This window comes from Branchiostoma belcheri, unplaced genomic scaffold (genome assembly GCF_001625305.1).
Source record: "Branchiostoma belcheri isolate BF01 breed outbred unplaced genomic scaffold, Haploidv18h27 scaffold45, whole genome shotgun sequence".
NCBI lineage: Eukaryota > Metazoa > Chordata > Leptocardii > Amphioxiformes > Branchiostomatidae > Branchiostoma > Branchiostoma belcheri.
This window is the reverse complement of record NW_017804076.1, coordinates 1,888,201-1,960,289: the sequence shown is the minus strand read 5'-3', so window position 1 is coordinate 1,960,289 and position 72,089 is coordinate 1,888,201. Positions and strand designations below refer to the sequence as shown.

Here is a 72,089-nt window from a genome sequence, read left to right as displayed (position 1 = left end):
AACGGCTTCGCGCGGATTCTCACCGCTTTGCTCAATGGGATAACAACAGGTGATAATTATTTACAATAAGGTAGCCGTGCTAGTGATTGATACAAGGATGGTTTGCGTTGTGCCATTTCTGTCCGTAAGACACAGCCCGGAAAATTGGAAAAACACGGCGAGACAGTATAATTTGTTGCAATGGGGGTTTTATGGGGGAAGCGCAGCTGGTATATGCCTGTTAAGTTACGGTGGAGGGTGTCAGGGATTGGTACAGCTTTATAGAGTGAGAGAAATGCTAGAATGGACGCTTAATCAACACTGTATAGAGATGAGTGGGGATAGCTCTCCCGTGAATGGTTTATAGTCCACAGGAAGGTTTATATTCATCTGTTATTTGGCAAGATACAACGTAACGACACACTGATCAACGCAACACAATACCAACTAAGTACACAACATAATTTCGAACGTCAGTGAAGGTTAGACACCCAGGTAATAAGAAACGCCAAAAAAAAAACAGTTACTCAAGCAACTGAATATATATATATGACTTTGGAAACGGTCAAAATTTCCAAAATCATATCTAGTTGTTTGAGTGACTGTTTTTTTGGTGTGTACAATTTTGAACCTTATAAAATGTGTCATTACCTCATTACAATAAATAAACATTAACTACACATCACTTTTGAGATAACAAAGACTTTGGTAGATAATCTTGAAGGGAAATTCCTGGAGCTATTCAATGCACGTTTACGAGAGAGAATATTTGGAAACTAGAGACACATTAGTGGCCGTTTTTTGTCAGAAGGCTGGTGAGAACGCAGAGTTCAGCACCAAGGACAGATGTTACTGCCGAATGATTGCTGTTAGGATTTTCTGTATCAGAAGAGTTTGCTTCTGTGCGTATGTGTTTGCGCGTGTGTGCGTGCGTGTGTGCGTGCGTGTTTGCGTCTGTCTGTCTCTGTCTCTGTCTCTCTCTGTGTGCGTGCGTGTGCGTGTGTGCGTGTGTGTGTATTTGTGTGTGCCTTGGATGCATAGAGGGGACACAGTATGTCATGCTGAATGTGTCAAATAATCGACTTGAGTGTGACACGTGCACAGGCACCAGGGAACGAAGTTAAAAGCCTGAAAGCTTTCTAAATGTCGCTCTGTCGTAAAAGCACAATCCCCGATGTAGAGCAGTGTCAAAAACACTTAAAGTATGTACGTAAAGCTTAGTTATAAAGTGGTAAGCTGGCTTATGTACGCACAGACAAACTTATTGTGCCTTGACTAAGTTTAACGTGCCTTGACTATACATAAAAACTATGCTTAACACGTTAAGCGATTATATAGAACAAACAACAGCATCTCGGGGTCATCATTGGGCAGTTTGTAAATTAGACTAACGAACGAAACTCTGTTTTAAAATTGTCTCCTAACATCATTAGGAGCTGGTATTGGATCATTCTCCTTTGTTGTCGTAAATTTGTTTCTTTGGCGTCAGTCCCAAGGCCTGCTCATTACGTTATAAACCACTTAGTGGATATAGATGACTTTCGGGCGATGCAGTGCACTGACCTCATGTTTTTAAATGTAGTGATGCTTGGAGGTAGGCACAGTGAACCAGTAATGCCTAGCTTCAGTGCACAGTGAACCAGTTATAATCACACCTAGCTTCAGTGCACTGTGAACCAGTAACACCTAGCTTTAGTGTAAAGTGAACCAGTAACACATAGCTTCAGTACACAGTGAACCAGTAACACAAAGATTGAGTACACATTGAACCAGTAACACCTAGCTTCAGTGCACAGTAAACCAGTCATAATTGCCTCGATGAAGATGACAGACAGTCAACGAAACATTGGCTCTTGTAAAACAAGAGATTGTCAACAAAGAACTTTGCTATTCAATCATTCACCAACGTACGTTACGAAAGAAGTATATGAGTCGCATATCGATGTATTAGAATCCACACTAACCCTTATCTATGTATGCCTGATGGACTAGTGTCCTGTTGAACACATTATCGAACTCATTTCCGCACTCGCAATAAGAAGCCCATAAAGATGGCGTCGGGAGACCGTTATGTCACGTGACCCTTGCATCCTGAGTGACAGATTTAGTTCGGTTGCTATGGTGATTGTCATGACACGGCGCAAAGGAGCATGGGAGCACTGTCTTGGGCATTGCTCCTCAAGTGCAGGAATCCGCTGATTCTGTTTTTTTATTAAACAACATAAAAAAGTACAAGTCACAGTGGTGGACAACTCTAGCAAATTGGTCATTTTAGACTCATCATTAACAAAGAAGAATGTGCTGATTCTTTTTACCATGAAATATAACGTACTCCCTAACGTAGCTGTATTGTTGTCATATAAAAATCATCAACCCCAAGTGAAAACTGAAGAAACTTTGCAACTAAACTGACAGACATAATGCCACGAGTTTATTGCAATGAGACCGCCTGTGCCAAAATGATACAGAGGAAAACCAGTGATGCAAGAACTACGTATACATAACCTTTAACATAACAGTTACTCAACGTCGTCCTCACGCCCACATAAACTAGACGTGCTGTTTTTAATATCCTCCCCCAGTCGGCACAGCTTGCCAAAGCACCGCCAATCTGCCAGAGAATACTCCGGGGCACAAGTACAATAAACTTACGGGCTTGGCGTAGGTCCCAACTGGAACACACACACGTGAGGTGACTTCGGAAAGACTCCAAATTCGATTCCGGACCTCGCTTTTTTGTCATCGTTACATTGTCCCTTCAGGATATATAAAACATTTATAGTTTACTAGTTATAGGAACTGCACTATATAATTTCTCAAGATATACCACACATATGTGTGCACGAATACATACTGCCTATTTATCAAGAATGTGTTGTTTCTGAGTCACTGAAGACGATTTCATGGGCTAACAAGTAAATCCAGCGAATCGCCTGCCCCAATATAGCACCTTCCAGTCTAAGGCAGAAGATATAGACATGTTGTAGTTTGATGTCGTTGAAAGGTCGGGCAAATACATGTACATGGCATTTGAAGTATCGACGGTTTCTGAGCGGAACACCCAGTCAAATCTGTCTCATTTGTAACTAGTAGTTTATGGTAGATCGAAAAGTGGGAATCGTTAGAGGAATTTCCTGGACATCCGCTGCGCCCTACCACACGATAGCCAATGGCATGTTGGTGACAGACAGTCGATTTTTGTCATCCTGTAATCACCCTGAAGATCAACTTTCACTCGTAACAAGTAGACGATTGGATAAGATAGAATTTTAAATTTTAATGGTTGTAGCTTGCTATAAAGTTGAAAACTCAATAATTTCAGATATATGGTGCACAATAAGTTTGTTCCCTGGAACGTGGGACTATTCATTATCCACTGCATTCAAAAAAGAAGTCAAACCTCATAATAGCAATAGTTGAAGTATACGTTTTTAAACAGTACTAGTAGTTGTCTGTTTTCTATCATTATACTGTATTTGTACTATGCTTGACTCTGTAAAAGCAATTAGCCTTCGGACATGACTACAAATAAAGAATATTATATACGTGCATTAACGTTATAGAACAAACTGTGAAGTACGCGTTTGCTGACGCGATACTATCTAACACATGACGCGTAATTAACGTTACTTGGCGGGCGATCCACAGCCCCGGGGCGGGGATTAAATATGCATGCGACCATCAACTGTCTCATCTGCTGGCATTAACGCTAATGTCACGAATCTTCGTGGGCGAATTATGCACTCGCTTCCGTCAGCACCCGTCTGTTGTAAAATCAAGGGCATGCAAGCTAATCGACCGGTGCTTAAAGTAGTAATAAAGTACTATATCTACGGAAAGAAGGAAACTCAGATTGGGATCTGTGCTGGTAGAATTGTCAATTTTACCGATATCAATAGAGATCCCGATTGGGTCTGTAAATTTGAAGATTTTTGCGTAAAAGAAAGTGAGAACTTTTCAACTTTATATTTGATTCACGTAACTTTAAATCCATGGAGAGTGGCAGACAGGTTGACAGAGATATACAGACAGACAGACGGAAAGATCTATACAGAGAGAGAGAGAGAGAGAGAGACGAGAGAGGGATATAAAAATACCCAAATGCACCTTCTGTTCATCTGATTTTTCAGTACTTCATTCTACAGTGTCTCCAAATAGATGAAACAAGTTGAAGACCTCAGAGCCAGGTCACAACATTAAGTATCATGCCCACCCGATACCTTCACACTTTATAGATGGCACGGTTGTAATTGATGACTAGAAGACATACAAGTATTACATTTTACAGCTTTCTTATCGATCCCTTTCCCAGAGGGCTCCAAGGTCACACTAGGTCATACCTCAATACTCGTGCCGCAATTAATCATGGGTAAAGTCACGTCCATCTGTGCCGTGGTTGGATGATTCTAATCAATGAAATGGACCCTGGGATTGTATACAGATTCTGAACTCATTAGAATAAGGTGAAAGGTCATCTGTCTACCATCAAAAGTCTCAGGGTTGAATCAAGCAATAAGCAAGCCGCCATTTTGTTTTTACTTTCTTCTGGGGGAAGATAGATGTTGGTACCTTTTCTATTGATCATGATAGATGGAAGATTATCTTGTCGTTGATAGTAGGCAGGACATAATTACATCTGCAGAGTAAAATCATTACATACATGGTGTCATCGATCAAAGTCAGGTGGGATAGCGTAGGAAGGGGGTGATATCTCATAGTCATGTTTCGACGATGCGAGCCACCACTGCCCCCTCTCTTGCCTGATCTCCAAGCAGATTCTACGGTGGCAAGACAGTATCCATTGGCCAGAGGAGTGTCTTGCCACCGTAGGATCTGTTTGAAAATTACTCTAAGACTTGCCACCCCACTACTTGTCTTTTCGTTCCCTCCCAAGTGAAAACCCATCTTTCATGACTAATCTCATGTCATTTGTTGACAACCTCTCATCTTTTCCTTCGTGATATCTAGTTCAGTGACACCCACGGGGCCCTTCGGCTAATCGTACATACTTGTGTCCAAACATTGATGAGGACACAAACGGATTGGGTATTGCCATTGTGCCAAGATCTGCACATTTGCCACTTTTAAAAATCCAGATCAGTGCCAGCCGAGGGAGGCGTGTTCTTGGCATCCTTACAACAATGTTGGCCAAGCCACCTTACCCGTGCTTGGGTTGATATCTATTTGCGAGACAGCACCAGAATTCGCGCACAATTTGGACACTGTTGGAGTAAATGGGACTTCGATTTTCTTTCACTACAGAAGCAAGGGGTGTTAAAAACACCTTCATACGACAGGGAGCAATGGACCATCTATGCCTCATACTTCACAAGGATGACACAGACAAATGGAAAAAGTTATATCAGTTGACAGCTATCCTCCATTGTTGCTATGTGCTCCTGTTTTATGTCTTTGGAGGCAAATCTATGTGTGAATTTGGACCATGTACGGAATCTGAAAATCACTAAATTGTTATGTGGTCAACCATATCCTTTTTGACATCTTAAAACCAATCTCTCCATAGGGTGTTGAAAGGTTTCCACTGGGCCTCGTAAAACCATGTATCTGCTGAATGTCAACTTCACTGGGTGTGATTCAAACGCCTACTCGTTTCTATGTCACCCTGGCGTGAAGCCCCTGTCACACATAGCAGACTATGGTCCCCCGAACACTGCCGAACTTCCCCCAACCATGGTTGGGAGTAGGTCGGGAACAAGGTCGGCTGTGGTTGGCTGGTGTCGAGCCAGGTCGGCTACTGTTCGGCTGCGCCAGCCGACTGTTTCAAAATGTTAAAAACGGGTGTTGACTCAATGTTCGGTCATGGTTGGCTAGTGGTTGGCTGGTGTTCGAAAGTTGGTCGGGACGTGATTGTCCGTGAAATTTGAGTCAAATTTAACTCAAGTTCTCTTCGATAAGAGTAGAATGGTAGATGTGATCTAAATCTGACCAGACTGCTCCCGAACTTGTTCGGCTGGTGTTCGGGGGTAGGTTTTTGAATGTGTGACAGGAGCTTAAGGTGAGGGCATTCCTCTGGCCTCTATTGTACATTGGATTAACCTGTTACGCGAATTCTTCAAATATACCGATGACAAATCGCCAATAACTGCACAAAAGTACAATGAAAAAGTACAGGGCCATCGCCTGGGGAGTGATACGTCATCTGTGCTGAAAGGAGAGCGTGGGACGATAAAATCCCACCATCTGTCTTCTCAGCCAGATTTCTGCACTTTTTGACTCTCTGGCTTACTCGATCTCGTTCCCAAGGGAGTCATCAATTTCTGTGACGTCAACATCGTTTTCGATGACGTAGGCATTTCCAGTTCTGTTGAATGTACGGCTTGGCTTCTTGACATTGGGCAGTAAAATTCGAGACACAAAGATTCAGGAGGAGTCTAGAAATTTATTGATCGCTTGCGTCTGTTTTCTGTCACACTCGCCTGTAACTATGGCGTTGTCTTTGTTTGTTGTTCGACCCTATTCAATTTGGCGCCGTCTCTAATTTCCGTCTCGTATACGACCGTTGCAATTTGAAACCGTCAATCAATGCCATATCACAGAACGGCAAACTTTAAGTGCATTAGAACGTTCCAATTCTTCACCGTGACGTAGAGGATTAGGATTTTAGGATTTGGCTTGCTTGACCCGGGTTCGAATCCGAGCTTGAGCTTATTTCTTTTTTTTTCACTAATACCATTACCAATTCCACGTTACTGTCTTACCATTGAAATGTTGCTTTTTTTTTACACGTTTAAAAATTTTTTTTTTGCCTCTCAAAAAGTTTTGATACGCTCGGGTATGGTATCTAGTATTCAACGATGTGGCATCGACCGTTTCAAATGTGCAACGAATTACGAGAAGGAAGAAATGTTGCGCTGCAAAGATTACATGATATACAGTAAGACTGGCACGCTAACAGTTTTAGTTGAAACGCTGCTCTTCAAATTGGACATGGCAGCCATTAAAGCGTTACGAAACCTACCAGGGAGCTGCAACTATCTCAATTAGTTCCACATTACGTACAGTTTAGCTCGGCCCAGGTAGTACTCAAGTACTGCTGGTTTCCATTAAGTTGCAATTTTGTCCAATTTCTTGTGATGTCAGAAAGCATTACATAAGCTGTTGCTGCAAGATAAAGACTGCTTTAAGATTGGAGTCAAACAATGGATATTTTCCAAGCTTTGCTTTACGTACACTGGCGTCAGAATAGGAACGATAAATACAACTTTAGAGGCAAGGTGGCCTTGTGGTTAGGGTTGTTGACTCAGAATCTGAAGGTTTCGGGTTCGAATGAATTGAATCCCTGGTAGGCCCTACTGTAGTGTCATTGACGAAAACAAGTACTTCTGCGCTATACTATTACAAGTTAGTTTGCGCTACGCTTTACGCACTCATAGACAAAATAAAATCGCTACCCATATATTATCTAGTAGTAGAGTTTGTTGATCATGAAGTGTCTATGAGTATCATTTACCTTGATGTCAAATTTTCATCAACATAGTGTTACATTTTATGTAGCGTCCGGCACATAAGTGTGTGATGGTAGCAAACACTCAACGATCTTTTTCAATTAGAAATGATAATGATGATGATAAGATAATTGCAATCAAATTGTACCAACTACATAACATAACAGAGTTTGAATGAAAAATGAAAATCAGCAATACTACAATTAACTATGGTTATTAAAACAGTCATATTCATCAGCAAAATAATTCTAGATTCAAAACGATGAAAAATAACAGCTTTGAAATTCACGTCCATGCTGTATTTCATATTTTATGACCCAAACAAAGCAATATAGACCCTACAATGATATATCGTGACTTGAAGTTGTAAGTAATACCCATGGTAATGTGGGCATTAAGCTAATCCGTCCACAGGGCTATAAAAACGCCGAGCTTGCCAAATTGATCACACGGCGCGGCTTAAGTCAGATCCCGTCTGAAGGATTCACCTCTGAGGCTGACAAGACAAGATTACGGCTGTGACAGATTGCTTAACTTTCTTTCCAAGGAGAATACATTACATTCAATGTGTGTTTACTTCATATGATTCTGTGTCAATAGTAGAGAGATCGTCCTCACAAAACATTGCAGTTTTATTATGTTTACCTTCGCAGGAGGAAAACATTATTTTTATATTATTGACAGTTTCTTCCTCCTCGTATTCTGCCTCTTCTCCTAACAAACAAATGAAGTCAATGACCTGGGCCAGACGTCTGTCACCATGGTAACTGGTACTGTGGTGTTGGGTTACATATTGAAGCGAGAAGCGAGAGTTAGAGAGTTTGCTCACTATATATTATATATGAATATGTTTAAGTGACAATAAACGTAACAGGGCAGTATTTTGGTAAACTAGAACATATGCCAGAGAGCCTCCGGTGCATTCTGTCAACTGGGTAGGATCTGGTACAATAGTAATATTCTTCTGTCAACCAAGATTAGGATATACGAAGCAGCAGTCATCACGATCCTAACTTACGGGTGTGAAGTATGGGTCATCACCAAGGCACAAATCAACAGGCTAGAAGCATTTCACCAGCGCTGTCTCCGAAGGATCCTCCGTATCAGGTGGTATCACCGCATCACTAACTTGAGTGTACTACAACAGACAGAGACCACTAGTATTGAGGCAGTTGTATCGGCCAGCAGACTTAGATGGTTGGGTCATGTTTTGAGGATGCCCAAAGAACGACTTCCCAGATTTCTCTTGGACTGGACACCAAATCATGGGAAAAGATCCAGGGGAAGACCCAGAAAAACCTGGCTTAACAGTGTACTAGAGGACCTGAAGAAGATCAAAGGGAACAACAAGCTGGAGTTACGTGAGGTGGAAGAGATGGCCCAGAATCGCCCGGAATGGCACAACATGGTACGCAAGAGACGAAGGAATCCTGACGCAGGCCACTCATCATAAGAGGAGACCTTATCAAGTAACAAGTAAGTAAGTAAGAACATATGCAGGTTAACATTGTGCATTTGCTTTGCAAATCTTGCCTTTCTAGTTTGAAGCACCTTCCATGCATTCTGTTGGAGACAGATTTGCTCAATGTGGGTGCGTTACGTGGGGATAGAAGTCTTTGAAAACTAACTAGGAAGGCACCTATAATGGCATCACAACAATGGCTAGAGCTATACATATGTGTTAAACGATGGTGCATGCAATCATCTCCAAAGTTAATCCTATAAGTTTCTTCATTGCCGATGTGAATCTCCGTTGTTCCGGTGTTGTGTCAGCCTAATCAGGGTTCCAATACTGTGCCGGGAGTGACGCGTGGTTCCAGCCGGCCGTTATTGGAGTGGAAGCCGCCGTAAGTGACGGTAATGCACGCCGCGATCTCACGGCGCTCGGCTAATTCTGCTTTATCATCCCCTGACCTTATTTCTAACGGGGATTGGGAATTTACGACCCGGTTTGTCTGTCCACGCCCTCCCAGACACACATTCCCAATATTGGAAGGCTAAGGCGTTGGAAGAGTTGTTCAGTTCTTCTGTGAAGCAATTTTTTATTTGGATTGTTATTATTTGTTATTGTAATTTACTTCATTGCTATCATTTGTTATTATTTTATTATTCATTCTATTATTAATTCAGACGATCAGCTACGTATTGTTATTTCTATTTATCGTTTTTGTTAGTTACGTGCTTGGTTTTCATTTAGTTGTGGGGAAGGCCACGGATCGGCCAAATTGGGTCTCTGTCTTCCTCCAGCACACTCTTTTTGTTTATTTCATTTTGTATTTTTTTTTTACAAATACAAATAGAGTCGTAAGTAAGAATTTCCAAATCTTTCAATATTGTACAACCCATGAAACCCATCAAAGTGCCTTTATCGATATCATTGTTAGTAAAAAATGGTTAATTGTTCAATTCATAAAAAAATATTTGTATCCATGGGAATATCACAAGATCTAGATTTAAAACCTCTGAAATACGTTTTTGAACATGTTCTGTTAAAGAAGAATAACTATTACTTGGATGTTAACAAAATTAAAAAAAAAGCTGATTGAATTTTGAATATTTTTGCTTGGAGACAACAAAATATCTACTAATCAGTATGTTCTAATGTTCCAGTCGTTCTAATTGTCAATTTCATAAAAAAATTCCCTGGCGCCAGTAACCTAACTAGCATACGAAATTGAGATAAATCTACGTTAGACGGATTATCATATTTTCAACCGTCCCATATGAATCCATCTTCGTAAATCAAGGAAGATCATGCTTTACATCGCAGAGACATGTGTAGAATATATTAACTTTCCCAATGATACAGCGCTAATCTTACACTATCTATTTCAACATGCCACACCTATATAGCATTGAAGATATCAATACTGGAACAGCCTACGTTTTTGGCTACATTTTCATAATTTGCACAATTTTTCTCCACAATTTGATCTATAGCATCTAGTATAAAACATACATTGTAACACATATCGACCCACGGCAAAGCCACTCCCTAGTACAAAAACACACTCAGATACATAAAACGTGCTTGCATACCTGGGTTTGTCTTCGGTCGTACGGAGCGAAGAAATTCAGCACGCTACGATCCAAGGAAACCGTCTTCTGCTCCTTATTGTGCTCCTTCATCTTCAAGACATCAAGATATATCCAGCCCTTCTTGTACGTGAGTATCTAGGAGGGATCTCGGAAGCACCGGGCGGTAGTACGCTGTCCTACCCTGTGTGTGTGAGAGTGAAGAGTACACGAGCGATAGAACATGGATGGATTCAGGTCACATGTTTTGTGCGTAAGGCCACAGCACGTCAATTTTATAGATGACATCATCCGCAGACTCCAAATCTAATGCGATAGGGCTGGAAAAAGCAAGGCAGGCCACACACACAAAAAGAAGATTCCTAACATTTCCAATTTTGACGTCATAAACCTTGATAAACAAGAAATGATACCTATATTATGCTAAGTTTACTGCCAACTATTACAACATCCATTTGTCACTGAAAAATAAACATTTTCAATCATTGCACAAAATGGTTTTGATTCGATATTCCGTGGGAATACTAGTATCAGATATGCATAACCACCATCACATATAATATAAAAGGAATGAAATACACCACTGCATCAAAGGGTAAGGCAAAACAATAAATCAGAGCCTTGTCTTGTCTCCTCTCTTCATATTTATCTGTCATCAACGTTCCGGCATGTCAACAGACATCTCTGCCTATTTTCGGCATGTTAGCCACTGTCATAGGGCAACAAACTTTCTTGTTTTTTTTCTAAAATCAGACGAAAATCAATGCGCGTTGATGTCATCCATAAAAATGACTTGTTGTTGCCTAATGAAATATCACGGCCGGCGCTGGTACGCCCGGGTACCGGCAGTGTCAGGGAAGTGCCGGCGGGGACGGGAAGGGTGAGAGCCGCCAATTTGCCGGTACGGAGGAATAATTGACGTGAAGTTACGCCTGATTTGATGGTCACGGAAGAATCAAAAGGACACGTCAAGTTTACTCAGCGCTGATACACAACCAGCGTGTTTTTTTATTCAGTCACGCAGTGCATTTCTTTCAGTCATAGCTGCAAAAGAGCCCAAGTAAGGCTTATTTTCTACAAACGTAAAGGCATCCAATGCAATGTCGGAGAAACAAAAAAAAAATATTCTGGATGACAAAATCTGTGAAACATTGACCTTCACTACCACTCACAAGTACATTCTATATACATCAAATATAAATGTATTCTTGAAGCGTTTGAAATAGCCCCCAAAACAAGGGTATCTCTTTATTTTGGGGTACCGCCCATAAATAGCTAGGCTACAATACGAAAAAGCAGCCTTTTCCGGTCAGTGGCATCGCATTTTTGCCTCACAATATGCTTTGGATAAGATTGAACCTACTACATTATAAGAATGGCCAGAAAATTGATTTTGAATATCTACTTTTCTAAAATTACATTGAATGCCTTTAAATGAAAATACAGAAAATGATTTAGTTGCGACCATGAACACTACATCGTACACACTGTACGACCAGAGAAAAACGCAACCAGGGAACTGATGGATTCAACAAGGCTCAAAGGTGTTATTATACCGTCTGGCTGATCAATTATTAAAGCACGTAATAAAGTGATGATAGGAACATGATACATGATGATCGTTAATATTCATTTTTGAAACAACACAGGGACAGTGAAAGATTCGTCTGAAACAATAAGAAAGCGATGATAGGTAATGACTGTTTTTTTAATATGTCTTTCCTTAAATAGCCATAATCAACATTAGTTTCAGCTAATCATATGGTCTAACCCTAAAAAAGGACTTGGAATTAATTAGAAACTAGTTGATCTGTGGGACCGTACAATTAAAGGACGAATAATCGGAACATTATTTTTGGTTTAGATTCATTTTAAAGTGTATTATGGAAAGCTGCCACGCACAGGCTTGCGATTTGTATCAATGACAAACCGTTATATGTACAGAAGCACTACAAGAAATCCTACCTTTGAGCACACTTAAAGTATGTTTAAAGGCATATAGAAAATGGCGAAAAAGAACATTTTCTAAGAATGAATTTTGTATGGTGAATGTCAAACAAATCTACAGACGCACTGCAAGACATCTTACACTTAAGCATACTTAAAGTACGCTTAAAGGTACACACGTGCGAAGGAAAAGAACATTTACGCATTTTTTAGGTGCTTAAAGATTAGATTTTGAGTGGTGAATGTCAAGATCAATATAGATCACAGAACGACGTGAAGCACGTTATTCCCTTGTCTTGGCCAAACAAATCCCCCGCCCCGGATTCACGCCGGTGATTCTGTTGTCCCGTATTGATGAATTGGTTTCTGGTTGTGGCGGGATATTGGACAGGCTGACGTGGGGTGACCAGATTCTACCGATAAAGGTCATCAGGAGAGAAGGGGTGTGTGTGTGTGTGTCTGGGATGAGGGGCGGGAGGCCGAAAATGTCTATCGTAAAAGATATTTGAGGAGAAAAATACTGCCTGAAAGGCACCCAATGAAAAACAATAACTATATATTATGATAAAATCTGTCTGACATTGACATTTACTAATATTTCTTATTACATTTTCGTTAACGCGTTATCAGGTCATCAGAAGCGTTTGAAATAGCCAGAAATAAAAGTACGAGAGGCGTCCCTTTTTGTGTGTACCACCCATTAATAGCAAGAAACAGACTATGACACAAAGCAAGCAACTGTTTTCCACCAGTGACATCACATTTTCACCCCACAGATATCAGTATGCTATGGAATATCGATAGGATTAATTCAACTTACTACATTAAAAGAATGACCAGAAAATAGACTTTGAAAATCCAGTTTTACCGCCCTCAAATTGCATTGGATGTCTTTAAGAAGTGTCAAGGAGAAGCCATGTGTCTTAAAGAGGCAGACGGGCAGAAGGATTTTTACTTCTATCGCACAAAACCCATAACTTAAGCAACCCTTAAACCATGAGTAAATGTCCCTTTCTGTACTTGCGTATACCTCTATGCACATTTTACGTGTGCTTAAATATAGAATACATTCCATGAGCTACACTTTATAGACTTAAGTGATACTTCTGACCAATCCTCGTTTAAGAGAAGAGATTTGGATCTTTTTACTTTATAAACAATCAAGAAGTGTGAAATTTCAGGTCACTTTCCTTTCCGGGCACTCAAAACTAATTAGGCAATACCGATGAGATCATCTAATTAAATGAGTCCAGAAATCTGATGGTGGCAAAATTCCTGGAAACTAGGACAGCCAATCGATAAATCTTGTTCTAAAGCTTTCCGGGATAATCTCAACTAACGCTGCGCTGTACAGGGTGGATTTTCCTAAGACCTCTTGTGAAGACCCTGTCGCAGATGATTCAGAAACTTCACCCGATCACCAACCAAGCAAGTCTTTTTCTTATTCCACGTCTACCTTTCAATACGAATCGAATCAAATTTGAGTTGAATTTGAGTCAAATTGTACTGCCAGCCCAACCACTGCTGACAGACTCCCAACCACCAGCCAACCAGTTCCCAATCAGTTCCTAACCTCCCTTCCACTCCCGATTGTTTTAAGCATTTGAAACATTAATTCTACGTCACCTGGCGAACAGTAGCCGACCTCGCTAAACACTTGTCAACCACAATCGACCTTGTCTGTCCCCGACCTACTCCTAACCATGGTTTGGCAGTGTACGGTAGGCCATACTCGGCTATGTGGCTTCAGTTTCAGTGTTATTTGATGACACAGAAACACTAGCTCTACCATAGTGCATTAACCACATATACATAACGTTATATATAGTTTTATAGATACAGTAAAACCACATTTGAAGCCATTCACGCGCTTCTGTCCATGCACTATTGGAAAAGAAATAAAGTTTTCCCCTTGGTGCTGAATTGACCTTCCAGATATCGACCTATTAACGACAATTCCAAGGTTATCATATTCCGGCCGTTAAAAACCGACTTTTTCAAAAGCAGTTCATTAACACTGGATGCCCTTATTATATAGTGAAGGTGTCCCATTGCATGCCGTTTGAAAAGTTCAGATGTGTACATGGGAGATTTTATCGTCCCATAGCAGTATTTGATGGGAATTTCCTAATGAAATTCATGAAAGAGCTTTGTACATACATCAATGGTTAAGCACTAGCGTTATACCTCACTTTATCATGCAGTGATTCTATTGACTGACGGAAAAATAAAGCTTAGTGGGGAAGATGTAAGCAAGAAAGTAAGTAGAGAAGACGCCTTAGGCATCTATAGTCATTGTTTAAGAATTGTTTGGGGGCAAATAATAACCAGAAAACATATCTTATGCTTCAATGCTTAAAGGCATTCCTCTATACTAAAGGGCAGGACGGAAAATATTTATAAAGCTTACATATGTACATAGGGTCCTGTTGTCTGCCATTGTAAAGTTCGGATGTGTACTGAGGATATTTAGGGTCATTTTATAGCCCCACAGCAGTATTAAATCGGAAATTCCTAATGAAATTCATGAAAGAGCTTTGTACATACATCAATGACCAAGCGTTCTACTGTACTTTATCATGGAATAATCTACCACAGTATCTTTGCGTTTCATTTATTTCTTATTCTGCGTATAGAGAGTAATTCTGCATGGATTTAGCACACTGGCCTTGATACAAGGCTACCATAATCGTAAACTAGTTTGCCCCAATTCCCCCAACTCCTGCTCTTCCTGACCTCGGTGAAGATTGAACTCCCAGTCTGTGTGCATATGAAGGTCGGAGCTCTATTACCTCACCAGCGGCCGTCCAATAGTGTGTGTTTGTGAATACCGTCAAACTCAAATCTGCCTGCTTTGACCACTTCAATCTCTGTCACACATTCATGACCTTCCCCCCGAATTCCAGGTTCGGTTGATGTTCAAGAGCAGTCTGACCAAAACTAGGACACGCCTACATTCCTGTACGAACCGAAACGAATTTTTAGTTAAATTTGAGTCAGATTTGGACCACCAAACGCAATCCGAACACTGCTGACTTACTCTCGAATGCGAATTGGTTGGCTGGTGTTCTGCTGTCTGCCAACTATTGTAGAAAACCTCCCTGCCAACTACTATTAGTCATTTTTTCTGCCCATCTGCACATTTCTCGCTACTGGGGCTAGCTGCGAATATAAGGCATACATTATAACAGTTATTAAATCTGTTATCCTAACGTAATGGCAAATAGAATATCATGGTATCATTGGTGTCTTTATTATGACAGTACAACGAAGACTTGTACGCACTACAGATGTCGTACCAAACTGTATATACTATTCAAGGCAGGTATATATAACTAATAGTTACGATATCCTTCCTTAGATTGCAAAGTATTGATATTCATTCCAATGCATTCTGTGTGATACAGATTTGACCTAATTTCGTGAAATGACTACAGATTTGCCAATATTACACTTCAGCTTTCCATTATTCCAAATGGAATTGATGGAAATCAAAGGGTGTGTATAATAATTGCTCTGTTGTCGGAGAGGTTAAAATCATACTTCAGGGAGTTGGAATATAATTTGAATTCCAGGAAACACTTAGCCTTGTATCCAGTCTATCGTGGTTCTGGCAGGCTGTCTTCGGGGCTCTGTCGGGGCTCTGATAGTTTTCCCCCGTCCAGCTCAACATGCCGCCAGGTGCCGGCGATGCATAGCTAGGGGGAAGGTCGCGATCGGGTTAGGGCTACGAGTGGGAGAGGGGGAAGATCGGGGTAGGGATAGGAAACAACACGGGGTCTGTCACACAACATTTGCCGTATCGGTATTCCATTCTCGGACATGTAATTAAATCAACGTTCATTGAAGCATTCCTAATTTGGTTTCTCTGTTGGCATTCTTCCGGAAATGATTGGCGCCGTATTTCTATCAATGATTCACATTCTGAAATCGAGTTTTAATAACGTAAACATTTCCTAAGAATTGGATATCGCCTACAGGCAGGCCTGGCCTTAGTGCTGAACGCCATCCTCACACTGGCAAACATGCCTGTCCTTAGTGCTGAACGCCATCCTCACACTGGCAAACATGCCTGTCCTTGGTGCTGAACGCCATGTACACACGGGCAAACATGCCTGTCCTTGGTGCTGAACGCCATACGCGCACAGACAAACATGCCTGTCCTTGGTGCTGAACGCCATCCCCACACTGGCAAACAGTGTTGTTTGGATTCTGTACCTCTGTTTCTCTGTTGTTTATGTATTATTTATTCTCAAACGGTGTCGTATAAGCCCACACGGGCTGGGCGTGGTATGCGCACGACACGAAAATAAAGTTTCATTCATTCATTCATTCATTCATTCATTCAAACATGCCTGTCTCCTTACATATATAGTGCTGCCAACCATGAACACACAGGTAACTAGCTAGACTTTTCCTTACTCCTGAACGTCATCAATACACAGTCAGACATGTCTGTCCTTACGCTGAAGGCCATCGCCAAACAGGCAACCATGCCCGTCCATATACATAGTCTTGGCAATCATGAGTGAACAGCTAACTAGGCCTGTCCTTAGTGCTGAACGCCATCCTCATACAAGCAAACATCCCTACGGCCATCGCCCATCAAGCAACCATGCCTGTCCTCATACATAGTTCTGCAAACCATTAAAACACAACTAACTAAAACTGGCCATAGAGCTGAACGCCACCCAAACACAGCAAACATGCCTGTCCTTAGTGCTGAACGCCATCCACAATTCCCTCCACACATATAGTGCTGCCGACTATCCACAAACGGACAAAATATTTGTCCTTTGTGCCCAACACAAGTGTAAACAAGTACGTCCTTAGTTCCGTGCACTTTGAACAATTTTACCACAGTCCCCTCAAGTTTTGACATTCATTTCTTCCGACAGTTATCAGTAATTGTCGTAACAACTGTCTGAACCCCACTTCTGACGACATGTCTGGTGCAAACAGTTCACAGTCTGGAGTCAGATTTTTAGAAGGGTGCATGGCGCCTGAGTTAACAGTAGGCTTATAGTTAGTTTAAAGGGAAATATGTGTGACGTAACCAAGGAGTTGTGTCAGAATTAGTCATCATGACTGAAGCAACATTATTATGAGTCGTAAGAAAGCAAGAGAATTGAAAAGAATGAAAGCAAGCAAGCAAGCCAAAAATATAACCCGAACCCCTGATACTTTCAGCTCAAATCAGTAAGCGACATTTAGGATAATCATTAGTGGAGAAATTTACAAATATCCTGGATTGATTATTTCTTAAACCCCCCCCACACACACACACCAATGGTATTTCCGGTGTCCTTGACCCATAACCCCTTGCGCGGGACATTTGAAGTGATTTGCATATCAGACGACAGCTGGCAGAAGCGTTTGCGTGTTTGGACAACTACTCTGACTCCTTCGTTCTTTCACCGTATTTAAGAAAGGTAAAAACCTTCTTACGTATATCATATAGTGTATATATATTGCAGTATAGGTTAGTATTGCAAGAATAGAATAGAAAAACGCTTTCGCGCGAGTAAAAAGTAGACGAAAAGTTGAGGGGGAGGGGGGCACAGGATCCTGTTGCATAACATGGCGTATTTTGTTGTGTAACCGGCCTAAAGTAAAAGAAAATTAATTTCGTGTTCTGTCTATTTAAGCTTAATTTGCTTTAAGATGAGAGAACATCATCAGTCTAAAAAACATAACGTGACGTACATAGTATTTAGAAATCTTTGTACGAAGGAGCTTACAAATTAATTAATTACGAACAAGAGAAAATTTTGTTCAAAGGATTCTCTTGTATACTAGTAAACCCGTGTTAAGTGTTAGCAAGGAGGTTTAAAATCTTCTTGGTTTTAGGTAACCTAATTTTTAAGGAAAAGTGTTTCCATTCGATGTAGGCCCATTGCATTTGGCGCTGCTCAGTTGGCATACTCTAATTTTAAAAGTACAATTAAACCTTGAAGTTGTATAATCTGATGTGTTTTGAAATTTATTATTCTATATGGGGATTTAAATTTTTAATCTACTAACTTGTTTTGTTGTTCAGGCTGTGTTGTAATGGCTACTAAAGTCCAACACAACACCATCCATTGGTTCCGCAAAGGCCTTCGCTTCCACGACAACCCGTCGCTTCTCCACGCGCTCCGCACATCCCGCCATGTTTACCCCGTGTACGTGGTGGACCAGGCCTGGATGAGGGAGCACGATATCCGCTACGGCGCCAACTGGTGGCGATTCGTCATACAGGTAGATAACTCCCCTTAATGATTTTAAGGGGAATTTTGTGTGATGAATACTATAGAAAATGAAGTCCACTTTATTGTTGAGTGTCCACTTTATAGCTATCTATGACCTACCTTGTTGTTGAAATACAGTTAGAACAAAAATGGGGCATCTAACAAAGGATAATATAATTCATACAAATATTGTCTTCAGTTAACCATGATGTATTAGAAAAACTCTGTAAATTCGTATACAAATGTCTAAAGAAGAGAGAAGAAACTTGTACAGCTTAGAATTAGATATAGATAGAACATTTGCCTTAAATCTTTTTTTGTAACTTAAGAGTGCATTTAGCCCCACTGGGGCATGAATATGCAATAAACTTCATTGTCATTGTCATACAGTGTCTCCAAGAGCTGGACACGCGTCTCAGAAACTACGGCCTGCGACTGTTTGTCGTACGTGGGAATACCGAAGACTTCTTCAGGGAACACTTCGGGAAGTGGCAGATCACGCAGCTGACACACGACGTGGACACGGAGCCTCATCACCGTGTCCGGGACGCGGCCGTGAGGAAGATTGCGTCTGACATGAGAGTGGAGGTTGTCAATCATGTGGCACATACACTGTATGACATTGACAGGTTAGTGTCATTGTACACACAAATTGATTAGAAGAATTGTTTTTCAGTATGAAAGGATATGTAAGTCTTATTGCTTTGTTCCAAGTTGTTGCTTGTATGCTAATAAATGTTCCCAAACCGAGTACCAAGGTCAGTAAGTCAGGTTTTGAAATCTCATCTTACTAACCATAATATAGGAAGGTAGCTAAAGTAGTCATACTCAACTTATGCCTTTTTTTTATCATGATAATAAATTATAGGTTATCTATGTGCCAAGACTTTTTGTCACATTCCCTTTCTTTGTTAACAGAAGTCCTATTATGGACTCATAAGACTTACTACAATACTGTAAAATTAGTTTTGCAAGAGTTGTCCTACTAGCATTTCTAGAATAGATTTGAGGACGAATCTAAAAAGAAAAGTAGGGACAGTTTAATGGAGGGGTTAATCTTAAAGTGCCACCAACTGATCTTTTTAACAGTTTCGGACCTTTTAGCCTAGCAGTTGGTGGGTAATGGCTACTCTCCAAGCAGAGGTGAGAGGGAGAGAACGTAGGATATTCCGACATGGCTAGCTAAGGGAGGCACATTTCCCTCTCACAAGAGAGGGAAATGTGCCACCCTTAGCTAGCCATGTCGGAATATCCTACGTTCTCTCCCTCTCACCTCTGCTTGGAGAGTAGGTAATGGCCAGGTTCTCTAGCTGGTGGCCCAGGTTTGATTCCCTGGAGCTAGCCATTTTTGTGTTTCTACTCCCCCCTAATGTTTTAATGTTCTTGTTGTTTCTGTTTCTCTGTAGGACTGTAGAGCGGAACGGAGGAACACCACCTCTAACATACAGGAAGTTCCTAAAGGTCTATAACGAAATGGGCAAACCTCCCAAGGAAAAGGAAACAGCCACGGCAGAGCACTTTGCCAACTGTACCCTCCCCCCAGAAGCCCTGCAAGATGACAAGTTTGATATGGTAACGCTAGAAGAGCTGGGATTGAGGTGTGAATATCCTGCCAAGTTTGTTGGAGGCGAAACGGAGGGACTAAAAAGACTAGAGAAAAGTCTGCAGGACAAGGTATCTTCTAGTTCAAGTTCTTTTCGCTGTAGTATAGTTTTGTTGACATATTATCTTCCCAACAAAAGACAACAACAGCACTTTCATATTTAAAACATGTTACATGTTTTTGGTATTGTCTGTCATTTCTTACAGCATCTAGAAATTGAAACAGTCATAGAATTTTGGGTATTTACCCCACATTTCTACTAAATAGACTGTTGAATTACTGGTAGAAAATGTCTTGCAAAACGTTATGTTTAGAAAATCATAAAGCTGTAATTTTTACAATTATAGAGATGCTGAGAATGACGATTTGAGAGAAACTCCAAAGTAACTGGCACAAAGGAAACTTGTCTTTTTTTCTTTTAGAATTATTCTTCTATTTTTATGAAAAGTCATTGATGCATGTTTGAAACAGGAATGAAACTTGCTGACATAGAGCCATGCTATGCATTATGCATAATGAGATGTTTGGTAATCTAATCTAAATAATCCATTTCCATTTTGTTGTAATTCCAGACCTGGGTTCTGAAATTTGAGAAACCAAAGACATCGCCCAACTCCCTACTCCCCAGCACCACAGTCCTGAGTCCATACATAACTGTGGGCTGTCTGTCTGCACGGCTGTTCTACCATGAACTAGACAAGATCTACTCAAAGGTAGCAAATATGACTACTAGTAGTAGTACGTTCAGTTAAATGAATGAAGGTAGGAATAGATGACACATTAGAACTGTACAGTATATGTACACATGTACATGTATATGTAGACTGTACTTTCAAAGAATTGTTTCTAACTTTCTACTCTAGCAATATTTTCTTGAAAGGTATGTTTCATCCGGTTACTTGTCAGATGGTAAGTCTGAATTTTCTGGGCACTCAGAAACTGCAAAAATTGTAACTTTAGGAAGTTTAAGAATTTTTCATGATTTTTTTAAATATTTTTCAGGCCAAGAACCACTCCCAGCCTCCAGTATCCCTGCATGGCCAGCTGATCTGGAGGGAGTTTTTCTACACGGCGGGGGCACACACCCCTAACTTCAGCCAGATGGCAGGCAACAGGGTCTGTCTGCAGATCCCATGGAACAAGAACAGTGAACATCTCACCAGGTGGAGAAACGGTGGGTTACGTCTGGAGTTCTCCATTTCTTTAGCTCATTTAGAGATAGAAATAAATGCCAATAAGCAACTAACATAGCAAACCCCTATCATGAAACTTTATCTGTGTTGGTATGTACGTAGTTACATGTTTAGAGTTAAACTACTGTTCTCACCAAGAGCTTTTGACCAGTAACTATGGTATTCTTCAATAGACTGACCCAGTGAGACACGTGGCTTCTCTGAAGTGTGACGTCAAAACTGGGTCCCTGGTAAACAATGTTTGACCAACCTGTTACTTGTTACTTGTGATTTTTCTTGAAATTTCTTTTGTTTTCTGTCTTTACAGCCCAAACCGGGTTCCCTTGGATCGATGCTGTCATGACCCAACTGACAAAGGAGGGGTGGATCCACCACTTGGCACGGCACGCTGTGGCATGCTTCCTGACCAGAGGGGACCTCTGGATCTCCTGGGAGGAGGGCATGAAGGTGTGCCAATCACTTTACACACTCCCCAAATTCCATCAAAAGACAAAAGATGTGTGCTTACTAGAAAGAACACTGCTATATTTAAGATTGGCCCTAATACAACTGCCCTTTCTGACAATCCCCAGGTATTTGAAGAGCTGCTTCTGGATGCAGACTGGAGTCTGAATGCAGGAAACTGGATGTGGCTGTCCGCCAGTGCGTTCTTCCATCAGTACTTCCGTGTCTACAGTCCCGTGGTCTTCGGCAAGAAGACTGACCCAAAGGGGACATACATCAGGTGGGGTTTGGTCAAAAGTACTACCCGGTATAGCTACTACTAATCCTGTACTATGGTACAGGCCTCGATATTAACTTTTCTTCCTATTGTCCCAGCACTGTCCCAAAAATAAATGTCAACTCTGCCGAAGTGAGGATGTCCCAACCTGTTTTTTGGGAAGTATTGTATGACTTGAACTTGAAGTCAACTGATTATGATCACTTCCAGGTGCACTATAATTGCAGTGTAGGTGTTCTGTTGGTGTTTGGAAGCAGGAAAAAGGAAAAGTCAATCATGTTTATTTTCTTATTTTACAGGCACTACCTCCCAGTGCTGAAGGACTTCCCTAAGGAGTACATCTACGAGCCGTGGAAGGCCCCCCGCAAAGTCCAGGAGAAGGCAGGGTGCATTGTGGGTAAGGACTACCCTCGCCCAATGGTTGACCACAAGGAGTCCAGCCAGAGGAATCTGGACATCATGCGGGAAGTTCGCAAGGAGCAGAAGGAGACTGTTTCAGTCACTCTAGGTTGGGAACATTGCATTTTTAGCAAAACTGGGTCAAAATTAGATCTATTTTGGTGGTGTCAAATGGCTGAATGGTTAGGCTGGCAGACATGAGGCTGAGAGGTCACGGGCATTCCTGGCTAGATGTTTTGTACTTGGAAAAGGCTGCTTTACTCGACTTTTCTAACTCAACCTACAATGTAGGTGTAAAGTGGGTACCCAATTTTAGTGGGTGAGTAAAAGGCAGTAGAAGAAAGAGAGATGGGCTCTGCAGTCCAATACCACATTGGGTTAACAAGCTACTGCCCCTATGCCCTGAAAAAGGCTATGGGACAACATTTAACTTTAAATCTTTGGGTCAAATGACCTGAAACTTGGTATGGAGGTTGAGTGTTCAAATATCCCCTGGCGTTTTGGATTTTGGAATGCTCTACTTTTGCACAGGTGTGAGTTTAAAACAGTCCTTTTTATGGGGAGGGAGATGGACTGAAATATGCTGTATTTGCTCCCGAGATGAGATAGTGTCTGCCTTTCTAGTTTCAATAACCTTTTGAGGTTTTATGGATTTCACTGACTGATCCCTTTTCTTTGTTGTTCTACAGGTTATGGCAAGTAGAGACCAGTCTAAATATGTGCCAAGTGGACCAAACAGAAGACAAAAGCCTGATTATGATGTAGTGACACTTACAGAAAGGTGTTTAAGTAAGTAACATATGTAAGTATGTCAAGCGAAGAAAGAAATATACATGTATCATTGCATCAAGTGATGCATTGGTTTTTTTTTTGTTTTACTGGTATGTTGCCAGCAGTTTGTCCATTTGCTTTTTGAAATATAATAAAAGTTTCAGGTTCAAGTTAAAAGTTCAAGTCTACTACGTACAGCTTGTTCCTTGTGTTCAGGTTCAAACTATGGCCTGTTCTACTAACTGTGCTGTTATGTTATTTTGAGTTGAGTTTTTTTATGTTCAGTTTCAGTATTAGAATCAGTAAGGTTATTTAACAGTGTTTTTAAAGACTCACAAATAGTGATTTTACAGTCTACCTCATTTATGATAATGATAAGGCTACTAAGACGCACAAACCACTTTATTACATTTTAGATGATAGGTCATCTTTATGGTATGTTACTGTCTCTTACCATTATAGTTTAAAATGAATGAGTTCACAAATAAACTTGTTTTTATCAGAATGCCAAAGTTAACACTAAAATACATTCTTCAGTCTCTCTCATGTTGTGTGTGAGTGCTTAGTGAGTGCTAAGCAGAGAAAGCTGTTTACAATTGGTATCACATTGAACGAAATGCAAAAGCCCGTCACACATTCAGAACCTTCCCCGACCACCAACCATCCAAGGTTGGCTGAAGTTCGGGAAAAGTCTGACCAGATTTAGGCTAAGCCTACATTTCTGTCAAATTTGAGTCAAATTTGACCCCCAAATATGCCCCCAAAACTGCTGACCTACTCTCGAATACCAGCCAACGACCAGCAAACCATGGCCCAACCTCCCGTCCACACCCGATGTTTGAAACATTTTAAAACATCAGCTGGTGCAGCAGAACAGTAGCTGACCTTGCCAAACACCAGCCAACCACAGTTGACCTTGCTCCTGACCTACATGTACTCCTAACTATGATTGGGATTGGAATTCAGCAGTGTTCGGGAGGCCTATGTGTGACTGGCTAAAGCAAGTGCCCTACCCTCTAGGCTGTTGCACTGTTTGATAAATACTAAGTAGATGGATGCAAAAACCGATCAGATACCAAAACCCAAATCAGGGCATCATTGAACGTAATCCAGGGATAACAGAAGATAAATTTTACATTCTGATTGCAACGGGCAATTGTATCCATCCCCATGGCAATGGTTAATCCCCTGGATTAAGTGACAAGTAAAAATTGATTCTGCTGGGTTTAATATAATCCCATACATAAGACCAGGGCATATTCCTTTAGGCTATTATAGAGCTGGCCGGAGAAACCAGACAAAGGGGAGCAAGGGGCCAGGTCCTGGCCTGTACACATAGGCAGGTAGGCAGGCATTATACATACTGCTAAGACTTGGCAGGCATGCGGCGCGACAGCAGCAGGCTACATAACACCGAACAACCTGTTACACCTAATTTTTCAAGCTTGCTAGTGATGATGCCCCAACTGTACTTGGTTGCAACGAGTTCCACTCTATGATAGTTCTTGGAAAATACCCTCTTCAACACCTCAGTTCTTGGTTGATAACTCTGATATTTGAAGGCATGGCTATTTCTTGTCCTTTTCTGGGCTGGTATTAGGTACTTAGCAGTTGGTACATCCACCAGTTTATTAGTCATTTTGTACATCATACATAGTCTGGAATGGCCGGAATACTGATTGAATTGATAAAAATGCTAAAAGATACGTGTGTGCTTTTTGTAATGCCTGAAAACTAAATATATATTTGAAACGGCCTTGATACTGATTAATTTCATTTCTCTCCATATGACAACGGTTGCAGACGATACAGCCAGGAGTGGTCACGTGACCAACATGGATCACGCCATAAGCCCCCATGTGCCCAAGGTCATTACATGAATCATTTATTGTCTCATCACGTGATGCAGTGATCATCCTATATATCTCCAATACTGTCTGAAAGGTTATATTACAGTTTTAGATGGCCAAAGCAGTTAGAATTGTAGTTAAGCTTTGCATTTTATGTGGTATGAAGGTAATTTTTAAAACTTTATCTATTCATTTGCCATAAACAAAAGTAAAACCTTGTATAGTAAGGTATAATCTTGATGCGTTAGTCATTAAAATATCTAAACTTTATCTATTATCTATTACTTTATCTATTACTTTATTTTTCAGACTGTAGAATTGTAGTGATCAAACTATATATCTCTGACACAGTTTATAAATGTTATATTTCTGTTTTAGATGAAAAAAAAAAACAGATTTAGAATTGTAGGCAAGCTATGCATTTTATGTGGTATGAAGGTAAAATTTTTATGTTATCTGTTTTATAGCTATTATGATATCTACAGTTCATTTTTATGGACTGTTGCATTGCCATTTATCAGTTACTAAAAGGCCTGTCATAGGGCTAGAATCAAATTATAATGGTAAGCAATTGAGTCATTTTGCGTTATGATATATGTCCTAACCGTTCATGCTTTATTTATGTCATATCTGTATCTGTATAGCCGGGATAACTGCCTCTCGGTGTAACACACCAGCTTCGCAGGCACGCGGCGTGGCGGAAGCTGGCTACATTACACCGAACGACTTGTTACACCTAACCCTTCAACATCTAACTCTAAACATTGTTTAAAAACTATCTATTGATGATACCCCTACTGTACTTGGTGGCAGTGAGTTCCACTCTGCAATAGTTCCTGACGAAAAATGAGTTTTTGAACACCTCAATCCTTGGTTGATAACTCTAGCTATTTTTTGTTCCTTTTCTGAGATGGTATTAGGTACTTGTACATCCACCAGTTTATTAGTCATTTTGTACATCATGCATAGTCAGGACTTTTTTGCCTGTCATCCAGTGACATCTATTGAATTATAACTGACCAATCCGTGAGAAGAGAAAAGAGGCCTTATGATTCCTGTAGACTTAATCAGTTCCGACAGGCAGTAAATGTTCTAGATAGTGTCCGGATCTCTTATCATTTGAAAAGCCATTAGTAGCTTCCGATAACGTAAACATGGCGCTCTGGTCATCTTCCATATCAGATAAGTCCTGTATCTAGGTCAAAGCACCACCATATGCAACTTCTTAGAACAAAAACGTCATTGCTTTGGACTAACCCAATGTTGGTATAGCCGTTGCCAATCAATAGTTATTTTGTATTCTAAGGGGTTTTAATTTATTTTGAGTTCCAATATTATCAACTGACATTTCGACAGTTAGAATCAGCAGATAATACCAAGGAACTTCAAATACTATAGCCAGTGAAATGTCACTGAACGATTGTGCAATTTAACGGGTACTGCCTGCATTATAACTTTTCAGTGTAAGAGTGTGTATTAAGCTTTTGGTAAGTATGAAATGAAAGAAGACAATCATTGCAATGTTTTGAATTAGTTTGAAATATTTAGAGGACAATCATGAGTTAGTTTTGAATACCAGTATGTTCATTTTGTCAAACTTACCTAACTTTTTCGTTTGAAATTTGACTGTTAGACATTTAAAAAGAGCCGTTACATTTGAATTTTTGTAAGGTGTAATGAAGCATCCCATTGGGTCAAGATTTCAGGTAATTATTCACTACATCTGGTCACGCACATGTTACCTGTCTTTCTTCGTGACATTCATGACCACTTAGATTTTATAATGAAAGCAACCTTTTTTTGCCAAACTTTTTTGTATTCACACGCTCGCATCAGTTTTGGGGGTTCCCAGAGGATGTCATCCATATAATCAAATCAACATGGCCTTACACACATCTCGCGTTGTATCCTGGAATCTCGCGTTGTTTCCGGGAATTAGGAACCTCGCGGGAGTTTTATTCTCCCACTGAAGCGTTCTTTTGAGTGAAATATTTATAAACCTCCAGACTTTACAGTCTGAGTGAAGCAGAAAACGTCTCAAGGGGAAAATAAAGCCCCTAAAGCCTGTTTCTGTAGGCTATTGCTTTTGACCTTGATCTTGAAATATTGGTAGTCGTATTTCGTATTCTTAATTTCGCTCGTATATAATAAAAACAATGTAATGTGGTACTACTTTCATCCTTCAATGACAATGGTAAGAAAGATACCTAAATATATCTAGCAATGTTTTGAACGGTAAATTTGCAATGGTATCTGCCAACGCTAATTATTTATGGTGGTATATATAATTATGACCTCATTACTGTATTTCATTAGTATTATGTATCATGTACTCATTTTGTTTCAAATATTGAACACATAGAGTAATTTTTTAATTAGAACGGTAAATTTTCAATACACAAGAACATCGGACACCAATATATTGTTAACGTTGGTTCCAAAAGTATGTCATTGTACGCTTAATCTATACTTAGAAAACCGTATACTGTAGCAGCGTAAGGCCTTGTTAGGAATAATAAGTCGACGTATTGACTTTTATGTCAGCGAGAGTAATGACATTGATAAAAGCCGCCAATATTCAACCGTAATACGTTCATATCTAACGGGACGCCATGGTATAGCGTTTTCACACTTCAATGCAGAAAGATAGTAACGTTAACGTTTAACCTTCCTGTCTTGCGAGGACGGTTGTAGTGTCTTCAAAATGTCTATCCTTCTTTGAAGGGGATTGTGGACAGGGAGAACAGATTTAGACTGGTAGTGGTATAAACTAGTCACACATCGCCACTGGTAGGTATTCTGATATTGCTAGTGTTTTCACAACAATCTAGGGAAATTGTAACGTACCTTCCAGTCTTCTGGTCTTTACAGTAACGGTTGTAGTGTCTCCAAATTGTCTTTCTTTCTTAAAGGAACATATGGTTGGACAGAAAAATGAGACTGGTAGTGGTATAGACTAGTTACACATAACCACTGGCAGGTATTCTGGTACTGTTTTCAATGAAGGGAAATCGTAACGTACCTTCTGGTCTTCGTATCCGCCGACGGTTGTAGCTATACCCTCTCCAAAATTTCTAGTCTTCTTTTAAGGGGATATGGGTAGACAGGAAGAGCAGATTTAAGACTGGTAAAGACTAGTTACCCTGGCAGATATTCTGCAGCCCTTAAAAACGTCAACAGAGGTTTATTTACGTCTGTCCGGGGGAAGGTGACGCTGATTGGTGCATTGGCCAATTCACCCGAGGCGATGAACAGCAGTTAGAGATAAAATCCTTGTTTGGCGTCACTTCAGAAATCTGTATCTCTTTCATTACGTGAAAGACTTTGTGTATAGAGGATTATGGAGCACCTGAGTCTATTGAAATTGAATGCTCGGATTAGAATAGAATTTCATATTCAGTCGCCAAGAAGTAGAGAATATATTTGTCAAGCTACAGTAATAGTGTGGGAGGCTATAGTATATACATCCTATCTTCTTCAATTAGCTATAGCTCTTTAAATTATCTGATATGATATCTGGTATGATCTGATACCTATTCCTCGATAAAATTACGGACTTAGCAAGTTGTTCAATACCATGTGGTGCATACTACATCAAAGGACACTGTACCATGTGGGTTAAATGGATATTCAGGAAGACTACTCGTATACAGTGGAAAAGATACACATAGGTTCGTTTGACAAATTGAAAACGAAAGGATAAAAATAAAATTGCTGTAATTCATCAAAACGGTTTACGAAAGAGACGTCTCGACGATGGTATAACGTTTTGAAAGGCTTTGACGTCTCCTCGTCTTCCTTGATACTTCGATTATTTTTTTCCGGGAGCCGCCAAATATTGGATCGTGCAACTCATTGTCACCAATTATGTACAATGGGGGTGACAGGTCCTTCGATACGAAGCAGGTTACGCCGAGGGGCCCCCGGCCAATTCACGCGAGAGGCGGAGTGAGTCTGAAAGTTTGGTATATTCCTAGCTATTCTGTCCAAATATTCTCATCGCACTCGAGGGAGAACTGAAATTGAATGAACTCGGAATTTTCAGAAAACACTTTGAACAGTCCAGGATATAGCAAAATTTCTTATTCTGGTGTTATTCTGGCTCATTCCATCTCTCTTGTGAAGGGGGTGCAAAATACACATAGAGATTGCCAGGAAGAAGACCGGTATCGGTATGATGGGTAGACGGCAACTGTGGAAGATAAGGCGCCATTCACGACATTCTGGGACCCATTAGGGACCCGGTCCTTCAACGGAGGATTTTGTCGCAACGCCCGTCACATGTGCGGGAAATATCCGGGCGGATCCAGTTAATTTGCAGCTTAAGAGGGAAGATTTGCAGGAGCAGACGGATAAAATGAGGTCATGATCGGGGAAGAGGGTGGGGTGAGATAATGATCATGGCGTATATAGAATGATATTTGATACCAAAGTAAGGGCTTGGCGTTTGTTATGTTTTGTGTACGTTTAGCAATTAATTCCTGCCCTTATTTGCGCAAAACTGTTTCATTCGGGGAGGTCATTTTGTTATTTTAATTCGCAGAGCACTTTGAAGGTTGTTATTTGCATCGAATATTCAGTTTTTTGACAGAAGTTCATGGTTTGAAACCAGAAACTTAGCTCTTATATCTTGAACATATATAGGGGTCCACTGGCTAGCTTTCTAGGTCTTGTAATCGTAACTCAGCAGACTTAAAAGAAACTAAACTAACGCAAGAAAGATACTATTCGATCCAGTAATTACTTCAAAAGCCATGCGCATTTCTTACTGCAGTTCCATAGTATTCCCCTAGACGTCTCTTCGGAAAAGATTTAAGGTTTCACAACGCAAGTACATTCTCACAAACGTCATATCTTAAGTAAAATATTTGATACAATAATCTTTGCAGCATGTTCCGTTAGGTTAATTTAGCAAGTCAACTTTTGTTAAGTCAACTCTTGTAAATAACATGATATTTGATATATACCTTATGGTAAACATATTGCAACATAACACTCAAAATTGCATGATATTTTATAACTTATGATAAACGTATGATATTGCAACACTCATTTTGTCTGATTACGTTTTGTTTATGTCTATAGAAGTACTATAACTTCCCAATGTTCCGATCACAGGAACTAGATGAACTAGGTTGAACTGAATTGAGTTTTTCTATGTACAGAACTGAGAATATCTAAGTGTCTACAACTCAGAATGGCGTGACTCTGAGTACGTTAGGTCCCTCCGTCTCCTCCGTCTGGCGTTAGGAAAAGTCAGTTGAAACCTGGCCTGGTCCACTGTGCTGGGAACGAACAGCGGGCTGCCAATCATCCTGCCGTGGTGCTGGAACAAACCACTGTCCAACAGGGAGGTGGCTGGGGAGGGGTGAAAAATATAAATCAATCATTCATCACTAAATCTGGACGGGGGGGGGGGCGGTACCGACTTTCCCGAGTCACATTTGATCCACATTATAGTGACGTGGTGTGTATGGGTGAAAGATTTGATTATGTAAGATATAAATCATTCTTGCATAGATAGGTCTGGAGACGGGAGGCGGTACCAACTTTCCCGTATCTTTGACCCACTTTATAGTGACATGGCTTTTAAGGGATGAAAGAGATACTTATAGACCATTGACATCAAATACTATCCAGGATAGGGTGGTACAGACGCTTAGGCACATTTGACCCTCTTTTTAGTCACGTGTACACAGGGGTTGGCCAATCATCATGAAGAACTTGGCTGAGCTTTTATTTATGCTTATTGGGAAGTCATTTTGGATATGCTAGCAAGGTACTAAAAAGTCCAATTCGTTACAGCTGATCTTGTAGGTGGGGGGGGGCAAAGTCACTTCAAACAACCATAGAAATTGTCACAAGGGACATGTCTTTTTTTTAAACCAACAGAACGGAAAGATTACCGTTTGTTCCCTCACTATCCATGTTGAAATGCGCGTTAAGAAAGCGGCGAAGATACTGCCTCTCCCTGCCTGATGTCTGTAGGTCTTCTGTGATCTCCTCTTCTAGAAGCTTCAGTCCGTATAAACGTACCTGTGGAGATATCATTATGTGAGCAACAGCATAGATCTGAAGTTAAAGGTACAAACATAAGGAAATATGGCTGTTTTTTTTTTCAGATATTATGAGTTGCACTGTTAAGATTGTTAAGTCTTTGATAATACATAATGAACCCGTACCTCGTCTAACGTTCCATTGAAGAAGTCATGTTCGTCCCTTGCGATGTACAAGTTGGTATCATTGTTCGACTGCAACAGAAACAAAAACACATAAGCATCAGACAAACGACCGAATCTCGAGCTCATGATTATAGATCATGCAAACCCAGAAAATTTGTCTAAATAATCATTGTTACATATTTAATATGTTACATATTTAATATTTAATATGTAACAATAAAATATATAATTTAAACTATAAACGGTCTGTTTCAGTGCCTTTGGTCAGTATAAAAATCATCGGACAAGTAGTTTGACCGTATAGTGTTAAAAGAAAATTTACTGTTTTAAGTCATGGCTACATCCTTCATGTAGTTCAATAATGTCGTACCCAGTCTCTAGGCATGATACCAGACTGTGCCGTCTCCTGTGTACCGTTAATGTAGAGGGACAGGATGTACTGTTGGGCGTCAAACAGCATCGTCACGTGACTCCACGTATTTTCCTGGAATTCCGTGGAACCTTGGATGACGTCATCGCACAGTTGGCCACTTAGATATCTGGAAGTCAGAATCATATTAAGTCAGAGACTGACAATCAGATAAACTACTGTTTTGTTTATTCTTATTTACATTTGTATATATGGTGACCGGCCTCTCCAACTCTGCCCTGCTAAATAATGTAACCCAACGCCACTGGGTATCTGCTACAGCACCAGTTACCATGGTGACAGACGCCTGGTACAGGTCATTGACTTTATTTGTTTGGAGAAACTGAGCAAAACCAATATTTATTTTCTTTCTGTGAAGGTAAACATGACTAAAAAAACCCATTATGAAGCTATTTCTTCGTCAGCTAGTGATGTGTTTTATGTATTTGGTTTTGATTGGGAAAAAAGATCTAGCCCTATGTTGTACCTGTTTTGTAAGAACAGACATAGTCTACTGTCCATGGTACAGATGATCGGCATCTTGGAGGTCGTCACCTCCCCACCCAGCCTGATCCAACCTTCTATTGTGAAGCTTTCATTGGGAAAGAAATGGAATACGGAAAAAAAGCTTTAGTATTATTCATAATGTACCAATTCACGACATAATATAGTAGGTACCCTTCCATCTCGAAATAAGACGGTAGCGCTCTAGTGTTATGAAACTTATGGCCATGAGCAGTGGCGTATCTAGCTAATTTGTTCTATTCTTTCAAGGTGGTAAAATCAGTCCCGTAGTCTTTTTTGACGCCGTATGGGCGGTGGGTTGCCATCCACTACGTCAAGGGCACGGTACTGGAGGTAGAGTCATAAAATAATACAATATAATATAACTTATGTTATAATTTGGCATAGTAATATGATACAGTAAAGATGAATAGTATTGATAGGAAAGGTACCTGTCATGTAGTTCCAGAGTGATAATCGAGGGCAGCTCGACATAGTCGTCCATCCCGTCAAAGTACAGTGCCTGATTCTCTCTGTAATAAAATTTAAGAAATTATAATATAGAACATAATTATAAAGGCACAGTTTGTAAACATTAGAAACAATTTTCTCATTGTTTAGACAGTATAAATACGTCTCCACTGATGGTTATGGTCGAGGATTGTGTACATGTGGCAAATGGATATCATTAGCTCAACAAGTGTTTTTATACCATCCGTAGCTATCTACTAACGCACCTATCCCCGCATGTGTAGCGGAGGTCGGACCAGATGACGCCTGCTTGGTTGTACTGGAACACCCCCAGCCGACCCCCCAGGATGGTCGTGTCGTACACGTTACCCGTGTCTGTCAGGACCTCCATGTTGTTAGAAATGGTCACCCTGAAAAATACCACAAACGTAGTGATGTATTTCTCAACTTAAAAGCCCATCTATACACAGACATCCACTAAGTTAGCGAGCTTAGAAAATATAAAGGTACTAGTAAATACTAATTTGAAAAAGAACCATGCTCAGGCACGTCTCTGGACAGTCCACGTGTATCCAGAATAGTGTCTGAGGCAAATCTACGTTCTTGAATACACCGATCCAGAACCGCGCCTGATCGATCCTGACCTTAACACATTCAAGCATATGATTAGGCATACTAGTAGATAGGCACGGTTATGGATATAATAGATGCCTCTATTTACAGTGGCATAACAATATAATGCATATTTCCCAACAGCTTTCTTAAAGACATCGTAGAAAATAAGTAGACCTACCTAATCAGACCTATTGACGGCCGGTGTATGAGGTGAAACGTGTACGGTGTGCGATGTTCCCAGCCGCGCATGTCTGGATCGTGCCACAGTAGCTTGATCTGGTTGGTTGTGTCGTGAGTGTGCCACAGCGCCGTTGCTAAATCTGTGTGAGGACCTGTTGTAGAATCTACGAGCTGTAGAAATAGTCGATAAAGTTACTGAGACCTTCAAAAGGTTCCTCTAAACAGGTTCTTTCAACAGGTTTGTTCCAACACAAGAGAAATTTGTATCAGCTAGAGCTTTCGACCAGTCACTCTGGTCTTCTTCAATAGACTGACCCAGCGATACAAGTCACATGGCTTCTCTGATGTGTGATGTCAACACTGCCACTGGGTCAAAGGTATCAGGCAAAATCTAGGTGAGAAAAGTTTCCCTTGTGTTGGAACAAAAGTTTTACTATAAACGCATCTGCATCTGATTCAATTTTATGAAACTTAAAAATAGTTTGAAATACTAATAATGGCCGACAAAATTAGTTTCTGACAAACTCTTCAGAATGAAGACACCCGTAATCATCAATGACACAAATCTCATTCAATATTACCTTGATTTGAAGGCCTTTTATTCCACCAATGCTAATGCTACCCTCTTCGTTCTCGTTCTGATGTTTCCACATGGCGACGTAGAACTTCCGGTTACTCAGATAGCCAAACACGAAGCCTATGAAGTCGTTCCCAGAGTCCTCGGCGATGAACATGGTTCCCGTGAAGTTTACAGGCCCAAAACTGTCCCTACCTGCGGGAAAAGCAAACAAGCTTATCAGTTTTTTTCGTAGTGCAAGTTTATCATTAATTCTTGTGACTATTACAAGCTTAAATCTCTCCAGATATGACAAAATACAACATCAAATATGATTTGTTTTTCTCCTCTATTCTATTGAGTTATGGAAATAGTTAAAGGTGTATAATGTTCTGTTATATACGTACCAATTAATAGTATAGGGCTGTCTGTGCCACTGAGTTGACGAATATTTCTTCCCTGTGAAGTAACGTGGACAAAGCGTCAACCATAAACTTTCATCCTTGACAGGTAATTATAATAATATTCATATTCATAAATACGTGCAAGAATTGTTGAAACTATAGTGTATAATAACCGTACGTGCTAGAAAATACATATACGTTAAATGTAGGGTAAATCTTTTCACATTTTCCTTCGGGTGCTTAGACGTTGCGTAGTAGAGACCTCACAAACGTAGATTGTACTTTTTTGTATAGAGATGTGAAAGCATAAACTGTGTTTTGAAACTTTCTGTGAGGAACCATTCGACATTGTATTAAGACATTTCTGAAATGGACATCTTACTTACGCTGTCTGTTATTTCCCAATCCGGTGCGGTCCCACCAGCAAGGTTTACGGAGACGTGATTGGTGAAGCTAGTCACGTGATAGTTAGCGAGCTTGGGACAGATGTCATCAACATCCGGGACACCGTCACCATCATAGTCGTATTCACAGGCGTCACCAACATGGTTACCTAGTTAAAAAGTCACACGACAAGTTTCAAGGCTTTTAGGGTATTGCCTATGATTGGATTAACCCCTACTTTAGTTTTCACACAATTGTGTTACCAAAGGTATAGAGACGGGTAAAGATGGCCATGGGTAACCTCAAAGCAGATCTTTGAAGGCTGAAAGACGATATCAAATTGGCAAGGCAGTATCATTGACAGGACAGTATGAAATACGCCACAACATCTACTTTGTTTTGCGTAAAAAAGATATCTGCCCAGAAATTAAAAGAGATAAAACGACAAAAATCTATAGTTACTAAGCCTAAGCCTATACCTCTGCTTTGAGAGTAGAAGAGGGACGCCATCTTAAGCACAATGCCAGAATTACTGCATAGAGATACATACCTGAAATATTTGAAGCAAACAAACAAATAAACAAACAAACAAACAAAACTGGATGCTAACCATCTGTATCCTCCCAGCCAGGGTTTGAGACATAGGGACAGTTGTCCTGGTTATTCGGCATGACGTCATTATCAATGTCGTCATCACATGCGTCACCTATTGGCAGAAGATACAGAAAACAAAAAAAAATTCATCAGGTGTAATAAATAGTTCAGCATTCCAGATATACATTATCAATAGCATGCCTTTCAGTTATAATGCAAAAACACAATATCTAACTACTTGAAATGATTTCTTATCAATGAGATTCATGTATTTACTAATTCTACTTCTTGTTACCTGTTCCATCACCGTCTGTGTCCGTCTGTTCAGGGTTGGTGATATCTGGACAGTTATCAACAGTGTTGACAACACCGTCGCCATCTCTGTTAGAACATGAATACAGATGGAGATATGAAAGTATGTAACAGTCGTTAAGCACTACAGATGAACAGAATATGGTGCAACACATCAACATACCAGATATGTTGCTACATTGTATTTTTTTTAAAAGCCATGGATGGCTCAAAAGACAAGATTTCATCCCCAAGTCACCTTCGTCTTTTCACATTTGAGCATCTTACTGTCGGTTTCTTCTTGGCTTTTGTGTTTGCCAAATCAGCCTCTTCCTATAACGGATCTACATGTAGATAGAAGCCTTACTTGTCGCTCACGTCGCAGACGTCCCCGTACCCGTCCATGTCGGCATCTGCCTGACTGGGGTTGTGGACGGTAGGGCAGTTATCACAGGCGTCCCCCACACCGTCCCCGTCTGCGTCAGCCTGCGTGTCGTTCACGTAGGGACACACATCGATGGCGTCATCAAAACCTGCGAAAATGAAGGGCACATATCGATGGCGTCATCAAAACCTGTAATAACTAAGGGCACATATCAATGGCGTCATCAAAACCTGTGAAAATGAAGGGCACACAAATTTGGCGTCATCAAAACCCGTTAAATGTAACATAGCGTACGATGAAGGATTTCATGATATTGGTAGCTCGTTGAGATAAATAGATGTACTAGTATTTGCTTGTAGTATCTACCAATCACATATTCATGCGATTCATTATGATTGATAAAAAGTATAGTCATTGTGATGCTAGTGTATATTCTTTACAGTTTTTCCTCGGGTACATACACATGAGTTACTGTACTCCACATATGATATGTTCATTTCAAGCTTTGTTATGATATGTATGAATACTGATAACCTCTTACCATCGCCATCATCATCATTGTCACAGGCATCTCCAACACCATCACCGTCTGTATCAGTTTGATCCTGATTGGCTAAGCCGGGACACGTGTCACATGCGTCACCGTAACCGTCACCGTCTGCATCTACTTGGTCCCAGTTGTGGACAAAGATGCAGTTGTCCTAGAAAAAGACCAAAAAACAATTACAGTAATTAGGATTTTTTTTAATTCTTACAACATTTTACGGGTTTATGTGCCTAAAAGTTACACATATATGAGCCAAGAGCAAGATGTGATAAAATCAGCTTTTGCAATTTTCTACAGGCTTCTTCAATTTAAAGGCTAATTGTCAGGCGAAACAATTGTCAAAGGGCAATATAATGTCTCACTAAGGTTCAGTATTTCTATAATGTATGGTTAGACGCTGTTCATGCATCGTCCCGTACGTATACGGCCATGTTATGGTTCAATTTGTGTGACGACCTGGTTACACACATATGCTTGACGGTTTACTGTTTTTACCTCAGTATCCATCCGCCCGTCGTTGTCGTCATCAGGATCACACACGTCACCCATGGTGTCCCCGTCATTGTCCTCCTGCCCGCTGTTTGGGTCCAGGGGACAATTGTCCTGAGTACAGTAAAGCATTAAGAAACTTCGGTTAGAACCTATTGTCTTGGAAACAAAAATGAATTAGTTAAAGCACTCATAGACTTATCTTGAAAGTTCATTCATGTTGGTAAGTTTGAGTTGTAATTTTCCAACATAGGAAATTGGACCTCTGCATTTTATTCTACTGTATAACTCCAGGCATTGAAAATTTCTTTTGTTGGAAAATCACAGCTAAAACTTGCTTCACAAAGCTGTCATAAGCTTGTAAACTCAATCACTAGACGTCAGTACAACTTTATATGCAGGTGTATTCAGTTTGTTTGTTTTGATAATGCTTAATTTGAAGCACACAACGATCAAGGAATAAACAACGATGTTATAAAGAAAAACAGAGATTTAAAGAGTAAGAAGATGAAGCTTTGTCACAGATAGGTGTGTAGTTGAATGAGTACAACCTGTGCACAGTTCCTAGTGAGACATGACAGCGGTTCGTCCGGCCAGCCGTCCTGGTCAGTGTCCCTGCTACACCGGTATCCATCCCCGCCCTGTCCGGTCTCACACTGCAAGGAAAAAGACATGTTGCAGAATCACCCTTTCGCGGAACATACGTAATTTTTTTAAGTCATAGGCCATTTCTGGTAACATTTTGCATGTTTAGTCATCAATCTCGGGCTTCAAGCAGATTCTCGGGGGCAAGGGGAGTTTTAATATACTAAGTTGGCGCAATTGGTAACTCGGGTGGCCAATTTGATCGTCTCCTGTCCCCTAATGAATCTGCTTGGAGATTACATCCACGTGGCATTTTGCATTTGTACTTGGTTCCATTGTGTCGTTTTATTCTAAATTTAATGCAAACCACTTCCAAATGTTTGACCACAAAGTTTTGTTCTGGTGGACAGAATTTACGTTTAGAATAGACGTCTAGGTAATAAGATACCAAAGAATTAGTTACTCAAACAACTGGATAGATTTTGACAAATTATCCAGTTATTGAGTAAGTGTTACTTTGCTAAATGCAGTTCAATAATTTGTAGTTACTTAAACACCCATCAAAATCAATAATGTAGCATTAAACACAAATGTACTCACTTCGCATCTAAACTTGCCGTTCCCCAGAGACAGACAGGTGGCGTTGCTGCTACAGTTGTGCCTGCCGAGCTGACACAAGTCTTCCGGGATGCAGCCCAGGTAGATGTCACTGATGTAACCTTCCACACAGTTGCCACACCTGTAGCTTCCCTGGAAGACAAAATTAAAATTTTTGTAAGTATCTGTATATCAAAGGCATCCAATGCAATTTTAACGAAAAAAATATTTTGCCAAAAAAAGTTTCTCAAACAACAATAACACTGATTTTCTTTTGCTTTGGAATTGATTTTGGGTATTTTACAACAGTACGGTTTTAGAGTATTTTTTGTCGCAATTTACGGCATATATTTGCTGCTTTGTACGATTTGTACTATGACCGAAAACGTTTTTTTTTTTCAAAACGAACGAAAATTCGTGCGCGCGCGGATATCATCCTTATAATCAAATTTACTTGGCCTTAAGAGAACAACTTAAATGTTCTGTTACTTACCGGTGTGTTGATACACTCGGCAAACTCGTGACATCCACCGTTGTCTACGTCACATTCGTCAATGTCCAAGCAAACCTGTTAACATTATTTGGCATCAGTTTCAACTGAAAACGATGAGTAGCTTGCTTACTAGTTCGATTTGCATGAGAAATCTACCTACTGTCAAACAATGAGTCTTGTAAGGTAAACGTTGACTCGATGAATTACGTAGATAATTTCTGGACGTTTCCGATACTCTTCTATCTTGGTACCATCCGGAGTTTGCTCTGGTATACGCTAGATTGTTTCTAGCATAGCGCAGCAAAATCCGGTACCCAGGCTAACACTCTTCTTCAGCGTCACTAAAACGAACTGAGGCTTGTAGTGTAGAATCTGCAATGTGATTACAGTGATATCGTCAAAATAATAGCAAAGCACCTGCGGGTTGTTCTGCGCATGCTCCAGTCCGTATCCATGGGAACTCTCCCCCGTGTAGCCTACTGGGCATTTTCCGCACTCGTACCCAGGGTTCGAGTTTTCACATGTGGCGTTGGCGAAACACGGGCTTGCCAAGGAGCACTGTGATGCAAAGAAACGTCAAAAGTTCAAAATGTGTAGTAATACATTCTGTCTATCACACATATATAATGTTACAGTAAGATATCTGTTAAGCAACAGACAAAGTTTCAGAAATACTCCTCTTTTCCTAGAATTATTTTGTTTTATCGTCAATCTGACAGGGAGATAAAATTCAACTGAGAAAATTACTTAGGAGGATTGTATTTGAGGAGCTTTGCTTGAATCATAATTATTTATCCTTTATATTAATAATCGTTTAGGAAAATATAAGATGCAACTAATCACCTCATCTATGTCCACACAGGTGACGCCGTCCCCGCTGAGGCCTGCAGGACAGGGCCCACACCGGAAGGTGGCGCTGTCGATGTTCTGACAGGTCACTCCTTCATAACAAGGTTCACGATCCATGCAAGGGCCTGCAAATAAATGGCAAGATCTCAATTTCTTTGCACGTTCAAATTTGTATCTAAATGCAATTTAGCATAGTTTTTTTTTCGTGATTTCAGTACTGTCGCTTCCTCTATAAGTTTTTGTGCGCGCGCCAACGATTGATTTGTGAAAAAGGTAAAAACTCTGCCAAGCATCATGGGCATTTCGTTGAATTTCAGGGCCTATACCTTTGTGAGTGGCTATGGCACTGATACTTGTGAATTACGCTACTTTATATATGTAGCAGGGAAATCGCAGGTAAAATTCATGCACAATATTAGCAAGTAATAGAAGCATTAGTACAGAGCTACCATAGTTCAGTAATTATAACGTATATTCGATAATGGGCTTTTGATTAGGTTTTTAGAGCCTTGTAACTTTCTGAGTGGCTATGACACTAGCACCTGTTGTGAACTATGCAGCAGTTTTGTAGCGCAGAAATCGCAGGTGAATTTGTGCAAATCATTAGCAAGTAACAGTGACCAGCAGAGCTGCCATAGTTCGGTGATAATAACGTACATTCGCCCGGTTTGCAGCCCACACACGGCGTGCAGTCTCCCCGGGACCAGGTGAAGGGATGGCAGGGTTCACACTCAGTCTTGCCGCTGGTGCTGTAGAACCCTGCCGGGCAGCAGTCACATCCCGCCGAGCCCGACTGGTTGTTGTAGGACCCGGGCGCACACGGCTGGCAGAAGTCTACAGGTAAGGAAGATCAGACACTAGGTTATTTATAGTACAAATCTCGTATAACTTCCCTTTACACGCTTGTGACACACGTTTTCAACTCGGTTATTTTTCGTGCGAAATCCGTGTAAATCTCGTGTGGATCGCGTTTAAAACTCGTGTGTAAGGTGTGTAAAAGTCGCATGGAACGCATGCTGTAATATCGTGTGGCTATCTAATTAAAATTTCATGCGGCCACATAGCAGCAAAGCAAAACTCTGTAATAGCTAATACCACAACAATCAAATACGTTAACCAACAAACCAATCAAGAAAAAAGGATCAGTTCCAAACCTGTGACTCCTGTTCCAAACAGCCCTGCCCGACACAATGTCTTCCTCCCGAACAGACAGGCGTACCCAGTTTCACAGTCTGTACAACTCGGAGGGCAGTACTGGAAGGGTCGAAAACAAAATTTCAATCATTACATGTGGTCTCTGATCTTTATTACCAAATGCACAGTTCTACTGACAAGCTGGGTTTGCCCATATGTTAATCTCTTCACCTGTGACGCGCAATTATGTTTTTTATCTCATGATGATCAGTTGACAAAAATAACTAGTTCGACTAATCCCGATTACCGAATGGCACTCTAATGGCACTGCTTTTTAGAGAGAAGCATGTGTTAATTGAAATCACCCATGTACAAATGTATGGGACTTACAGTGTCGTTACACGGGTCTGCATACTGGTACCTGGAACAGTTGAATGCATAACCGTCCTGACAAATCTGTAGAATGCGGGAAAAACAAATTGCTTTTAACAAAAGCTGGCCGGGGCCAAGATGGGAATAGTTGAGTGGCGTGAGTGTGAACGTGATGAAGATGTGTGACTCAGTTAATTGGTCACCTTGGTGACTTATGTATCATAAGCTTTCTTTCTAACGGCGAAGAGATATTCTGTAATAGTTTATTAACCGCGAGTACCCTAACACTCAAACCCACGAATGTTTAGCACAGTTGAGGAGGCGTCTGTATTTCCTGGGAATTTATGAAACGGAACGGGTCATGATACTTACCCTACCGGGTGGACACGGGCTACACTCCGAGGCGCCACCGAACGAGTGCTCGGTAGGGGAACGGTCGCAGGCCGGGGAGGGAGGGTCACACCGTCCGCACGGTCTGGCCATCCCGTCACCCAGGCAGTAGTAGGTAGTAGGGCAGCGTTCACAACGGGTGTTACCTGTAGGAAATGTATATGTCAGGGTAGAGACTCCGATCTGGTAGAATAGGCGACTTTACCGGTAGAGATCCCGATCGGAGAAAAATAGACAAAATAGACATAGAAATAGAAACATACGGATATATTGCAGTTCCACAGTACAGCCAATCAGCTCCATCCTCATGCTGATGCTTTCCCGCCACGCCAGCGGATGGATCCGGATGTTAGTTACCGTGATGGGGTCGGTAAGATCTTGTTGCACAGTTGAGGAGGCGTCTGTGTTTCCGGTGAATTCCTTCAAAGGGAAAAATGAATTAGTTGTTACTCGCAAATCGCACTAGGATTATAATTTATTTTTCTGGTCCTTTATCCTTGATGTACTTCAACGCAAGACGTAGTTGCTCTTTGCCTATTTAGTTCGCGTGGCGTAATGACTAATATTGAACCATCTATCGTTCTGACCATATCGCTTTTTGCTGAAAATGGTAACATCAAACGTAAGACAGGCATCACAAAAAATCCGTTTGCCAATATGCACCAAATACTTGCAAAATCAAGTATAGCATATGCTATACCAATGACATATATGATAAGACGTAAACTCTAGTTATGTACCCTTCGTACTCCTCCTTCCATGTATGTCTTCCACGTGTCGTTACCGGTACTCAGGTATGTCAAGTAATACGTCTGTACCCAGGCCTCCTCATTTGCACTCCCCTGTAAGATCACTCCGGTGACGATAGTCTCTTCAAGAAAGACACCTATGATAAAAACATAGTATAGAGGCTGAGCCACTGAGGACAGATCTTAATTGAACAGACTTGAAAGAATTAAACAAATCTATAAGTTTTAACCAATTCAATAGAAAGCTGAAATTGAAACATAATATTAGCATTAATCTACTGCAACCCTGAACCTCAGGTTCTTGAGTAACCACGATCATTTAGAGTGATTGTTACTTTGCAAAATGTGTTAATAGTGATTGTTAACGTTGCACTGCAAAATGTGATGTCCTTATCAAGACATACTTTAGGCTAAGGAAAGTTATGGTAATAAGCACCCATGGCATTAAGACATCTACCATAGGTTTGATATGGCATTGACTATACGACATCTTCATAGACATAGAGGTAAACGCTAAGTTGTGACGAAGCTAGAAAAATTAGATGACCTGTAAAGTCACAGATAAAAAAAGAATAAGACTATCTGAGAATCCTTCCCACCTGTAGCCACTGATTCGCATCTGTAATCTCTGCCTTCCAGTTGCCCTGTGCGAACACCCCCGTGGTGTCGTTATTTGTGGGCCGGTTGTGCAGCCGGCCGTAGTGCGGCTGGTAGTATTCATACGCCGAGGAGGCGGTGATTTGTGTGAAGAAGATCAGAGCGCTCTGCATGCCCAGGGGCTCACCGCATTCTACATAATGACGAGAAAAATGTCCCATGTGAAGCATATAAAGCTAGTGCACAAAGGATACCAATGAAAGGAGAAAAAAAACAAATAAGGAAAGGTAGCATTTCTAAAGCAAATACATTACATTAACCTTCCCATTTGACAACAAACTACATTGAATCCCTCTGTTTACTGTTACTAATTCACATTCATGTGTACATGTATATGCTGACCAGCCTCTCCAACTTGCTACATAATGTACCCAACACAGGGTGTCTGCTATAGCACCAGTTACTATGGTGAGAGCCATCTGGTGCAGGCCAGTGACCTTATGTGCGTGGAGAAAAAGAAGAAACTGAGCAAAAACAAATTATGTTTTCCTTCTGCGAAGGTAGACATAAAAACAAACTCTTACCAAATTCTTTGACGTAATACTTTGGCACTCTAACAAACACTCCACCAGTGTCGTCCTCCACACTTATCACACTTATCTCGTACGTGATTGGTTGGTTCAAACTGTCATAGAGACAAGCGTCGTTTATCGTCATGGCAACGATTGCTATGTCCCCGCGGGGCGGCGTCCCTTTGTCGACCACGATGATGTAGAACTCTAACAGAGTGCTGTCGTTCCTGCTGTCATAAATAGTTCTGCAAAGAAAAACAACATATGATCTCTACAAGATTACACCGTTTGAAAAAAAAATATGTTTTCCAAGTGTAGTTTTGTACAATTTACCATTAAATCTTATCTTTTGTGCATGATTTTAATACAGTGATACCAATCGTCAAATATAAAGTTTCTCAATGGCGAAGGTCTTGCTTCCATACGTTTGGTTGATCTGTGTCCTGTGGAATGTAGTGTTCTCGTTGTCACCGCTGTCTCTGTCCTCCCACACTAAAGACAACACGGGCGTCAGTCTGAGCACAGGCTGAGGATGAAGGGTGAACATCGTCTCCTCTAGTGTGGGACAGTTGTCGTTTACGTCTTCTATATAGATCTAAGTGGTTGAGAAAAATCTTTGAGTTTTCTGTGAGTTACGACTGGGAAAATCTTGAAATGTTGCTCTTGCATATATTGCATTGAGTATGCTGCAGACGTAAATGCTCATAAGGGTAGCAAGACATTTCCTGAGATTCCTTACATTGTTAAGGATTGTTTATAGACCTATCCTGAATGTCCATCACAATTAACAGTTCAACCAATGAGAGAACGGCAATTAGCGATTTGACCAATGGGCGGAGGTGGGCGGGGCTTAGGATCGGTCTATTGGGCGAGCTATTTTAATATCGCAAAACTTGATGATGGTTGCTTTAACTCCACTTCAAACGGTTCTCTTTGGCAAATACTTGGTTGGGCTTTCCTAGACTAACTGTGTAAGACTGATGTGTTATACTTATAGTCGATTTAACGATGATGCGGAATGAACAGATAACTGTTTTTTCGGCTGTTAGACTATTTCATAGTGCATGTGCAGAAGTATAAACGTACCTTGATAGCCACTGTCCCTGTCCTTGGTGGTGAGGCGCCGTCATCCTGTACCTCTAGTATCAGTGTATATTCCTGGGCAACCTCATAATCCACTTCAGTATCAATACTCAACAAGACAGTTGTTGTGGTCACTTCGAATGATTCCGTACCTACAATAAGACATATTTTAGGTATTTTTCTCGATTAGTTGCTTCAAGTTCATCATTACCTATGTAAGGCTGTGTTTAAGGTTTTTAAGTCGTAAAATGATTTTTTCATTACCCTTTGCTTTCCCTTTGATCTAGAAAATGAATAAATAAATAAATGAATAAATAAAATAAATGTTGAAATTAAATACATTTTTGAAATAAAATATATTTTATATATTTGGAAAATTTTTCATTTCAATTTTTCACATATATAAAATGTTTTTAGATAAATGGATAAATTTCTTATACGTTTTGGTCAGAAACTTATTGTAAACTCAATATTTAGACGTTTTTAACGTACAACAGCATAGTATAGTAAGAACCCCCCACCTGGTATGTTGGGGTCGGGTGCCGGGGTCGGTGTCTCGGTATCACAGGTGACAAACGACAGCCCCTCTACTGTCACCCAGGACAGGGGCGCGGGGGACGGCGGGACGGCCGCCAGACGGTTAGCGGGGGTGTCTTCTTTGATCGTAAAATGGCGAGCTTCATTTCCTGAAGATACAAATTTTAGTAGACAAACCCATGCGTTAATATGATAAGGTTAGATGAAATTTACCAAACAGCTAAAACGTAGGTTAGCCTCTATGTACGGTCTCAGCATATAGGTTGATAAAGAAGTATGTATAGAAAAAGGAATACACAATACAAATCCATCTACAGAGAATATAAATTTATCTCCATGGGTATACATTAAACATCGTAAAACACAAAAATAATGACACTTGAAAATTGAAGAAAACATCATAAGATTTTTAGATCTTTAAAAAGATATACTAGATGCCTGGAATACAATGAATTGTTAAAAGTTTGTATTTATATGTACACTTGTATATTGTCAAGTGGCGCTGGAAAGATAAGTTGCACAACTCGAGTGCAGCATCACTTTGTCTTGTTGCTATTTTGAATAAAACAAAATACATTGAAAAACAGTCGCTAAATGTGCACGCACCTTTTAGAATGGACACATTGTAGAATGGCCCTGTAGAGAAAATGTCGGTCACAACTACCGTCTGCACGGTGCCGTTCACATGCAGGTCCTCCCGTACGGTCACCTCGTAGTCCAGAGGGTATCCGCTGACGTCGGCAGAACGTCTCCTCCTGCTCCCACCGTCTGCAGAACTGCCAATCACCTGTGACGAGAAGGTCGTCCCGGAAATCTCCAGGAACAGGGAGGACACGCACTGTTCCCGCTCAGCCACGAACAGGACAAAGTGGTAAGTTTCTCCAACCTATTTTGAAAGAACACAAAAACGACTATAAAACTAGAAAGGTATCATTTGCAAAGCAAAATGCGTAATGTTAACTTTCACATGGCCTGGAACTACAAACTACTGCTCTGTTTATTCTCATTCAAACACATTCGTAATATACTATGATATACTAGTATGCAACAGTGGGTTTTCAAGTGCTACCAACTGACGCTTCTGACCGGTCAGGGCATTTTAGCCTAGCGGCAGGGTCCAGCGGTAAGCGCGTTGCGTTCACGCTGGCTGCGCGGGTTCTGTTTCAAGTATATGGTGGTCAGCCCCTATTGCTCTGCCCTGCTACATAATGTAACCCAACACCACAGGGTGTCTGCTACAGCACCAGTTACTATGGTGACAGACGTCTGGTCCAGGTCATTGGCTTTGTGTTTCGAGAAGAAGAAGCAGATGGAAAACAATATGTTTTCTATGCTAATACTAAGGATACAGGAGACATTGAAGTATCATACCAGGTCTTTCTTTTAATAGTACAACCTTTTTTGAATGTCTTTCCCCACTGGAGTATCTGTTAGATGTTGATACATTATACGGGAGGAATTGCAACCTTTGTATTTGATCTTACCGTCAAGTCCAATGCCACGGTATCGTTCGATGCACTATTTCCTGGAACACATTCTCCCCCTGTGACATTCCCGGAAACAGGCACAATACTCCCTCCACCTAAAATATGGAACAAATCGTCAACAATAACAACAAGAATAGTGGTAACAGCAGCAACATAGTACACTTATGTGTCTAAGTACAAGGGATGAGGAAGGCCTTTCGCCAGACTTGTAACCATCTTACCATCTTCCTTAGCCGGAAGTAGACTGATTTTCCTACACGCGGTGTTTGTAGAACCGTCACCCTTCTGTCGCCGTAGGTCAACAACTTTCTGTTTGTCAACAAACAACCAGAGCTCGTCCCCACCGCCGACGGTGATGATCTCGTTCCCGGTATAAGTGATGGCCACACGAATAGCCAGGGTAAATCTGTGTAACAATGTGAGAGGTATATCAAATCACAGTTTTACTTCTTCTTTATCGTAATTTTGTGTGTGTTGTGTGGCATTTTCATACGCAATTTTCCTGTACTCTTAAAGGCATCGTTATAATTACTCCGTACACATCTCAAACATTGCAGTCTTACGTATGCATTGTTAAGCGTAATTTATGACACTGAAATTAGGTCTACGAAGAGCTAATTACCGCACGACAAATTGTACATGGCACAAAAACTGTTGAACATTGTACTAAAAAATCCTACTTACTAAAACAGCAGGAGCCTAGCGAAAGCCTTTAGTGTTATAATCGAGTAAGTCTAATAATGTGTTTCGGTATTTTCAACAAAGACATTACCAAACACTATAATAAGGACACTAACCCAAAGTTGTGGAGTATATTGTTGCAGTCTCTCTGTTGTTCCGACCTGTATCCCAGCCCGTCCATGGGAAAGAAGCTGTCGCTGTAATATCTAGGGACATAAAAGAATACATACATAGATACATACTTCAGCAATAAAACAAATTAATTACATGGACATAAAACAAATAACGTAGAACTTATGTTCAGAATAAATCAAAGTATAAGTCCTATTTCAGTCCGTTGTGATGGCAAGCTTTGTTCTAAAGTACAGGCCCTTGATTGCTTGTGGCGTGTACAGCAGGTTGGGTCCCATTTTGAAAGCTGGTTTGCACCACTACCTGTATGATTCCATCTCTTCCTGCATCCAGGTTCGGTGTTATGTGAATGTATGCAGGGAATAAATAAGCACGACTTAGTGTACCTGTAGGTATCTGTGGCGTTCTGCTTGTCCAGCCTCAGCGTCGCTTGTCGAACGTAGTTGACGTTAGGGACAGACGCGAACCACTGAGAGATGGAGTCTGTAGCGGGGGTGTCTGATAAAACACAAAAAGAAGTGTTTGTGACAAGACTGAACAACGACAGATGATGTGTTATCACAAAGGCTGCTACTTTTTATTTATTTCAGCTTCGTTACATGAATGTGCCTGGACAGGGAAACAGGACGAAGCCTTTTGCTTACAATAATGGAAATACAAGAATGCTGATGATAATGATCAAAGCGTAACTATGCAAAACACAGTATAATTAAGGTAAAAACGTAAAAATAAGAGATAAAACTAGGCAATTTGCTACTCGATAAATTATCAAATTAAATAAACAATAATAATAAGATAATGAATAGTCAATGAACAAGCAATATGAAAATAGGACTTACGTTGGTGGGCATTGGAGAACTTAAGATATATAATTAGTGGTCAATGGATAATCTTTCAGCAGACGGTTTAACATTGCCGTTGGATACATAATGTATAAGGCTATATTTCCTGTGTATACTTTGGGTGCTTACAATGCAATGATGTGTAACTTTTCTTAACTCTTTCGTGCGGACAGTCCCATAGATTGTTTATAGTAAATCATACATACCCGAAAGGGCCAAAAATGCCCCAAAAGGACTGTTGACGTAAATCGGTTCTCCCAGTTCCCCCTGTCTGGTGCCGTCGAAGTCTGGGTGGTTCACGCTGAAGTCATAGTACGTGATGGGCAGGTCTAGGTCATCTGTTACATTTGACGCCGTCCCGTTAACGGACACTGAGGATGAAATGGAAAAACAAGAATGGAGTCTCATTAAGGTGTCTAATTTTGATACTAATTCTGATGATTTAATGGAAAGGTAGCCAACACCCTGTACTTTTTATTGACTGAAATTCGTGCCTTTTAGCTTTGTTATGGTGATCATCAAAGGTGGTGAAGGTTAGACATCTAGGTAAACAATATTCATAGAAAATTCAAACTCTACTACTAATATCCACCAATCTTAATCAGCATCACTAATGAACTAACAGAACTATTCAACATCTATATGTACGCAACTGGAAAAATTGTAATCTATCCAATAGTAGAGTTTGAAGTTACTATGTGCTTTCCAAGGATCAGTTATTTCAAGTAAAAGGCTAAAATGAAGAGCAATACTAACAAGGTAATCTTCTAATGCTGCTAGCTATTCTTTTACAAACTCATGAAGTTCAAAGAAACAGATTCTAAGACCAGGTACCTAGGTCCTCTAGAGTTGTGACAGGTTCCGGCCACCCCACTGCGCTGTAGCTGCCGTTGTTGTTCAGGATCACCGTACACACGTAGTCTGTACCGGCTCTGACATCGTCTGCAGCTCCGAACACGACTGACGAGTTCGTGACACCATCTACGGCGATGTCTGGTGCATCGCTACTGGTGCAGTTCACATCATACGTCCTGACAATTTCACAAAATAGTCAGATTTGTCAATCTATTTCCTATAGCCGTAAAAATTTTGCCGCGGCGGCAGCTAGCTATATTACTTGGTGTCAACGAGTTCCACTCTACGATAGTTCTTGGGAAATACTAGTGTTTGAGCACCTCTCTCGGTTGATAACTCTGATATTTGAAGGCATGGTTGTTTCTTCTTATTTTCTGAGCTGATATTAGATACTCAGTGGTTGGTACGATCTCCAGTTTATTAGTCATTTTGTACATCATGCATAGTCTGGACATTTTCTGTCCGCTTTCTGTCTGTCCAGCAATACCCATTGTAGATAGGTTTCTTTTCATTTCTGCGACACTATAGCACCCCGGCCCTTTCATACATAATAGGTTTGTGACATGAACAGGATAATACTGTAAAGGTCCACTCACCAGAAGCTTCTGTCGGTCACGTTGTCTCTAGGACTACATCCTGATGTATACTTGTCGAATTCAGGGTGAGAGGGGTACGGGATGGTTGGGGGTGTCCAGGAGACTGTGATCTCATTCTGTCCTGAGGCTGCCGGTTGCACATTCTCCGGTGCTGTAAAGGGTAAAACGAACTCTTACCTGTTTATCAGACAATGCAAAGTATGTTGAGATCGTCTCACACCTGTGAGTACCTACTGGCAATCACTGTTGATTCAGTGTGATAAAACGAGAAACTTAACATTTGTAAACTCACTGCATAATCTTTACCTTCACATAGTCTAGCTCAACAAACCACTACTCTTCCATGAACTTTCATGATACTACTCTGTTTATTAATTCTCAAACACATCCATATATATGGTGACCAGCCCCACTAACTTGCCACATAATGTAATTCAACACCACAGGCTGCCTGCTATAACACCAGTTACCATGGTGATAGACGTCTAGACGTCTGGTCCAAGTCATTGAATTTTGGTTTTGTTTGGAGAAGAAGAGGAAACAGAGCAATAAAATGTTTTCTTCTGCGAAGGTAAACATAACGATACATACATTGAAAAAAACTCAGAGAGCGCATGATAAATTTTTTACTCACCACAAACGAAAGTCTCAGGGCACACGGATAGGAAGTAGTTATTGCTGGCATTTCTTTGTGATGAGATGAAGGATACGCCAGCTGCCTGGGCAGGGGTAGCGCACTCCCCTCCCGTTATGGTAGTGAGGTTCCATAGGTTCGCCATCATAGTAACCATGGAACAGCTACAGGCTAGAGGGTTGCCACTCAGGTCACTGAAAAATATCATGTTACGTTACGTTGGTAGTATGGTGTGGAAACGTGCTTTAAAATTAACAATAAGATAATTTTACGATGAATGGACCTTGAGTCAACTATGTCAGCAATGACAGCTGATCGCGAACATTTTTCAAAGTATCACGTCTGTCTTTCGATAGCAGGACTTACATCTCGATTCGTGCGTTGTTCATGATGCCGTTGAATACACCGTCTGCTAAGAACTGGATTCTGTTGTTGGATAGGTCACTGGAACATTTCAAAGTCATTGTCATAAACATGGTAGCAACAAGACAAACGTTAATGTGCAAGGGGTAAAAGCAAGTAACTTGAAACTCAACAGAAGTACTTCAACTCCTATTGAAAGACTAGCATTATTCCAAAGAGGACTAGATTTAGTCGTGGTCTTTACGTTGTCCTAAGACTACATCATATGTATATTCAAAGATTCTCCACTATAACGTTCTTGGTATATCGAATGAACTTTCTGGAATACAGCTATTCTTCAATGGTCAACGTTCTGTTACGGATGACAATATAATGAATGGTTGCACCAGGCGGTTGAAATTTGAGTCTCAACCTAGCTGTGTTGGTGCTTACAGTTTTTCAAGACTTGCGAGGTTGTTGAATGTGGTCGACTCCAACATCTCAATCATATTCCCCGACAGAGATCTGCAAAGGAAACAATAAACTTTTATTGCAAATGACATATTGAGCTATAATCAATTAAAAGCAACCTAGGGTTGTGTAATATCATTGTTGATGTAACCATTCATAAGATGAATTTGCTGCAAATGTAGGTTGGTTTTCAATTTTGAAAACTCACAGTGTGCCCAGCTGCACAAGGGAAGCTAGGAATCCATCTGGTATCCGCTGAAGTCGGTTATTTGCCATGGACCTGAAAATATGAAAAACACAGATTTGATTAGCATGCATAATAGAATTAAACTTTGATTTAGTAGAAATGAAATTTAGTTGTAACGAAATTTATACACATGAGCTACTTTATTGAGTCGTTATAAAAAGCTACCAGTTCAGGAGAGACTATGCAAGTGCTGTACGGTGGATGCAGTGGAAAAGGAAATGCAATATTTTAAAAATAATTCATAATATTTTCCGATGACCTAAGATAGTATTTACATACTGCGTGTTACCTTGCCATTTGCCTTCGGGGTCGAGTTTGCAATTAGATAGATAGATAGATAGATAGATAAATAATACATGTTACATATAATTAGTAATGTATTGTTACAGTATGTGATATCAATACACTATTTTGGTGCCTTCATACAATCAATTGTATTCACGTTTATCCTCCAATCATTCACATTCAAAAATAAACACGGATGTGCACAAATAGAATATCAGACTTACAAGTTTTTGAGACTGCCCTGAGTGCTCAGCAGGTTTGAATCCAGTGTCAGCACTGCGTTGTTGTCGAGGTTACTGTAAATAAAAACACAAAACAGAATCTTTTTAGTTCAAAGGTATCCAAAGCTTCTTAGATCTACAATCGTGAAAAGCAGTAGATAAATGAAAGACATTTGTTGTACATTTATGCTCTTACAAGCTACGTACAAATCATAAATAAAGCACGAAGATATCTAACTATACAAATTGTACACTATTACACCATACATATCAAATAATTGTAAAAATGATCTTCAGCATGAAATCAATTGTAGAGATAAGTAACACGGAGTACTGACAGCAGCGTCAGGGTCACACCGTTGAATGCATCAGGGTCAATGTAGTAGATCAAGTTGTTCTCTAGGTGTCTGTAAAAGAATAATATTTTACATCCGTAACTAATTTCACCAGGTTTGTTTCTTACAGTAACTTTGAGCTTCAGTACACGATAGACAATGTAACACCTAGCTCCAGTGCACAGTGAACCAGTCATATTAGCCCAGATGAAGATGGCAGACAGTTCTAAACGCCGGCTCATTTTAAACAAATGGTTGTGTATAAAAACGTTACTATTCAAGAAAAATATTTTAGTTATAAGGGCCATGAAAATACTTGTGTTTTATGAAACGTTTTGCAATATTTTGTAAAATAAAAGAAAGGAAAAATGTAAACTCACAGCTCTTTGACGGTGGATACGTTACTAAAAATTCTCCCTCTCAGCACCTTGATGGCGTTATTTGATATGTCACTGTCAATAATAAAGAACGACATTATCACTTCAATACAGAGCGAATTGTCTGCTAAACACCAGGTATACAAATGGTAAATATAGACACTGACTGTAACAAAAATACTAGTACAATAAAGCTTAAGTGAAGTGACGCAGACGTTTGTAAGCTGTAAGGGCATGTGCTGAGTGTACATTTAAGTTTGATCTACTAAGATGTACTCACAGGCTGTTGGTGATGGTTACGTCGAAGGCTTGCTCTTCTATCGATGTCAGCTGGGTGTTTCCACTCATATCACTGGGAATAAATGATATGATAAGATAGTACGTTTGACATAACTTCTGTCCGTCGCCTTCAGATTAGACTATGATTTCTACTTCTAAGAAATAACAAGAAATGAATTTGAATATTGATAAATCAATATAACATATCAGCTAAAACATAAAGCGTGATGGTGGTTTCACCGGTTGACAAAATTAGATTCATATACAATATTTTGATTTCATTCAATGTCATAAAAAGCTTGCTGGTTACTTACAGATTGTACGCCCTAACTTTGTTAAATGCGTGTGGTGGTATCACAGTGAAGTCCATATTATTTAGATACCTGCGGAAAGACCATAAGTGTATTGTTTTGTTGTCTAAAATATAAAACTAATAATAACACTACGGATTGCCACAATTGGTGTCTAAAATATCTTTGGAATCACACTACACTCTTGATACGGCTTGACTTGGTATTACTGTTTTACTTCAATTTAACTGCTACAATAGGAATGAAAAGAACAAAATATAGAATATTCGATACAGTGAAAAGACTCACAGATAGTTGTTGTGATGGTCGAAGGGAGCAACATCATCGAAAGCGTAAGATTCAATAGTTGAGACAGGATTGCCCTGGAAATATCTGTAAAAGAAAACCAAGATTCGGTCAGCAAACATATATTACATATATTGAAAATCAGAATATAGGTACGGTGGCAGAATTCATTTATTCAGACAGGCCTTGTATTTTCTGCAATATGACAGTTATTATCCATGCAATGTCTTTAATCCTTAGTTTGAAAAGTAATCAGTCATTCACTTGGCATTATATAGGACTACAGATCCACTTGTATTGTAACAGTGCTGCAATTTCATACTTACATGTTTCGACTTGTAACCTCGTGGAAAGCATGCTCCCTTATAGAAGATATCCTGTTATTCTGCAAATCTCTGAAAGCAAAATTAGCACGGTGTCATTATTTGATTTTTTTACTCATAAGAAATTTCGTAAAATATGATATCTCAATTAAAGACTCACAGGACTAAAGAAGTTCGTACTTACAGTGTATAGTCAACGTTGACTTTATAGAAAGCGTAGGGAGCGATGTCGGTGATTGCTCCTCCATCAAGGTAGCTGGTTAAGATAAGGCATGAAGCAAAACGGAGCCAAGCATTAATTGCTTGTTTGTTTGTTTCTCAGCTTGTTTATTTAACCAGGGAAAGACATATGGCCACAATGGCGTTTCTTCAATGTTGCTGGGGGAATTCCAAACATAAATCAAATAAAGGATGAATACTAGTAAAAATAGCTGATCATGAAATAACGTTAACAACTTATTATATTGCCATATATAAGATTAGGTAAAGTAACAACTTCAGAAAGCTTGGAAAAGTTTTTCTATTTCTTGAATACATTACAGAAGGCATGCAATTGGAGCATCATTCAAAATACCACTTACAGATATCTGGCATGAACGTCGTTGAATACGTAAGAATTCAGCAACTCGAATTCAGCATTCTTGAATGTCCTGCAGACCGAGACCAATAATGACATGGTCAGCAATGTAATGAAAAGCCACACAACTTTTACCTTCATGGCCGGACACTGTAATTGTAATCTATAATTATATCAACTTCTGGCTGATGCTTCTATCTTTTACCAAATTCAATTCTATCTATGTATTACATATATCCAATAAAGTACTTACAATCCTTCATTCGCCACACACCGTACTTCGTTGAATGCATACGACTCCACCAACTTTGTAGGGTTGTTATCCAGATCTCTGTAAGACAACGTGGAACATAATGTGTCAATCAAGGTTAGGCATTCGACGGTGATCTAGTGGTCTGAAGTGAACAAAAGTTAGCTTTAACTTTCTGTTTGTGCATTGCCACATACTAAGTTAAGGAGCAGTAGAAATGTTGATGGAAAACGCAAATACTCACATCTTCGATGTTGCAACGTAGTCGAAGGCGTAGCGCTCTATGATGGAAATAGAGTTGCTTTCCAGATTCCTGATATAGAATATAAGTCACATCATGATTTTCAGTTCTGTCTCAAACCTAGTAAATAACTGCCAAAAAATGAGCAAATAACTGACCGTGGATAATAGAAGAAGCATTTCGTTTATTTCTCAAACTGTAAAAGAACCCCACTATGGTCGTTTCTAATGCATGTGTAATGAAATGATATACTTACAGGATATCTACACTTATTGCCTTAAAAGTGTGGTTGCGGATTGCAGTTATTCTGTTGTTTTGGAAGGTCCTAAAATGGTAGATGAAATTGATTTGGTTAAGGTAGAGTATGAATCTGAACATGTTCTATTGTTACAATATACCTGATTTTGTCCCTTATATAAATATGTATAGTCTTTGTGGTTCCTTTTTGTTATTGAATGCGAAATAAAAAAAATACCAAATTGAATATTTTTCAATAAGAGCGATCAGCCATTTTGAACTATGTATTTTAATTATATTGAGAACAGTTTTCTTTCTAATCGATGTTAATAGATGATAGTACAAAACATCTGATCATGCAGGTACGTACAGGTCATTGCCAGAGATATTGTAGAAATCCCCGGTATTTGATAGAGATGTCAGATCGTTGTGATTCAGTTGCCTGAAAGACACAAATGGATAGTTGGATAATGGTACCTATGATGTAATGTTAAAGTCATCTAATGCAATTTCAGGGCAAGACAACTGGGTTTTAAAAGTTTGGTAATTATTGCCTCCGGGGGAGGAGACATCCTTCCGCGGAAGGGCTTTGTGAGAGTTTTAGAATTTCACGTTCGCAGCGATTCCTCGCGTTTGAGTGGACGGATTCTTTTGAGACTCGGTATATGTTTTGCTATCGGGCTGCAGATGATGCACGTTCTTTTGTTTTTATTGTATATGTGTTTTCGGGCGTGAAAATGGAGCCTTTTGATGGCCCCAGAACACCCCTTGAGTGAGAAAGTGGGTCGCGACCGTCGATCTTTTGCGTGTGTCAGATATAGTCGGTCTCGTCCACAGTCGCACAGAGGGGTGACGGGTCTCAATAAATTCTTAGTTTTGCGGCGCGCAACAATTGTTGTTGTGCACATACATCTTCTGTATGCGAGGCGCAACAAATGTTGTTTGGAGGGTATTTTTAGTACGCGTTCACAGGACGCGTGATCGGCAGCAACTTCCGGGTTGGTCAATGGGTCAGGGGTCAACGTACTCTTGCGCAATCTTTGTTTTGGATGTTTTCGGCGTATATTACGACTATTAACTTACAAATACCGCGGTATACGGTCTCAGACGTTCTCGGCGTTCTTTACTTCCCCGATTTATACGAAGAATTGGCGGAAAATGGAGGAAGTGACAATAAGGATGGCTTGCTACTTCAGCCGTTATTTTTAACGTCTGATTTAACGGTTCCGGTTGTCATTCTGAGTTTCATTACGAGTTCATTGCGGCAGATTAAATAGAATTTCATAAGTTCATGGGTACATGTTATGGGCTGCAGATGAAAATGTTGACCTGTGTTAACACAACCAGGAACGCTAAACACATAAAATTCAACACCATCAACTATACATAACAAACAACATATAGAAATATACAATAAAAAGCCCGGAGGTATAAAATCTCAGATTTTACTTGTTTTAATAATGTAGTAAGTTGAATCAATCCTATCCCATAACATACTGATATCTGTGAGACAAAAATGTGATGTCGCTGACGGAAAACCGTTGCTTGTTTCGTATTGTAGGCTGGTTCTAGCTAATTACTGGTGGTACCCCAAAATAAAGGGACTCTTGAACAAACACAATAAAATGCACCTACACATGTCTGATGTCTGGCAGCTGGTCCAAGGTCCCTTCCTCCACATATCCAATCTCGTTGTTGTCGAGATTTCTGATGGAAAACGATTTAAAGATGCAGAATTTTTATTAGTTTACAGACATTTGGGGAAAACAAACGATGTTTTTTTAATTATCAATGGCCACTGTTTGCTATTTCATTGACTATTAAATCACAAAGTAAAAACAAAGAATCCTTGATTACTTACAGTGTCTGTAGGAAGACAAAGTCTTTGAAAGCATCCTTTCGTATCCAACCTAATTTGTTGTTACTAAGGCTCCTGGAATGAATAATTTGTGATCACTAAATGTACATCTAATAGAACCTTCTGGTCTGTGGTGAGTGACATTGCTCTTGTAAAGGTCGCCATTCGTTAATTCATGTGATATCATAACTTTGCTTGGATATATGATAGTTATAAGAAGTAGTCAGTTTCTGTTTCTTCACATACATGTTCGATTGAGATAATATCCTCCTTTTACTTGATCAACAAAACTGTAGACCATATAAAACACGAGATATGCTGAAGAAAAGTACAAACCACATCATCATACATTACTTTTTCAGTATGTGTGTGTGCTTCTTAAATTAACGGCATAATTTTCATTACATTTATGTTGTCTATATGAAATTAAGTCCACCGATGAACATTGGCTGTAGTATAAGGTCTAAGGTAAGAATACATACAGTCCAAATAGATTTCCGAGCCCGTAAAATGCAGTTTCTGGGATTTCTGTAATCGCGTTGCCATCCAGAACAATACCCAGCAGTCGTGTCAGGTTGCTGAACGGATTCTGATGACGGAAGTCGAAGTATCTATTGTTCTGGAGGTTTCTGGGGGGAAAGTCAAAATGTTATTGACTTTAGTAAGGTACTTTGGATATTTGTACAACACAGCTCTCTCTCTCTCTCTCCTCCCTCTCTCTGTATATATATATATATATATATATATATATATATATATATATTCAGCCTGTTACCTACATAATTCAAAGGCACCCGATGCTATTTTAGGGCGGCAAAAAAGGACGTATTCTGAATAAGGAAATCTGTATGATATTGACACATTATTACATTTGCATCAGTATTCAATAGAAACTTAAGAACTTATGTTTTATCATTTCTGTAAACTAGGCCCCACTGAAAATCAACTTGTCAAAGATGAGTTGGGCTACCCAGGTGTGTGAAAATGAAATAAATAAAATACATTTAAAAAAATAAAAATAAAAAACAAGCCCCAAAATGAGCCATTTTTTCTGGGTGGTTCCCATAAATCAGCTTAGGATCCTTCCCTTAACCGTTTTCTGTTGTGCTTTTCGATATGTTAGCTCCATAAATGTTGATATACATTTTCAACTTAGATTTCAAGACCTAGATATCGCATTGGACACCGTAACTTTAGCGGCCTCGATAGTGATAGATGATGATGATACATGTAATAGCCAGACAAAAACTTACATGATCCTAATCTCGTCTGGGAATGTTCCATCCTCAATTGTGATGATTCTATTTGAATCCAGGAATCTGTTTTGTGAAAAAAAGTCATTGATATTACCACATGATATCAATGACAAATAGTTGCACTCGTCATACAAGATTGATACTTTTTAGATAGCAATAGGCAAAATGTATTTTTGAGGAAAAAATACTTACAAATTTTGCAAGGATGTTAGGTTACTGAAGGTCCCCTCTAGCAGGAAAGTAAGTCGGTTGGAGCTTATGATCCTAAGACAACAACAATGTGAAACATTAGCATGAATGTTCATCTGAGTTGGTAAGTTACATGATGAAAATTAAACCGTTCTCCAACTCCAAAGAACTTAACTCACCAGACTCAGTCTTCATCAGCTACCTGACCCAAATGCCCCCCCCCCGTTTGGGTTGAGAGAAGGTTACTCTCTTCCTTCTCAACCTGGTCGGGTGGCGGTACCGACTTCCCAAGAACTTTGACCCAGTGTGGTCGTCATACGTGCAGAAGAAAATACGAGTGTACACCACTTAGCTGCCTGATAGCTGATGACGACCGAGAGATTTTGTCCAAAAGCCTAGTAAGTGAGCCAAATTCCTTTTGAGTTGGAGAAAGTTTATAATTTCCATTAATATGAATTATCAATTGAACAGCTAATTAAGAAAAGGCGAGTAGTGGTTTCAAACGAGTAAAAAGTAAATGCACAGACAAACCTATTTCAAAGCTACTTACAATTCCCGGACTACTGGTGGATATACGTCATCGTACTTAGACACTGGTAGGTACTGGATACGGTTACTGCCGAGACGGCTGAAAGAACATATTTTGATTTGGCTTGTTAAACAGACATAAGGTTGTCTAGCATAAGTAGTAAGGATAATGTTCAATTTCATTGTCAATGTTATGTACACATTCAGCTTCACACCATTAAATGGGATATGTAGCTAGAGCACAGTAGTTTGTAAGGTGCTCATTGTGTTTGTAGAATTTGTCATACATACGAAATGTTGAGTTAAAAACATAACTTTCCAGTTATGTTTGAACAAGATAAAATACTCAATGAAAACTTACAGGTTTTGTAGATTCCCAAGACACCGGAATGCACCAGACTGTAGCGTTGTCTCGTCCAATGTATTGGTACCAAGCTCACTATGCAAGAAAATACGACATCATGACAATAATGCTAACTTGTTAGGAAAACTAAAAACGAGACAAAAATTTCAGAAATGGATTAATCAGTGCAATGTAATAGTGGATAGTCTTACAGAGTTGTCAGGCTCGTCAGATGACACAAGTCATCCTTACGAATAGAAGCGATCTGATTGTCGTGGAGCCATCTGGAAAAGTGTGCAAAAATGTAAACAAATAAGACCTCAATACGAACTAGGGCTATATTACTTATTTATTTTTTATTTCTGTTCTGTTCTGTTTTTTTCACCCGGAGTTGCCCAACTTAGTGGTTGCCACTGCTTTGCATGGGCCCTGCATCATAAATAAACAACAGTAGTATTCATTCAGTCACAAACAAAAGCATTAACATACAATTAATAATATAAAGATAGTATGGAAAACAATAATAATGTTAATGATGATAGAGAAAACAAGAATAATAACAAGAATAGATAATAATAATGATCCATTATTAATTCCAAGATTCACATTTTTACAAATTATCATTAAACTCGACTTATTGTACCAATATACATGCAATGCATTTAAACTATTTAACTATTACTTATCATGCGTATAACAATAAATTTAGATTGCCGTTATGTCAGTAATGTAAATTTCACTCACAAGGTCTGTACAGACGATAGCTTTGAAAACGGTTGACCCTCGTGTTGAATTCTCCTGGCCGCATAAAGAGACAAGTACACACCCTCGAAGGCATTGTTGGAGTACTCAGTCACATTGACGATTTTGTTGTGGTCTGCGTGCCTACACGTTTGTGATATAACCTTTGTAAGCATCATATTCATCATAAAATCGTAAACTCAAATCCAATCATGATCACTCAAGTTATGGCAAGTTCTTTATTGTACTGTGTTCTCACCTGCTTCGGTTATATGTTACCAAACCTATTTCTTTTATTCAATTGATTTATTCAATTTTTATAAGTTGATAAAGGGAGGCCTTTACATACGTACAAGCGTCGGGCCACCCTTGAACTTTTTTGTATGATTTATATTTCCTTCTTATGTATTGGTATTTTCAAGTGGAAATAATATTCTGCGTCTCTTTTGCTGCCCAATACATGCAAATAATCAACTTCAAGTGTCAGCGATATGACCCGCATATTTGGTAATACCAAACAGAGATAGAATAGATCAGAGGAAAATTAACTCACAGGAATCGCAGATTTGGCCAGTCCTCCTCAGAAAATGCAGGGTGTGGAAACGTTGTGAAGCTATTGTTGCTGATAAACCTAAAAATGAATGAATGAATGAATGAATAAACAAGTAGATAAATGAATAAAATAAACAAGTGTATATAATCCACATGATAAGAAGTTCATTATAGGGTAGAATATTACTATATCTTTAAGTTACATGAAGTAGCACAATTGTAATTTTTAACGTACACACATATGTAATCTAGACTTACAATGTCGTCAGTTGAGTGAGGTTGTAAAAGGCGTCAAACATGATTGCTTGCATGGCATCTGGTACCTGTTGACTGTGTAGGATCCTATGAAACAGCATTATATTTTTATCATTCCTATGCAATTATCATGATGATAATAACGTAACGTTAGATGATTAGGCAATGTAGTGAGTTCGTAGATAGAAGTCAATTTTCACGGATCATAAGTCTTACAATGTCCTCAGCTCGCCCAAGTTGGTGAAGGAGCGACTTGGCAGCTTCTTCAGCTTGTTGTAGTTTAAATCTCTGCAAACAATTAATAGCAAATGTAAGTGTTGCACTCTAATATGCCTTTAGTGACATGTAACTATAGAAAAACGACATTAGTACAACCAATTGATATGGTGTTAATGATAAGAACTGTTACCGGGCTTCAATAGAGAGAACAACTGGAACGCCACGGAATTCTCTCATGTATATCCAAGTTGCATCCAGTTATCATCTACATACACACTAGACATACATGTAAGCAATGATATAATCTTTATATGTGTGCTACTCAATATGTACACACGCAAAAAAGAAATACTTACAAGTGAAGTAAACTGTGGTAGTTGTCGAAGGTGTTCCATCCAATGGTCGTCATCAGGTTCCGATGCAGTTCCCTGAATAAGAGATACATATCTGTATATCCAATATAACCGCCCCTCGGCGTAACACACCAGCTTCGCGGCGACAGCTAGCTATATTCTACCGAACGACTTGTTACATCTGGCCTTTGAACATCTAGCTCTAAACTTTTTAGCTATCCAATGATTATGCCCCTACTGCGCTTGGCGGCAGCGAGTTCCACTCTACGATAGTTCTATCGAGTTTTGGACACCTTAATCCTTGGTTAACTATGGACATGGCATTTATATCGAATGGCTAGGACGACATCAATGAACAAACTTAGTCACTACATTTTAAGGCCAGTACCAACTGCAAAGTTTACGAAACTGATGATAAAGATAGTTACAGGATCTTTAGATTTGTCAGCTGAAGAAATGCCTTTGCTCCGATGTAACTGATCTCGTTGTTGCTGAAATTGCTGAGAGAAAAAAGGAAAAGACATCATTAGCCACAAACTATTCAATGTATTGTAAATATTTTGATTCAACAGTAGTACTTTCAAGTTTTGCGGGTCAAAAAATTCATAATGTTTTATCGAAATGTTTTATCACCATACTTACAGATGCATGATATTAGACACGGCAAGCGTGTCCAACGTTATCCTTGACAATGAAGTTAGCTTGTTTTGGTCCAGAGATCTATAAAAGAAATGGCAATTTAGGAGAAAATACAGTAAGAGTAAAGAGTGTCTAAGTGGCATTTGGTATCTACTTAGACTATTTCAACCAACTACAATTTACCAGTTGATGTTACATTTCACGCTATTCTTAGAATAGCTTTTGTCTAAGAAGATATAGAAAATAACTACTTACAAGAACTCCAGGTCAGCCATATTTTCCAGTGCGTTTGACGGGAACTGTTTTATCTTGTTCACACTGAGGCCCCTGTAGAGAGATGTTAGGCAGGGCTTGAGGACAATCCTTTTTATTTATTCATTCATTTATTCCATTCAGAACATAATGATGCTGACAGCACAGACAACTCAGTGGCAGCTAGAAAAGTAACATTTGCAAAGCAAAGGCCAGCCCCCGACTTTGCCCTGCAATGTGTTACATAATGTAATCCAACCCCTCATCGTGTTTGCTACAGCACTAGTTACCATCACGTGTCTGTCTTGCCGTCCAGGGCATTGATCTTAATTGTTTGCAGGAAAAGAACATAAACAATTTGTTTACCTTCTGCGAAGATAAGCATAATGAACCAAGTTGTGAACACTTACAAGTAGCGAATCTTGGTTCCGGAGAAGAGTCCACGGGGAACCCAGCTGATGTTGTTTTCCATAAGGCTCCTGCAGTAGCATAAAACATTTTGAACCACTGTTACGTCATTTGACTTCTGTCCAATATTTTGTTATTCAAATTTTTGAAACCTCTAGGGGGTACACTGATTAAATAATGCTCTGTAATTATGATCTAATAGGCTGGTGAACAAACAACCATATTCTTACGTTAAAAGTATTCAAAAGGACTAATCTAAAAATCCAATGGAATAATACCAAAGCCAAAAAGAATCTAGTACAAGAACTCACACATGTGTAAGCGTGTCTGAAAACTGTAGTTTTGGATCCACGCCAACAGGGAAGGCAATGTTGTTGTAACTCAGGTCTCTGGAGTTTAACAGTAATGAGGAAAACGTTAGTCGTTAGTCTCAGTCCCACGTAATGTGTATATAATACTTCAGTATAGATTTGTTTTCAAATTATCGTGAACGTTTATCTGACAATCATAGTACAATGTTTATTCCAAAACAAAGAGTACACAGGGATCAATTTTTCAATGGCCACTGTCGTCTCCATCAAGATAATTAAAGACCGATTATGGTCAAATGAACTCTATTTATCTGTATCTAAAAATACCATGGATTCTCAAAAATGTATTAAAACAATCATAAATTGATCTTTCTAGATAACTTACAGTTTTTGAAGAGCCGTACAGTTGGAGATGTCGGGAAAGTATCTGAGATCTGTTCCATGGATAGTCCTTGTGAAGAGGAGAAAGCACAATAAGGCATGAATTATTTAGAAATATATTCCAGGAACATCTGATCGGTACGTCCGGTCATGTCTGACAACACAATAGAGACAGATACCAGGAAAGTATGATAGTCTTTGCCTGAAGTATCAATTGCCAAGAGCAACCATTACCAGACTTTTCTGGAATTCATCACCATTGTTATATCCCACTTTTCATGAAGTGAAAACTACACCTGTTTCACTTGAAAAGTTTTGATCACTACGTTTTGATGTTTCCGCCTTCAACTACACATAGTGGTGATGGTTCAGACCATTGACAAATACATGTAGATAATTTTTTATGACCAAGAAAAACACCGATTGTCTTACAATTTCCGGAGGCTTCTGAGGTCTGAGAAAGTTCTTTCGTCGATGTACTGTAGTCTGGAGTTTACTATGGTACTGGAGAGGCAAGGGAAACAAAAAGTCACTCAAGGGCGAATTTACCTTGTCTGTAGTTCACATAAAATGCACCAAACAAACACCAACTACAAGAATACGCTGGGTAAATGATTGCAACATTTCTTATCATATTCTTTTAACCGCTAACAGGCCAACATAAACAAACCAGAGATTTGGTGGAAACAGGATTTTATTAAGAATTGTATAATGTATGTAGCAGACTTACATCTCAGTGACGGATGTTGAAAAGGTTGTCTCTGTCAGATTGAAATGGAAATTCTGCCCTCTTATGGCCCTGTGAATTGCACGAGCATCGGGTGGTAGCGATTAGTTAAAGAGGCATTATGTAACATTCTTGCACCAAACTTTTGAAGGAAAAAAATTCATATGATTGTAATTTACTTCCACTTTTCAACATATTTGTGCAATTCTGTCATACTTATAACTGGTAAAACATCCCACACGATGTGCACTACGTTTGGGCCACCAACTCAAACTACCAGAATGTTGCTGACAGCTGTGTTTCCAGCTATTAAGCACACTCGTAAGGCGTCATATTCCGACATCTCCACTTCCTGAATGACACGTATTTGCAATGGAGTAAGGCTGCAATTGATTCAACTCAATTTATGAAGAAATGACGACTAGAAAATTGACTTTTTTGTTTCGTCCTAATGTTACACAATGCAGCTTTAATACGTGCAGCTTGAATTGCAACTGACTACTCCATTAATTCCATTAGCATCCCAGTGAAACAAATTTAAACAGATCTTGTATTGGTTTATGCAATTTTTATAGCTCAGCTATCCATACTTTACATATTTAGATAGACGTACGGTTCCTATATACTTACACAGTAGTACCAGAGCTACAGGAGACCGTCTGTGTCCGTGAATTGCAGGTACAAGACGAGCAATGGCTCCCAGACCAGTCCGAACCTGCGCGCCGATACTCACTTTGTAAGGTATCGGCAGACCACAGACCACTAAACATGTCGCCTTGATAAGAAGAGTGGGAGAGAACACATTTTGTTCGATTTAAGACACCGTAAGGAATAAAGGCCTGATGAAAGCACAATTCCATTACACAATATCCCAAAATTCTGATAGTGATTTAACGTTCCAACTTCCTCTGAAAATCTTTGCTATCTTGATAACGTTAGGTCATGTATGGATGAAATGGGAACCCCAAAACTGACACATGTAAGCATGGGAATAAAACAAGTTTGACAAAGTCGTTGCATCCATTATGAAATCTACTGGGTCATGAAGGTTGAACAGATGACTAAACACACAGAGTATGGTATGGTGAATTATAGACTCTTCGTTTTCATTTCTTCACATTTTCTTCTTTGCCTTTGGAATTGATTTTGGCACTCAATGACATCAGTATCGTTTTGTTTTCAAATATACAGCATATATTTTGCAGCTGCTTTCGGAACGGGTGAAAATTCATGCGCACGCGGATGTCATCTATCATCCATAATCAAATCAGCATGGCCTTATTAAAGAGATAAAGAGATGTTGATATACAGATTCTTTAGACTTTAAATGTACATTTATGTAATGCCAAAAATTCTGCTATTTTCCAGCAACGCAATGAAGTCCGCTAGAGATATTGATATACAGATGTTTTAGACTAAATACAACACATTCTTGTAAAGCCGACCGTAACTGACCTGTATCGTAAAAGATCCCTTGGCCACCGTAACGGTCGTTCCAGTAGTCCGCCCCATACCAGCCCTCAGACGGCCGTATGAACATCAACATTAGCAGTATCGTCATAGCAATCTGAGCTGGGTTGGACGAGGCTGTGGTCTTCAGGACCATCTTGCTTTTCTTTGTTTAAACCTGCGAAAAGACATTCATATCAGCATTCCGCCTAAAAAGAGACCATTACATAAAAAGAGGTTCATTACATTTTACCCCGTACGATAGCCTTGTCCTGACTACGTGAGAAAACAGTGCATTAAACAACACACTTTTTTGTACCTAAGTACTGAAAAGGTATTCACCTAAGTTCATATTGGTTTAGTCACGGAATTTCAAGGTGACGACAAAAAGCTTAGAACTGATGAAAAAAGGCTTAGAAATGTCGGAAATATATGTTAACTGACTTAGGCTGTAACCATGTGAGATAGTTCAGATTATACATAGAAAATACACCTTTATACGTCAAGCATGATAATTTACATGTAGAGTATATACCTCCGACTTTGAGTAGCCTCTAACAGGCCTTCCTACGGAGATACGGATCGTAGAATTCGGCAACAAAGGGGAGAATAATTGGCCAGTAGAGTCAGTCCACGGGAAGGTTAATTTTCCCCTCGGAAGCAAATGAACTCTACGGTGGCTAAACTTCCCTGACCAATCATTCTACCTACTTGGAAACATTTAGAACGTGCGTAACGTTGTTAGTCGATCACTGGACGAAATCCTGTCTTTACGTATGTCTTAAAGCATGCGTAAAGGTACACACTAATGAAGAAACGGAACCTTTACGCGTGCTTTAAGGTGTGCGCAAAGACAAAGTTTATGTAAAGACAAAGAGGTTTTAAAATCCTCTTTCAAACCGTTGAAAATCCTCTTTAAACCTCCTTGGTAAGAATGGATTTTGTGTAGAGTCTGGTGGATACTTTATACAGAAGTAACCTCCAGGTACAATTAGCCATGCATACCAATAGGTCGTCTGTTTGTGTTCACACGTACACAACAAAAGACTAATGTTTACCCTTGCATGCGCTCAGCGCTTGGGCCGGTACGTTGCAGAGAGGAATGTTCCACTTCATAGATTGTAGAGACAAAGAATGTAGCTCAGATAAGGCTTGAACCCCCAACCCTGTACCTTGACTATGTACACAACATCGCTGAACACACACAAATATGTGATATATCAAAAAGCTAACTGAAGATACTCGTTTGCATACAATGCAATTTTAGGAGGTCAGAGTAACATGTAGTGACATGTTTTGACAGTTTGTTGTGTAACTAAGTAATCTTTACTTGTTCAACGTACATAGTACGTATTTACATTTTGTAGAGGACTATATAATTTCAACACATTTATAATGAGTGTAAATCGAATTTGATTGTCACCTTTTATAAGTACCTAGCGGTTTTTTTATTGTTGTAAATGCCTAACAATGTATAGTCTGCAAGAAGGAGTATGAATAGTTGCAAAGTTAAATTAGTTCAGAGTCAGGGATCAAGACCTTCGGCTTTTATTTTCGAATTAGTGTCGACTAGGCACGTTTTTCACAGACGTTTCTGGGTACAAATTTCTTTCCTCACAGGCACCATGTAGGTTATCTGACGGGTGCCTGTGTGTGACTTCTTGCCATGCCACTTTTGGAAATAGAACGTAACAGGCGGCGTTTAAAATGCCCTGTTCCTTTTTTATCCGTCTACCCCAATGCTACCTCTCACAAAGACTTCGTCAAAGCCCATGTCACACATCCCCAAAACCTTCCCCCGACCACCAACGAACCAACTTGAAGGTTGGCGGTAGGTCGGGGAGAGATGCTGACCAGATTTAGACCACGCATACCTTTCGATACGAATAGAATCAAATTTGAGTTGAATTAGAGTCAAATTTGATTGCCAACCAAGCCCCGACCACTTCTGACCTACTCCCGACCACCGCCCAACCAGTCTACAACCATGCCCCCCCCCCCCGAAAGTTTTAAACATTTAGAAACATACTACTGGCGCAGTCTAACAGTAGCCAACCTCGCCGAACACCATCCAACCACCTCCAACGACCTTGCTCCCGACCTACTCCTAACCATGGTTGGGGGGAGTTCGCCAGTGTTCGGGAGGCCATATTCGGCATTGTATAACAAGGGCATACCTGACATCGCTCTCTACATAGCTACTCGCGTCACAGACTGAATTCGATTCGCAGAAAATTTGATTATTGGTGTGCACAGAGTCAATCCCTTTGTTGTAACCACATACTTTGTGTATTTGTGATCATTGCTCTTTAGAGAAAAAGTCACCCAAGTGTACAAACCTTACTAACGTGACTTGCAAGCATCTAGACACAACTGACTAATAAAGTAAAAAGACGATAAATAAAAAAATAATAATTTAACAAATGTTCACATGCACGTTTACCACAGTCCACGAAATATATGAGAGACCCCTGCCAAGAGGTTTTAGATGTTGGCGATAGTGTGACAAAAGACCTTATGTTCGGCCCATGTTTTGCTGTGGTTGTTGAAAACAGAGCATGTACCTTTTGTGCGACACGTCACACGGTCATTAGAGCGCGGACAGGTGCATGGCGACGTTGCTAGGCAACAGAGGGGTGCTAATTGTGTTGTTTTTACAAACAGACGACAGTTGTGTCTCAGACGATCTTTTGCTGCCTTTCTGAGGAACACCCTTTGTAATTTCCGCATAGGCTTCAAATAAGGCTCATACTCTGTGTCTCTTTTATGATACTTGTTGTTTCTTTCAAATGCAGCTGTGTTAACAAAACAGCTTTTAAAGTTGCAGACGACAGTAGTATCTCAGACGTTCTTTTGCGTTTCCTGAGGAACACCCTTTGTAATTTTCGTACGAGCTTCATATAAGGCTTATCTCTTTTACTATACTTGTTGTTTCTTTCAAAAGCAGCTGTGTTAGCAAAACAGCTTTTAGAGTTACAGACGACATTAGTGTCTCAGACGATTTTTTGCCACTTTTCTGAGGAAAACTTGTAATTTCCATACAAGATTCATATAAGGATTATACTCTGTGTCTCTTTTATGATACGTGTCGTTTCTTTCAAATACTGTGTTAGCAAAACAGCTTTTAAGGCTCTAGGGATAAGATTAAGTTTCAGGGTATGTTTAAGATATACACACAGGTAAGTAATAGCTTATTGACAGTGTTAAAGACTCGTACGTGAGGTACGTCAGTTCTATGGTGAAAGATTTGTTTTCTTTACACTTATGTTTCCCCACACGTCGTGACTGAGAACAATAGACGCTCTACAATAAGGAAACACATGCCAAATGGCTACCTCCTTCAGAAATTACCAGGTGACCTTACGTGCGAACTTTTGCCTCTTTGAAAAAAGGGGGAGGGGTTTGGAGGGAGGGTCAAGGATTTTTTTTACATCTTCGTACATTGTTACATTTATTTATATCAAAACTATTCTCACCTTCGCTAAGATTGTTGGGCTAAGCAGTGTTGTCGGTTCACCGCATATATAACTCAGAAATGCTTTCAGATAATTAGTTTGTCATAATTTGTTTGAAAAATTCCCATTCGTTTCATCCCGTAACAACATCATGTTTAAATAAAGAGGCGGGTAGTTGTTTATAAATGATATTTGTGTCTTCACGATCGCATATATCTAGCAATCTAAAAACCGTTTAGTCATGGGCTTGTTTTTAACGCGTTTTAGGCGTTTTTATCTGGCTTTTTTTGTACTGGAATGTTTTTCTTAGCCAACCAAACTTTGAGTGGCATGTGGGATACTGTCTTGCCAATAATACTCTCTTGCCAATTTGATACTGTCCTGCCAAATTCATACTGTCTTGCCAACATGATACTCTCTTACCGAATTGATACCTCCTTGTAGCCAATAATAGATCTGCTTGGAGATCATTACTAGTATTGTCTACATGACCTACGTAGCAAAAACTGTCCACCGTCCTCGAAACAGAAACTGCTCACTGTCCTGGATGTAGTTCCCAAAGTACGTAATCCTAACGACAGTCTAGCAACACACACACAGTAAAGCAATCGCTTATATTTTGCAGACATCTTGACCAGAGTCGCAGGTAAACATCCCTTATCTCTCTAGGCTATAAAAAGGCAATAATGTGCCATTATACAGTCTGCGTGCAAACAGTCAATTATGACATGGTACTTGCGGCGGAAAATCTAATTGTCTTCACGCATGGACGGAGCAATTTAACAAGTGTCATTCAGCCATGGTAACATACAGAAGACAATTTTGTTTTGTAAAATATAGAAATGTCTTGTATTTAGCAACACTAAAAGAAAATAGTGCATACATTAGTAAGATTATGTTGAATCTGACACGCTTACGTTTCTGTTATAAAAAATGTTGATTCCATGTCCGTTCTATTGTTTAACAGTATTTCTTGTTTCACTTCAGCCTAAATCTAAAAATAAAAAAAAGAAAATCCCTACCTAGTATAGGTTTTTGAGGACTAGAACTGGAGACACGGCATTCTCCTAGGCCTTAGTACCTTCTAGTACCGTGTGTTTTCCTAGGCCTTAGTACCTTCTTGTACCGTGTGTTTTTTCTGGGAATTAATGCAATGGCAAACAAGTCTGTTACTGTAGCATACAGGTCTCACTTCCGCGTTTATTAATAATTTACCGCGTTATATTGTGCTTCGATGCCGATGGCCACACTGTAATCATGTACAGACGAGCGCACACAAAATGTCTTGTATCAAGGATTTCCCCATTGATTACATCGTTGCATCTTGTGTTTACATTTATGTCTATATAACACTGATCACATGTGAACCAATTATCATATTCCACTCCATAGTATAGGTAAGGATGAAATATGTTATATTTCACTCCAAACCAAAGTTATGGATGAAATATATGATTTTCCTCGTGTTTTATCTACTACTACTGCCGTTTCGATAAATGGAGATGAAGAAGGAGATGGAGTGAAATAAGATGTATTTGCTAGCGAGCCAATGTCGGCCATTCTAGTTTACAATATTTCGTCTAAGCCTCTCGATTATAGTGCAACAAAACAGGTATTTACGTTTAAAAACCATAGAATGTCCGAAATCAATTTAAAGAGTGGGTTGTGTTATTCCCTGGATAGATTATCATATGAATTATGATATGAATCGATGACAGTACCTGGCTGTGTTTGGATGATTCGATGTGCACGGGACGTTTTTCTCAGGCCACTTAGCAAACATTCGCTGAAAACAGAATTGACCCAGCACGAGTTTACAGTATCACACGGCGTACATTCATACAGGCGCCGCCGGGCTGGTATAAACATCTATACTGAGGTGGACTTTGGTGTATGGACAGAAGGGCAGCTAGTTTTATATGTTTGTCCGTACCAGTCGAAAATATTGTCAACAGTCTTTGTGAATAAACCAACTTTTACTATATGCTATGACCATTAACCTACTTTAGTGTTACTTACACTAATAAAAAGTAGGTTAATGGTGGTAGCACTTTGGCACTTTGTCCAGGCTTAGATCTAGTCGTTTCCAGATTTGGAAAAAAAGAGGTATTTGTTGACAAGTATAAATGATAACAGTCGAATATATTGTCAATAGTCTTTGTAAGTAAACCAACTTTTACAACGTGCTATCACCATTAAGCTACTTTAGTGTAAGTACGGTGGGCACTTTATCTAGTTTTAAAATCTAGTCGTTTCCTGATTTGCTACAAACGGTATTTGTTGACAACTAATACCAGTCGGAAATATTGTCAATAGTCTTTTATAAATATATGACCTTTTACAAGGTGTTATCACTATTAACCTACTTTACAAGTAAGGTGAACACTTTGTATAGTCTTAAAATCTAGTCGTTTCCTGATTTGAAAAAAAAGTATTTGTTGACAACTAATAACATTCGAAATATTGTCAATAGTCTTTTATAAATATATGACCTTTTACAAGGTGCTATCACTATTAACCTACTTTATACTTTGTCTAAGTCTTAAAATATAGACGTTTCCGGAGTTGAGACAAACCGTATTTGTTTTATAACCAAAAGAATATGTGAAGCGTTTTACCGAGACCGACACCAGCCAACTATCGCAACAAAATAGGTCACACGCAATACTATATCAGCAATGTGCACGTGTGGGTTGTTTAACAAGACACTTTAACATACATACCGTTTTTAGTGTACAAAAGAAACATTATCCAAATAGCTGTAACAATTTGTAAGAACAGATGCTTTGCAAGGTAGGTACAAAGTTTTCTTGAAAAATTTCCCGTTCGTTTGAACAACTACGCCAGGTACTATGGATAAACTTCCCACCCTATTTAACAACTGTAAACCTGTTATATACTACGAGATTCGGTTTCTAGAAATCCCGAAAACATGGGCTCAAATTTGACTCATATTTAACTCAAATTCGATTAGATTCTTATAGAAAGAGAGGGGTGGCCT

At 39.7% G+C, this 72,089-nt stretch overlaps 3 protein-coding genes across 4 annotated transcripts in view; 1 reads left to right on the top strand and 2 right to left on the bottom strand.

The window, feature by feature from the left end:
- LOC109478834 (vesicle-associated membrane protein/synaptobrevin-binding protein-like) overlaps window positions 1–10,611 on the bottom strand; it is a 20,499-nt gene extending 9,888 nt beyond the window's left edge. Inside the window, exon 1 of the mRNA XM_019780652.1 lies at window positions 10,485–10,611. Coding sequence (XP_019636211.1) covers window positions 10,485–10,574 — 90 coding nt within the window. The 5' untranslated portion in view covers window positions 10,575–10,611. The remainder of the gene's footprint in view (window positions 1–10,484) is intronic.
- A 7,149-nt stretch (window positions 10,612–17,760) lies between these two features.
- LOC109478824 (cryptochrome-1-like) lies at window positions 17,761–23,817 on the top strand. 2 transcript variants are annotated; one of them, XM_019780641.1, is made up of 10 exons: window positions 17,761–17,860; window positions 18,473–18,668; window positions 19,049–19,287; window positions 20,065–20,332; window positions 20,834–20,974; window positions 21,264–21,435; window positions 21,762–21,901; window positions 22,027–22,178; window positions 22,475–22,683; window positions 23,264–23,817. In XM_019780641.1, exons 2-10 carry the CDS (start codon window positions 18,480–18,482, stop codon window positions 23,275–23,277), a joined length of 1,524 nt encoding a protein of 507 aa, XP_019636200.1. In that variant the 5' UTR covers window positions 17,761–17,860; window positions 18,473–18,479; the 3' UTR covers window positions 23,278–23,817. The 2 variants fall into 2 exon arrangements, with proteins under 2 accessions (XP_019636200.1, XP_019636199.1); XM_019780640.1 differs by having other exon boundaries at window positions 18,469–18,668.
- A 5,658-nt stretch (window positions 23,818–29,475) lies between these two features.
- On the bottom strand, window positions 29,476–64,193 carry LOC109478676. The gene is made up of 70 exons (XM_019780341.1): window positions 64,188–64,193; window positions 63,890–63,961; window positions 63,462–63,527; window positions 63,077–63,154; window positions 62,768–62,836; window positions 62,361–62,432; window positions 62,109–62,186; window positions 61,895–61,966; window positions 61,470–61,541; window positions 61,111–61,182; window positions 60,898–60,981; window positions 60,641–60,718; window positions 60,091–60,231; window positions 59,559–59,630; window positions 59,365–59,442; window positions 59,026–59,103; window positions 58,479–58,550; window positions 58,284–58,349; window positions 57,513–57,659; window positions 57,034–57,105; window positions 56,808–56,879; window positions 55,543–55,614; window positions 55,192–55,260; window positions 54,939–55,007; window positions 54,698–54,775; window positions 54,449–54,517; window positions 54,052–54,123; window positions 51,187–51,258; window positions 50,758–50,835; window positions 50,392–50,585; window positions 49,758–49,908; window positions 49,141–49,337; window positions 48,513–48,677; window positions 47,851–47,962; window positions 47,449–47,538; window positions 46,873–47,057; window positions 46,649–46,746; window positions 45,771–46,050; window positions 45,149–45,313; window positions 44,631–44,779; window positions 43,970–44,139; window positions 43,557–43,789; window positions 42,970–43,165; window positions 42,367–42,508; window positions 41,890–42,046; window positions 41,609–41,772; window positions 41,255–41,320; window positions 40,885–40,984; window positions 40,388–40,564; window positions 39,725–39,855; window positions 39,299–39,439; window positions 38,882–38,956; window positions 38,392–38,541; window positions 37,758–37,862; window positions 37,213–37,320; window positions 36,712–36,871; window positions 36,153–36,318; window positions 35,790–35,875; window positions 35,511–35,606; window positions 34,903–35,069; window positions 34,520–34,571; window positions 34,138–34,328; window positions 33,555–33,727; window positions 33,028–33,171; window positions 32,743–32,823; window positions 32,274–32,378; window positions 31,748–31,916; window positions 31,378–31,446; window positions 31,102–31,231; window positions 29,476–30,553 (listed from the first exon to the last, which is right to left on the bottom strand). Exons 5-70 carry the CDS (start codon window positions 62,827–62,829, stop codon window positions 30,381–30,383), a joined length of 7,830 nt encoding a protein of 2,609 aa, XP_019635900.1. The 5' UTR covers window positions 62,830–62,836; window positions 63,077–63,154; window positions 63,462–63,527; window positions 63,890–63,961; window positions 64,188–64,193; the 3' UTR covers window positions 29,476–30,380.
- Between the last annotated feature and the right edge of the window lie 7,896 nt (window positions 64,194–72,089).

Bases quoted from the DNA above. Each gene is read 5' to 3' on its own strand.
- LOC109478824 (XM_019780641.1), top strand. From the start codon at position 18,480: ATGGCTACTAAAGTCCAACACAACACCATCCATTGGTTCCGCAAAGGC. The intron at 21,436-21,761 runs GTGGGTTACGTC...CTGTCTTTACAG, and splicing joins TCTCACCAGGTGGAGAAACG to CCCAAACCGGGTTCCCTTGG. The intron at 21,902-22,026 runs GTGTGCCAATCA...GACAATCCCCAG, and splicing joins CCTGGGAGGAGGGCATGAAG to GTATTTGAAGAGCTGCTTCT.
- LOC109478676 (XM_019780341.1), bottom strand. From the start codon at position 62,829: ATGGAAAACAACATCAGCTGGGTTCCCCGTGGACTCTTCTCCGGAACC. The intron at 62,433-62,767 runs GTAAGTGTTCAC...ATCTCTCTACAG, and splicing joins GGAACCAAGATTCGCTACTT to GGGCCTCAGTGTGAACAAGA. The intron at 48,678-49,140 runs GTACCTGGTCTT...TTTCATCCTCAG, and splicing joins CACAACTCTAGAGGACCTAG to TGTCCGTTAACGGGACGGCG.